This window comes from Eucyclogobius newberryi, unplaced genomic scaffold (genome assembly GCF_026437365.1).
Source record: "Eucyclogobius newberryi isolate DKJ021-1_F unplaced genomic scaffold, fEucNew1.0.hap1 SCAF_21, whole genome shotgun sequence".
In the NCBI taxonomy this organism is placed as follows: Eukaryota; Metazoa; Chordata; class Actinopteri; order Gobiiformes; family Gobiidae; genus Eucyclogobius; species Eucyclogobius newberryi.
The window spans coordinates 17,163,954-17,226,967 of NW_027315846.1; the positions used below are offsets into that span (position 1 = coordinate 17,163,954).

Genomic DNA, 63,014 nt, shown 5'->3' on the forward strand with positions numbered 1-63,014 from the left:
AACTGCAGGGTCACAGCCTCTCCAGTCTCCATTGTGTGCAGCAAAAGAATGTTAATGAATTGGTGCAGAGGATATTAAAATGTGAACCCCAGGCAGACTGCTGTGGCATCTTGAGTGTTTTGATGGCTAGACATGCCAAGTCTGACTGGGAAAAGAGTGGGTGTGTGTCTACTGGAACATTTTTTTCCTTCTCTCTTTTAGAACAGGCCGATTCGTTTTAGCCCATTCTCCAACAGCGTGAAGCAGATGAATGAAGGTGGAGACATGATTTGTAGGTACAGGAAGTGGCTCAATAAGGAGGGGTGTCAGTGCTCCAACAATCGGGCACTGTTCAATTCTGAATGCTTTTTATGTTCACACAATAGGATAGAGGACAGTGCCTTGGTGTTACTTATTGGCCCCGGAAGTGCTCGATTTTGTGTGTGGAGGACAGCTGCTTGTCTCCGTTTGTCTCTCCATGCTTTGATTAGCCTGGCATGCCTGAGAAGGGGCACAATCACTGATTGTTTTGAAGGCGAACCTGGCAGGCTATCAGCTGGGAGGATTGTTAATTGAGGGGTACAGGCAGGACTGAGTCAACAAAGAGCTGCCATTTAGCCAAAAACAGTAGCAACAGTCGTGTGGACATGTCTAAAGAGGCGCTTCAAAGAAATAAGAATCTTTACAGCGCTTCCAAGTCGCCATGAAATATTAGATGTAGTGAGAAAATGCTTATTTCTTGGTGGAGCCTCAATCACTGGCTTTTGTTGTGGAGTGTGAGTCCCACTGAGTCAGAATAAGCTACATAACATCAGAGCAGCAAAGGGTGAATGATGAAGAGCGCATACAGTCTATGAGCAGCTTAAGGTCACCATGTTCTCAATGCACTCATTCAATTGTGCCATCATATTCATATATAACATAGAATCTTAGAATGTCTGCCTTTGAACTGAAGCAATAAAACATGAGGTTTTTAATTCATAACCTATCAAGGACAATTATCTGTGGATTTATAAAAAGAAAAAAAGAATCTGCATAAATTAAAATGCTAGCATGTGAAACTGTAAAAGGAAGGCATTGTAAAGATGGCAAGCCGGGAAAAATTTAAATCTAAAGTTACATAGAAACAAAGCTAAGGCTGATTCAACACCAGAATCCTGATTCCAGGAAATCGAATTACTAGATAGTAGCTACAGTAACATGTATTTATTTACCTTTCAAAAGAAGTTTTTAATGCAATCTAATTGACAAGCTGAGCTGAGTTTCACCTTGCATTTGGTAGCGACAGAGAAAAAAGAGGGGTTATCCTTTTCAGTTGGGCTGAATAGAACAGATCCCAGAATTCATTTAGCCAAGTCTATTTCTCTTTCACGGCCCTGCACCGAGTCCCTCTATACAAGGATGAGTGAGTGTGGCCTCGCGCTTGCCTCCCTCTCGCTGCAAAAAGAAAGGGAGAAAAGGCAGCAAATAAACAAAAACACATCTTGGAGTTGCATTGCCTTGCCTCTCCATCGTACTCATTTTGAAGCAGCTGTGCAAAGAATGTCAAAAATTCAGAGTGGCCTCTTTTTATGTATCTTTCTGTCAAGTATTTCTCTTTTCCCTGAGGTTCAGATGGAAACCAACGTGTGATGACACATCTGAGGTACTCTAAAATGACCCAGAGAAAGCGAGAAAGACAGGTAAAAAACAAGGTAGATGGGAATGTGTGTGTGCTGGTTTGACTGGCCTCATGCTTCACTGAGCATCAGTGCATGCAAATGACTGGCAGTGGGTGTGTGCAGTTGGCCAACACATCCTTTCTGAAGATGGTGCAGATGTCCATGTTGTGGTTAGTCTCACACACTGCTCAAAATCAACAGAAAAGAAGGGATTTTCCTTCTTTGTTTCAGATTTCACAAGCTGTCCAAATGGGCGCAGACATGCTTCCAAAATAAATAAATTAATGGATGTATCAGTGGCCAACATCTGCAGATTATGATTAGCATTTGGAAATTGTGTCCTTGAATGAGATTTGGATGTCGACTGTCAGTCTTCTTTTATGAGTGCGACTCCTATTCTGGGCAAGTAGGGAAGTGCTTTGTCCTTAAATTGGCTACAATTTGGCGGGAGAATGAATCCTCTTCTCTCGTTTCCCCTCTCCCCGTTATAGTGCTGTATGAACAAGAAAGAGACACTATTAATTGTCTTGACTATGAATAGCTGGATTCGGTTAAACAGTTTCAAAGGGAACAGGCCCAATAGAACTTCTTTCCCTCCTCTTCCCTCTACTGTCTGCCTCTGCTTTTTCTTCTCTTCTTTATCAAGATTTTTTCTGCCCTCTCTAATTTTACACTGAGCGTGCCGGCTGCTTCAGTGCGGCTGCATTATCTTATGTATTCAGCTTTCAGCTCCTCTCCCTCTCCCGATGAGGCGAGGCTTAATTGGGCTCCGGCTTTAAAGTCTGTAGAGCTCTCCACTTGCTCATAGAAACACATTCAGGGGCTGCTCATTCACTTCGAGTATGTGTTAGATGTACAAATATTATTTACTTTTATACTTCAAATCAAAAGGCACACACTTCCTCTTCCTCTTTAGCACACGGTCCATGCTGGAGATTTCACAGTTCAATTCACTATGGGCTATATTTTCTTTGTCATTCTATTAAACCTATGTCCAACTGGGGATTTTCACTCCTATGAATGCATTTTGAATGTATCTATCAATTGATGTAATTATTTTAACTGCACTTTTCAAACAATTATTATTATTATGATTATTATTTTGAAATAAATATATTTTTTCAGCAAAACGTTCAACTCTGAACACTTCAACGGTAAGCTGAAAAAATGGAAATCAAGGCGTGGAAAGGAAAATAAAACAGATCCAGGTGGCAGAAGAGGATAATGATGGTTTCACCTCTTGCAGATGAGGCAAAAGGGAGACACTTTGAACACACACTCCTGCATTCTACCTAAACAACCTAAGCAATTAGCTGCACCATTAGAGCCTGGAGAAGGCAAAGGAGCTGTTAAAGCCAAACGGCAGCAATGTGAGAGAGGAAGTCAGCGCCTCTTGTTCAGTGCGCTGTTATGTGGAGTGTCTCGGCCCCGCGCTCACCACACTGAGGCCATTTGAGACACACGCTGATGAACTGCACATCTTGCCTCAGACCTGAGCTTCCATACTAAACTCCTCCTCATTAGTTGTTGTCACTTACTCGGTTGGTGCCTGCCAGCAGAATAAATGAGACGGCTATCAGCTGCTGCCTTGATAAGCTGCCTTATCTCATTAGGTTCCACATCAAAGTTAATCAGAGATGGGAATAGTAATTGGCCGAATAGACAATGCCACAGATCATGGAGCTTTTGTAGTGTATGTCATCTCCAAAACATCAGCAGTCTGGGACTGGAAGATAGGGTGCATCTGTTGGAGAGAGAACGGAGGAGGAGGAGGGTGCATGATGAAGAGCACGGGGTGAGAGACAGACATGGAGAGAGAAAGAGGCGATGAGAGGCGAAAGGAGTAATGGCAGAGGCATAACAAGCAAGCTGCTCAGAATTAATGAGCTTACTCAATAAGAAAAGAATAACCAATCAGTGTGTGTTGGGCAAATATAATTTAGGAATAATTGCTTGATTGCTTTTCTATAGTAGGCTGATTTGACCACACACAAGAACCGAGAATTAAGATGTCAAGACAAGAATTAATTTGGCAAGCGAGGGCACACAAATGTTCCTCTCGCTTCCCACTCAGGCGGCTTGGGAGGCAGCCGAGCCACGAGTTGGAGCACACTAATGACGAAAACACAGTGGTAGATTGCGTATTCATTTCCCTGTCTCTATTTTACATAAAAAACCACAGCTAATGCCACAGATGTTGGGATATTGTAGGGGGGGGGGGCGGGGGGATCTGCGTATGCTAACACATTTAATTGGCATTTTTGCATATTCCCCTCTATTGTTGATAGCTAGTTGTGGCTGATTGTTCAGTTTGTGTCCTCATTGATTTCAGTGCGTGTGCTTTTCGGATGGGTAACTGTCTGGGGAGAGTAATTGGTGTGTTTTGACGCCTCCTGTCCCCAAACACTGCTTATTTCTGAAGTCTTCTCTCCTCTCTCGATTGCCAATTGGTGAAGGCTAAGAGTGTGCCTTTCATTACACACTACCTGCTTTGAGAAATCAGCCTCGACCTCGTACGCACTTGTGTGAGAGAAAATGAGGAAATGTTTCTGTCCTTTAACAAAGTAGTGGTCAGACAAGCACATTGCAGAAGCACCAGTAGGGACCCAGCGGGCTGAGGAGCAAAACAACAGGCAGAGTAAAAGTCTAATGGCCAGCTACACGACTAATGACACACACAGGTCTGGACCAGCAGCCGGCGCAGTCTCCAGCCGGGCCGGTGCGATGTACACATGCACAAGCTTATTAATAGTAATGACAGGACATGATGCAAGGTACAGTCCAACATTAGCACTACATTTGAATAGGATTCAGTCAACCCCTATTCCATTTAGATTTGAATAAGAAATATATCCCAGCCTGACCACATGCATATGAATAGCCACATATATTTGCTCCCACATGTGTCCACTACTTAGTTCCAATTAGAGTGAAAACAGAGCTGCTGTGACAGAGGCTTCTCACACTGGCCCAGTTATTACCTCTCTGCAGGTTCCACAGTGAAGGCTATTCATTCTCTGACGTGCATGTGCCCACAGTGGGCCGTGCATGTCTGCGCACATGTGATGGCTGACATTATGTGAGCAGTGAGGTAAGTGAAGGGAATAAATAAGCAGCAGATCCTGTCATGATGATGTTATTGCCACCCTGGGTTTGCCCACAGCATTAGAGACATATTCCTCACTGTCACATGCGCACATGCTGCTACTGCTGGGGATCCAGGGCACGGTAAATTTGCTTTGATCCATGTGGCACCTAATTGACTCAAAGCTACGTCTCTATTCCCAGATCAAGGAATTTGTAAATGTTAGCTTGTTTTGCTTGGGGACTAAACCTAATTTTCATGTGTTAGACATTAACCTATTAGACTGGTCCATCTGCATTGCTAATGCTTTCGTGCAGACAGCTGTCACTGCATAATAAAAAAAAAAAAAAAACATGATCATGGAGCCCTTAAATGAGTGATCCCGGCACAGATTAGTGGCAGTGAACTTTGCTGAGCTCCAGTGATAAGGCAGCAAAATTCCCAAGTTGCCAATAGCTCTAAAATTATCAGACTGAAGGCAAAGGAGAAATTGTGCCTTCCGGCTCAGGGGCTTCAATCCAGGGTTTGCTCTGATTGACATTATTTAAAGCTATGGAAATGGGCTGTGGCTATCTGGAGGATTGCTAAAATAAGAAATTTCCAACCAACATTTATGAAACTGCTGACAGGAGAGGATAGGGGGAAAATATACACGCTATATGCATTCTTGAAAAAGCCATTTTAGGGTAATTCTAAGATTTAATCTAGGTAGGCAAATAAACCAATATGTGTAGAGCAAAACCCCATATAGCTGTAATATTCTTAAAGGACCTTGGCAATTTTGACTGAGAATCTACTTTAACAGGCATCACTGTGCACTCTATGTGCAAACCAAGTACATTGTTTTATAACCTGATGCAGCAGAAATGGAAACAAAATCCCCTCAATCATCTGCAGCCAATGCAACATTTGTGCAGTCTCTGGAATATTGATGCATGAAGAAATAGTAATATATTTTCTAATATATTCACTAACATTAGCACATGGTCCTAGTGGACAATCACACATGGTTGAAGATGAAAATTAGCTGCAGCAAATGTGGCTATTTGGCATTGCTTAACACTCCAAGCGACTATGATTGCATACATGGAGGGGATGTGTTTGTGCACAGCCCAAAGTGTGTCTGTGGAACTGGAGTGTGCCTTCATCACCAATGAAAATATATGTGGATGGGAGTGTCACACCACCTCTGAGTACCTATTCAAAAGACCACAAACACTAATAGCAGCCCCTTGTGATTCCAGCCTTGAATAGGGACAGAGTAATCAACACACGCTCTGCCCAGGATGCATGTGTGAGTTTTAATGACTCACAGAATTTTAATCCTACATTCTATATTTCTAATTATCTATTGACACTTTTTGTTTGAGAGCTATGCAAATGGGAATAGTTTGCATGCACATCATTGTGTAAGTCTCAGGGTTGTGCAAATGCTCCACTGGACACTTCAGTATGGCTAATGGATGCAACTTCATTATCATCAAGTGCAATATGACCTCACATTATCACAATAGATTCCCCTCTATTCTCTCTCTTGCCTAATTAAGAGTGGTATCGGACATAATGTTTTTACAGCCGCAATTTACCTCTCAAATGCTGATTTTAAATATTGCATTACATTACATTACAACAGTAATGCTTTTCTTGTGAAAAATGTCATATGTCCAACAACAAAACAAAAATGAAGAAATATAACATTTCCCGAAGCGTTTCTGGGCTCTAAGCAGACGTTGCTATCAGTGTCCCAGCGGCTGTGGCCTGAATATGGGGAATCATGCAGCACAAAGGCTAATCAATGTCAGGCTGGAAGCGCAGAATCCCATGGCTCTCACTATCTGACTTAACTGCTCCGTTTGTGCTCTCACTGATCCTGGGCTCTTTGTGTACATTGTAATGAGTGCTGACATAATCCGGCGGATTTTCCTAGGGGCCAACTCTTAGCCACCGCCTTTAGGCCTAAGGTTTTTTCGATTGGGGGGCTGCTAGAGCCGGACAGACAGAGCCACAATGCCCCCCCAACCCCCATGAGATGCTTCTGTTTAGTGATGGCTGAAGCTCACAGTGATTGAGCTGGTAACCCATTTTAATCCTATTAATACAAGCCAACAAAGGCTAAATCTGCTGCAGGACATGCATAGTGGAGTCATGAGGCTGGACTGACAGGCCTAGCTAGTTACATAAAATTACGAATCAATAGAAAAATATAATGATGCTGGTGTAAAGCATGTCCATAAGGGAGTTGCCCTTCTAGACACCATGGCACAATAAAGGAGTGTGCACAAGCAAAGACACAAAACCAAGTACAAAGGCATCTTTGGTGCCAAGTCCATCCCCACCAAAGTCAAAGATTCAGGAGTCATCCATTTTGAAGCTTGAACAGTCTCTGACAGAGTGCATGATAAATGTAAAGCAGAGGAGCAGCAGGAAGTGTGTTCAGAGCCTTGTGGCTTCCTCCAAATGGACGAACAAAAACTGTAGAGATTTGAATACACTTTTGTGTTTGGTGCATCACGGGGCAAAGGGGCCAAGTATGCTGGTGGTCTCTGCCCTCGCCCAGTCAGACAGGGAAGGGGTTTACACGTCTGTGGCAGATTAAACTCCCTCATTGTAAGAAAACAAGAAGGGGATGACAGCATCCATACAGACACAGAGTGTTCTCTGGCAACCAGGGCAGGATATGACTCTTCAGTGGCCCCAGAGGTGAGTGAACAATTTTCTGAGCAAGGGACAAAGATCTGTGTAAGTAAACCTAATATACTGCTATTCCTCTGTCACATCCCTATGCTTCCATCTGTCCATCAGCACACTTCATTTCAACTACTATATAATATATATGATTATAATTGTCAGTTTCAGGGGCAATGGATGAAGTATAGTATGTCATTACTAGCGAGGTATTCTTTGACGTGGGTCGCTAGAGAGCAGAGAATCAACAGGACATGAACCAAAACCCCAGGGGGAATAGCAGGGATTCCTGTTCATCAGGCCAGCATCATTATTTTTAAACAACAACTTATAAAATCTGCTCCTTTGGCCCTTCCCCTGTGGCATACGCGTACGCACACGGGCCGGGGCAGGGGGCATAATCAGTGAAGTGCATGACACAGACAATTGGCCAAATAGTGACAGACAGCGAGCTGGTGTTACAGTCCTCTGAGGTCTGCCCTTCTCTGAGGCTGTGGCATATATGATATTTATGTATATATTCATGTAGGCTGACCTGTTTATAATGAGTTCATTTCAAAGCATTTACCTAAATATAATTTAAAAATGTAGAGCTGAAAGATTATAGCTAACATAAGAGAGAATCACAGGGAAATAAAAATCAGTATGTTGAAGTGCCTTTTTACCCAGTTTGGAACACTTTTTTTTATTCTAACACACATCTATATGCCTATTATATCAGAAACAAATTCACATTGCAGAGACTGAAAATGAGAATGACAGTAAAGGTGGGTCTCTGAGAATAGCTTGAAGCAGCAGTGTGTTTCCTGTTGACAATAGGGGAGCGTGCCCTACCTGTTCAGATTGCAAATTCATCCAGGCAAGTGGGCTTGGAGGAATTGCTGGGCTATATTTGATATGACCTCCTGGCTACAAGTATATGATAAGCACTTATCTGTTTCCACTAACAGAGCGCATGCATTCATTCAGGCCCTTCCTGCTGCTGGAGCGCTTCTTCCATGCACTATGCACCCTCCATGCAAACACACAGCATTATGTTTACATCGCAGCAATAATATGTCCATACAATAGAACGAAAGGCAGCAAAATAAGTAGCTGCCCACCCTGCTCCTTAGCCCAGCTCATCCTTCTCATAATTAGCTCTCTTGTGCTGTTGTCTGCTGTACACAGCCAGCACAAAACAAGTGCTTCATGGGAGGAGGTATTTATCAGCATTTCCATTTACTGTGTACAAAAAGGACACAAGCAGACCATTCTTTTCAGTTCATGGACAAACTCTTTAATTCAGCGAGGAAGCAATAAAGGTTTTTAGTGTGCACGGCTAGACAAGCATATCACACATAGTGCCAGCCATCCAGATAGGGGCTCATAACAAGAGATCATCAGCAATTTTCAGAAGTACTGAGTTCCGTTGTGAACGACGTTCAGCAGGTCAGAAAGTGTACTTGACATAAAATATGCATACTGAGTGGATCCTACTCCTCTGCTTTTCATTTGCATTGTGTATTGATTTTTTGGTCCCATTTAATACAATATTATGTGTGGGTCTACAGTAGCTTTTAGGTGTCTTTGGCGTGGATCAAATCTATCGGAGGCTTAATGATAATTGCAGTTGATAGAGGTAAGTTCAGATTTTACTGCAGGGCCATCAGGGCCTACTCGCCCACTGCTTCATTCTCATAGCCCCTTCTTGTGTTAAAAACATCACCACAAGCACACGGCCAATCACAACTCAGTCTAGACAGAAGGAATGCAATGCAATGTTCAATGATTTTACAAGCAATCACAAGACCCCTTCACTACATATCGTCACACATAGCTACAGTGACATGTCGTGGTTCAAAAAAGCCCCGCCAAACCCATACACTTCTATTTTCCTACAAGGTAACCTTTACTGCAGCTTACGCTAGGAGTCTGCTCTGCATAAAAAGATACGGACAAAAACTGTCAGCTACTGCAATGCAAATTAGCTTCCTCCTCCCTGGAGACCCTGATTAATGCCATTATTGTAATACAATCAGTCACAATGTGCCTCCCTTTGAGAAAAATAAAGTCAAATATGTAACTCCCTAATAACATGATACTTATCACCGGGCACCCATATAAAACTGTTAAAGCATGACACCAGAGCAGACAAATCATATTAAGGTCCTGGTCACGCTCCTGCTCCCTCGTTGCACACACACAGGCTAGCTGGAGATTATTGAGCTGTCAGACAGTGGCAGTGATAAGCGGCTATTTGGTCTACAAATTAGGCATAATTAAGGTGACATGTTTCCCAACACTAGCGCAGATATCTTCATCAGGCCCAAATATGACAGCATCCAGCATTGTTGGGCTGAATCTGCAGACCTAACTGGTAATAAAATGATGTGTTTATGAGCCGATGGACTGGTAATGCTTTTATGCTTGCAGTTGTTTATGTCTCAGTGGCTTAAAAGAGCCCGAGCAGTGTTATATCTGGGGAGAAGGCTGGTGGCGTCGATGACTGTTGTCTTTTTTTAAGGGCTTAACGCTCATCCCTTGTTTATATCAACGGCTAACAACAGACATGCACAAACATTAATGAGATTAAGAGGAAGCGCTGTGCAATATTTATTAGGCTCGACAAACACTTCTGGGCTTTAGTGTGCTGGGAACAGGACCCTCTCCAGGGGCCGCCATTGGCACAGGCTGCCCAAGCTGTAGAGGCAGATGTCTCCAATTGCCAAGTGCGCCTGCCTGCCACCCTCAAGATTGCGGCTCCACTTCTCCACACAATTTTAAAATGCTCTCCATGTGAATGTGGTTATGCGTGCGGTTGAATTTGTATGTGATCGCCGTCTCGGACGCACTCTTCAACCAAAAATGGGTACCATATTTTAGTTTTCTCTTTGATTTAGCTCTTAACTTAAAAAGCAAATGTCTTCATTGTTGTGGTAGTTGATAGGGAGGGACCTCAATGTATTTTGAGTTACCCTCCATTAGACAGGATTACATGGACTCAGGCATTTGGTCAGTGTGAAAGTGTTATACTTGCGCGGAGAATGGCCGTCTGTCACAGGCAGCTTTATCACTGGGCTTTCTCTCCTGCGAGTGCGGTCTAATAAGCCTAGAAATGACAATTGCCTCCCTGCTGAATCCCTGATAGGCGGAAATAATGATATCAGTAACCTGCTAATCTGCTGGGCTTGCTGCTTGGCATCAGCCTATTGAGGCACCTGTCATACTTGCATGTGATGAGATGAATTTAATCTCACTGGACGTAATAACAATAAGGGCTATTTTAATGTCATGGATAATATTTGTCAAGGTTCATTCTTTTTTTCTACCCATACCCCATTTAGAATTTTCTGTCAAAGTATCAGGACACTTGGATGCGAGCTAAACCCATCAAGATACAGAGTGTTTCTTCATTTTCTCACTTAATGTAGGAGGCAAATAATTTGCAACAATTGCCAGGGTAAATTCAAATTGGTACTTTAGTATAATGTGCCAAGTGTGTTAAGCAGATCCACAGGAACTTCTATCACAATATTTAATGTCTCTCTGGCTATAGTTCTGCCAGGTCATTCAGATCTCCACAGTGTCCTTCATTTTAATCCCAGATACATTTGTCAATGTCTTGCATTCCTACCATAGAAATCAATTTCATTGTGAGGGGTGTGCAGTATATCACCAGAAAGGCTTCTGGGCCTCCTCCAGCAGTCATTAATTTTAGGTCTGGAAAAAAGCTTTAAGTTCAGAAGAGGACTCCACCAAGAAGAATTCATATCAAATGCACTTCATTAACGGACAGACTCAAGGACATGTCTCCAAGAATACGCCGCTCTGTTCTCCTGTACCAGAACTATAGCCAACTCAAGGTCGTAAAATCTGTCTGAGACCTGCAAGATGGTTTATCTATAAAATTCAATTTAAAATAAATGTAAGGATGCTAAAATACATATAAAAGGCCATTATGAAATGTCTCTTTCAATTATCCAGTTTCTAAACACACACACGCACACAATCACAAAATTGTAATAACCGTTCTTAAACAGTTTGCTGTGAACATGAAAACACATCTGTAGAATTAAAAAGAAAATATATTTTATATGCATTTTCTTGTAGTCTGAAAAAGCAGAGATATGTTGGAAAAATATCTGCGCCGAGCTTCTGTGTCGTTTCACCTGCATGCAGTATGTTTAAAACAACAAGACCCCATCAGCGCAGGCACACACACTTGTTTATACACACAAACACAAGAGCTGTGAGCATTGGATCGATTGTCGTCATAGAAACTCTGTCATTAGATAAACGACTGCTTCCCGGAGCTGTCAGATTAACTTTGACAGAACAATCAACACTATGTTATTTATGCCTGGCTGACAAAGAATCGTTTTGGTTTGGCGAGCGCTGAACAATCCCACTGTGTCCCTGCTTGTCCTATTCAGAAATGACAAGCCCTGAGTTATAGGACAAGCAGACTTCCGTTACTGTCTTTACACGGGTCAACAATCAAATAGTCCTCCTATGTCATGGAAATCAGTCTTGCACTTAGAGTCAATGGAGACTTGTTGAGGCTGAACTTCCGCACAAGCTGTGAGCACTAAATGTACAGTTTTTAATTACGCACATAAAAAATGCCAGGACATGTTTACGGAAATAGCTACTTTGTGTTGTATCCGTATGGTGCTCATTATAGTTGCTGGAATAAACTAACAGATGTAAATTAATACACAGTACATATACAAAAGATGTTTGAAGTGAAGAACAGCAGGGGGAACACAATTAGCATTATGATTTGATGTGCTAGTGTACATGAGCTTCACGCAGATTGGATGTAGGCCACAGTTTTGGAGATTTTTTTCCCCCTGATTTAAAAGTAACAAAAGAGTAAGACAAGACATGGAAGTTTACACCAATATGCGTGACCAAATGTTCAGTAACTTTTAAGCACTGCTCAAATCCCCGTGCGTGAGTATCACCGCGCCTTCTGGTTTGTTTCCATCCTTGTTGTTTTTTACAGACTGATTGCCTCTCTGCTTCACGCTCTAATTTTTTTAAATGTGTTTGTCTTTGCATGGAGGAGTGCATTGTTCTTTCCTGCGCTCTGCAGTTAATGAGTATGGTTAAGAACGTCATTATTTTTTAAGTATCATTTGGGTGTTCACAGTGGGTGATCTTGACAATAATCTGTTTTCTTGTTTCATATTCAGTGTGACAGCAGTGGGCGCCTCTTTAATACCCGGAAAATCATTAGCACTGTGAATCTTCGGAACGGGAGAGCGCGGCGGAGAGCGAGAATTGTAATGAAGACGTATTAACCATGTGTAATTTGGTTGTTCTTGAGCTCGAGTTTCCCTCCACACTGCTAGTTGTTTTTTATTTGCATTGATGTCTCCTCAGAAGTAGTTTGCCTCTCCCACAAAGGGGTTGGCATATGTTAAGTGCTTTTGAAATCATGAGCGTTGCAGCCATGAGGGCTCGGCCTGATGAAAGGGTGTGAAATTCAATGCAAAAATCTATTTGTAAATGTTCTCATTTAGCCTTGTTCGAGAAAAGTTTCATTTGAAAGCAGCCTATGTGCAAGTGTACCATTAAAACAAGCAGTATAGCCCAAATAAAATGAATCGAAGCCATGCTATGGGCAGAATACATTACAGCTATTTATTGTTAATGTGAAGGATTATGTAAAATGATAATTCGTGGGAATGAAGTCATCAAAGTATGCCACAGCATCACCACAGAGCCACTTGTAAGATACAAAGGTCAAATAGTTGATTTTCATTTCCTCAAAACAGTCACGGTTGTATTACAGATAGACCAGTGTGAATGCTGTCATTCACAAAGAAATATGGGTGGAAAAAGGAACAAGTCACAGGAAGTCAGGGATTCCTCCAGTCAGTCTAAGCACATCATTATATTATCTAAATCTGACTGCTTGAAGGCCAGTACGATCATCAATGTCATTCCACTTGCAGAAAAAAATGCTTTGTTTTTCTCCATCTCCTCGATGTTGCCATGGCCTGGGTCATCCATCCAGCAACATCAATCTATTCTCAGTGTATGTGTCTGATGAATGTAAATGACAGCTCTACTGTTACAAAAGGACCACTCAGAACCAAGGCAATGGGACAACAGTGCAAGCTTCTCTGTGGAGCGCACCATCTGTGGAGCTGGTTAAATGAGCTCAGAATGAAATAATAAAACATCTCTCATAACCGTTTGAGAATTATGGCAGTGCATTTTCACCATGTTCCAAAATGCTTCAAAAGTTTGTCACGATTATGACACTGTATTTGATGTATTATTTTACTGAAAACATTATATTTTTGTGAAATTAGGTCAAATAACCGAATATTCAACATTAAACAGCATTAAACCTTAAAGTTTCCTGAAATTACCACTATCAATTTAATTTGCTCTGGGGGCCCAGTTGGTTGTATGGTTATTTTGGAGGTCCCTGCCTGAAAAATATGAAAATCCCTGTAGTACTGGATAACCAAAAATATGCAATTGTGGAAATGATTTAAAAGGAAGAATAAACTAGAGAGCGTGCCTTTAAAATACAGTTTTCATTTTTACTGTGAGGCTGTGTCATGTGTATGGCCAGCAGAGGCTGAACAAAATGTGCATTTTATGTTTTATGTATATGCTTAATTTGCCCTGTGAGACAAAGCCTCTTATTGGCTGTGTGGGATCAGAGAAACTGTAGGTCAGGCAATGAGCTAGGAGAGTCAATTAAAGGAGCTCTGTCTTAATAGGGTTGTGATGTGCAGCCATAACAGAGCTATCTTGGCTCTCGCTTGGGTGGCAGATCTCTTTTGTGACATGAGCCAAGTAAATAGATAGCCAAATGAGGGCACACAAAAGCATCGGCAAACTCCCAGGGCACCTATTATGCAAGGGGCCGGGGAAAATTATGCCTGCAACAAATTGCTAATGATGAGCCAATGATGTCTTGTTAAGCGGTATTGTTCTCCCTCAGATCCGTTTGTGTCTTTGTGGTGTTCTTCATTTAACAAGATACACAAAGGCAGTGGCTTAGTGATATTTCCCTTTCTTCTCTCTTTTTTTCCCTCTAGATTCATCTCAGTTTTAGCTTTGCAGTTAACTTGTGTCAGTGCCTCTGTTTTCCATCCTCACACGCGCTGCCACTCCGAGGGCCTGATTTGGCATATGAGAACATGCTAGAGTGGGCCTGCTCAGCGGGGAAGAGTCTTTTGATGCAGACCCCCTGGGATCCATCTACTGAACCAGCATTACGTACCACAGATGTGACAGCTTTCATCTAACAGTTAACTTTTCCTAATTAAAGTCCCAAGTCTAATTACACTAGCCTATCTAATATTTCTGAAATGGTCCGAGCAGCTCTAGGGGCAGAGCCCATCAAAGATCCAAGCATTGGTGATTGGGAGGGTGGGTGTATTTTGGAAAGAAATAGAGCCTTGCTGGTGCCCTGTGTGGTCTATGGGCTCACCTGGGTGTGGGGGGCAGAGAATGCCAAATGGCAAGGCCTCATCTCATTTGCAAGGATGCTGCCCCTGAATGTGGTTGTGCAATTATGAACCAGAGAGAAAAAAATGGGCAAAAGGAAAAAAAAAACTGTAATTAGCAAGGCAACTCCAAGCACAGGCAATGGAAATTAGTCCTGGTGTAATGAATTAGCCCGTGCATATATTAAATGAGATGAACACCCTTGGGGACTGCAGTACACTCCTGTGTATTTGAATAAACCAGTTAGGCCTTTGTTACAGCCCAGTAACACACATTCTCTTTATTCTCAGGTTTTCACAACTTCTCCCACATGGCAGCTGGGTGCGGTCTCTTTGTCTCCATGATAGCTCATGATACCCAGTGGTTTTGAACATCCTGTAGCCATAATTCTGCACAGTCTGCCAGCCTTCATAATCAATGGATATTTTGTGTTCTATTTTACGTTGATTAGAGTTACCCATTTCTCCCTAGCTATTTCCTCGGCTCTGATAAACAAATGTGAAATTAGAACTGGTTGAGAAGAGCGGCTGGGAAATTTGCATCAAAATAATACAGTGCGGCTAGCAAACCGGAATCAGATAGCGGCGACAAAAGCTGGCAAATTGCAAATTAAAAGGCATGATGTAAATGGTATTTTGTCATTAAGCCTGAGCTGCAGTTTGGAGGCAGAGGAGGGTGGGGGGGAGAGTCGGGCTGCAGGTTGTGATGGGTCTTATCCACAGTGATTATTCATACTTGTCCTTCTGCTTGAATTAAAGCAAGAGTGCTGGAGCCAGTTAAAGCCAAATACTTGAATGGCTAGTGAACTCTCACCTTCATGCGCATCCATTTAGCTCACAAATGAAAGCCAAGTACAGTTAGTGGAAAGCCATAATGGGCCTTTCTTCTTGCAGAGTGTGGCCATTACATACTAATTTCTTCTGGAGGCTCTTCAGGAATTTAAACAGTTGGCTGCGGCCACCGAGTCTTGTGCAGAGACGAGAGGACATGGCGATGCCAACATAAGGTGTGTGTGCCGGTCACACTCATCCACGCAGGAAACAATTATGATAGTTTGGAGAGCTCCTTATATCTGGATACGACTTGTGTGTGTTGGGCAAAGAATTGCAATATTTAAACAATAAAACAGTTAATTGTAGTGATCAAGGTCAAGGTTGCTTGCATGACAATGTATTAGTTATCTATTATTCAAAATAATTATTACCACAAGGCAGTCATTATTAGTTATTATTAGTTATTATTAGTTATTTCAAGACAGATATTCAAACTATATCCTACTGTGTGTATATAATGATGGATGTCCTTGGTGGCTTGGTGCTATAGCCATCCATTACCATTATCAACTAACCCACATTGTTGACGAGTGGTATTTTTGTGCCAGATTACCCACCGCACATCAGTAGCACCCAGGAGGCAGTGATTTAATTATGCAATTAGTGTGGTGGATGATTAAATGGCTTAATTAATAGAGGCAGATTGGGAATTTGGCTGGAGTTGACAATGTTTAGCTAGCTTTCTCGTTTGTGTGGATCTTTTTAATAATTAGTCTTTAGTCCTTTTGTTCTGTGCAATGCATTGGTATGATGAGTGTTGCAACAGCAAGAAAGCTACTGAAAGTCTCAAATTGGCTGTGATGACATCCTTTTTAACGCTACTTTCCACAATAACGGTTATTGTTCCTGTTAGAAACATGTTAACCAGCTAATGACTCCTCTTCATGAATCAATAAAGGCGATTACATATAATAGAGCAAATGCTTCATGCTACAGTGGCTCATAAAGCAGTGGGATTTCACACTTCATCATGATGCCTTTGGAGTACATTACGTTTCTCGGTGGTGCTCCGGCAGGTGTCTCCGCGCTCAGGTGGAGGTTGTGTTGTATGGACTGGATTAGTTCAACTCTGATCTCTCTAACACAGCAGTGTACACTTGTCCGATTGATTGACGTCCCATGAGGATCACCATTATTTACTGCCTGATTGTTTGCTCTGCACTGAGATGTGGGGAGATACAAGATAGTGAGGGAAAGTCAATGGAGTTACATGGTCCTTTGTCAGTCACAAATAGTTGTCGGAAAGGCACAATCTTAGAGCGTGTGGTTTGGTGTTTGAGTCGAGCAGTACTGGCTGAGTGTATATTGTTTGCAGTACTTGACACCGGAGTGCGAGGCTGAGTGAAGCTGCTCACTGGCCCTTACAAGCATGACGCCTTGCGAAAGGACAATCCTGGCGGTTAAAAAGCTACTTAACATAATTGCCGGTCTATTGCAATTTGTGTTATTCCTTCTATGACATTGTGCTAAGACATTCTATAAACCTACCTGTACCTGTGATCTAAAGTGGTGCTTTTCAAACCTGCAAAAGAACACACTGGCCAGAGCTGGTTTTGATATAACCCCTGTCCGAGCATGCTGAAGCTGTTGGATGTTTGACCTTTTAGCGCCAAACCCTTTTGGACAAATTAACAGAATAATATCATTTTACTCTATGTGATTTTGTTCCATCGGGGCATTATCCCGTTACAGTACAGTGGATGTAATGACTAATTTAATCGTACATACTCAGCAGTCATAATCAAATGGGCAAATTACAAAGTGTGCAATTTTCTCTTTGTTGGTCAGAATTGCATTAATAGAGGCTTTAAAGATGGGTATAATTATTTGCTTTTCATATTGCTTTCCTACATTATTCTGGGCTGTTTGGATATTTTTTACTATCCTGATTCAATCCACATAATAAAAAGAACTTGCTCTTTAAATTATTTTCATGACTAAATAAACATGTTTTTAAAAAGAACATTGTTTATTGATGACAGTGGTTTACAATGAGTTAAGTCTGTTCTCAAAATAGATAAAATAAGTATTCATATTTCAATGATTATTTTAGGAAATGTATTAGATTTAGCATCCTTCTGGAACAATTGCAATTGTTGCAATTTTGAAAATGTAATATTTCCAGAATATCAAATGAATAAATGCAATACAAATTGTATTTGTTCTTGTGTTTGTAAAAGGCCAAAGCTTATAAGTAAGTAGCAAATATTTAGAGTATGATTTCTGGTATCCTTGTAGCTTGGCCATGAGGCAGTATCAGCACGGCTGTCTGTCTGTCTGCCATGATTGAGACATCAAACTAATCCATGTTTACACTGTCCCACACATGTCATGTCACTCTGCTAACCACACAGAATTAGGACGGGTCTGACACCTCCTGCACACCGCCACTCGAACCCATCATCAAATTCAGCCCCTTCCCATTGCAAAGCACATCATTACGTGCCCCCAAAAATAAGATAGAGGGTAAAAAAGATGCTACGGGAGAAGGTAGGATGTGCCTGTGCCCTAACAATGGCTGGCAATGATGTAAGTACCACTCCTGGACTATCCTCCTCTGTCCTTCTCTATCCCTCATTCTCTCTCTATCTCACACCGCTTAGCTCTCTCTGTTGCTTACTCAGAGAAGCCGCCGGTGTTTGCTTCTCCTTATCCAGGTTTCTAATCCACAGCCAGAGAAAGAGTCCACTAAATAGATGCTGGTGTTGAGGAATAAGGGGGGTGGGGGTATAAACAGGGGACAGGCAGAACCATTAGAGGAGAGTTTATCAGTGTTGCTCAATCTCTTATCGCTCCCATCCCTTCTGCCTGCGACCACCACCCGCCTGACACAGAGCTACAGATTATCTCCGTAAAAGTCCATCTAGTCCAAGGCATGTTTTTGTTTGGCTAAAATTAAAAAAAAATTAAATAGGGTTTTGTTAACATCACAAAAAAAGGAAACAATTATTTTAGCACGAAGCAGGTGCCATCGTTTTGTTGGCATGGGCGCCACTGGGACAGAGACTGGAGTTTACCGAAAGGATAAATGTCAAAAAGGATCAGGGAAATTAGATCGAGGCCATATTAAGACATCAACAGCCGCTCAAGAGCACATGGGGTTATGTGTGTGTTTTGTATCATGCTATTTGAATGAGTGAAGTGCGGCTCTTAGCCAGACCACTGCCAGGGGTTAAAAAAGTCAAAAAAGTAGATTCCTGGAATTGAATACAAAATTAACCATATACTTCTCAGATAATATACAATGCATGTTTTTTGCTTTTGTCTTTTCATATCTGAATAAACCGCTAAAAATCGTCCTTTTATCAGTACAATATTGCACCAGTCTAAACTATCCAGCATTATAATGTTTAAGACTTCAGGCAAGAAATACCTTACAAGAAGTGCATCATGGCTTCTTGACCACTGTAGCTGGAGGCATCTGAGGCCTATCTTGACTTGCGATTATAGGTGCAAGTAGTTCTATGGCCTTTATGTCTGAAACAGGGTTTGTGTCAGCAGCAGTTGTCGTCGCTTCCACCAGTGTAGTATATTGTCTCAGAGAGCACTTATCCCCCTGGAGCGCTTTGTTAACAATATCATTTTCATCTATCTTCTGTGTGTCCTTAGAAACCTACTAAGACAGTGCATAATGCATACAGATTGTCCATGTTATGAAAAATATAGGGTTAGGGTGAGGCAAAGCAGTAGCTTCGGTGATGCGTTCAACATGACTACAGGCTTATTTAGATTTGGTTCCCTTTTGTAATGGAGCACAATGCAGCAACAACAGGGAAATGGTGGCAGCAGAGTGACATTTCTGCCACATTTAGAAGTAATGGCTGTGACCAGGCCGGTGTGTTTACATAGCAGTGGGCTCCCAGCACCCAGCTTGTGACAAATTATAAAAGCCGGGCCTCTGTAACCAGGCTGCATTTCATTAAACTTTAACTTCTCTTATCTGTAGCCACAGAGGATGGAATAATAAAGGCTGACAGGTATCTAAAGATGTATGTTTGGACTAGGGGACAGAGACAGCATGAGAGCCATAGCCAGCTTTGTCACCAAAGAAGAGGCATATGTTGTGGGCTATAAAAACAGTAGACAGATGTTGCTGTTTTACTGAAGCAGCGCGAGGCTGTAAGCACTGATGGGACTGCGCACATATGTCCACTATGAATCGCTGTCTGTTTCACTAACAATGCAACAGACAAGCAAAAACACCAAAGTCCCCAAAATAACATCCATATTAAAACATAGTGTACTGCAATTGTTCTCCTCAGTCCTGTCTTATCTGTCGAATATTCTTGTTTTCCTATTGTCAAATTTAGCTAGAAAGAGAATTATATTATTTGGTCAATAAAAGGTTTACATTTTGCTAAGATTTTGTATATGGTAACTCCTTTATACTGTGCAGTGCGTGCAAAGTTTAGGAGGACAGATTTCAAGATATTTCTTTGTCCGTAGTGAATGACTGAGTTTCAAAAATACTTGAGGTATGCTATCGTGTGTTATTAGAGAGAACAATGTGTCACAGCCTTGCTTGTATTTCTCTGGTTGTATTTTTCCCCACAGTGAGGCCTCTTTGAAATCTACTCTATACAAAAAGACTCCTCAGAAAAGAAACTTGGATCTCAGGCATAAGTTGGATGAGGTTTATCTCAAAAGGACAATGTGGCAAGGCTAACACTAAACCACAGTAAGATCTTCTGAGAGAAGCAGTTTATTGATTCCATAGAACCTTGTTCATCAAGGCCACCAGGTTTGAACCAAAGATATTTGGAATGTGAGCAAGAAAGAGGTAGTTGCGACAACAAAAAACAGCTGAAGCTGTCTTTGTAAGTATCTGAAAGGGCCTATCTACAGCGAGCTAGGCTCTCCCATTGAGAGACGAAAGACTACCATGTTAATAAAAGACATGGGTGAGCTCACAACTTTGTCTAAATAATTTTAAAAGGACACAATAACATTAGTGTTGTGTACAATAAAGTCTATTACTGGTTTCCCTGTAATACTCAGCAGTATATCTTTATTCTGCTTTCGAAAGCACTGGTTTCTATCTACCAAATGATTACACCCATGATTTCCTTCGTCGTGTTTTTCAGAAGCCTTACATACTGTAGTCTGACGGGGATACAAATTGAGCTGCAGCTGATTTGGTGATTTATGCTCTCTGAGTGAAAGCTTGTTTTCTGCCTGTACACACACTGATGGACAGCTGCACACAGACTGAGATAAGGTCAGACAGGGCTGGTGCTAGCATTGGTCAGCCTGAGGAGTGGACTAGCTGGCTCCGATAGCCTCCTCCTGCAGGCGCTGGGGTCTGGAGTGCTCCTGCTCTCTCCCCCCAGCAGCCATGTCCTATTGGAGAGAGCCCCTCACCACAGCTTTGTCTGAACAGAGAGTAGCCGAAAGGGCCCTCTGACACACACTGGACAAGACCCTTCAATATACACAAGCGCCACCTCCTCAGCTCGCACCTTCAACCACACATGCACGTGCACAGAGACCGACAGCATCACCTCGTGTGCGGGCCTATGCGCAGTGGCGCCAGAACGGTTTTATCTACCGTTTTGTGTGGTTTCCAGAGTTTGAACAGAGTGCTAAGCTCCAACACAAACAGAGGGAGACGCGGACGTGAGAGCGGAGCCCCATCTGCCCCGTTCATGGCCTATCAGGCTTTCACTGTCCATCTTCAACCAGACAAATATCGGCATTCACTGGAAAGCAGCAGAGAAAAAAGAACCCAAGATAGTGTTTTACAGGCTCAGTAAGTTTTAAATTGTGCTTTATCTGTTGTGTTTTTACTGCAAATGGAAGAAGGTGAAATAGAGATGTAATCAATAATAAACAACCTTGAAAATGGCAGTAAACAGATGGCTTAGTGAAAAGAGGGATGCTTTTCACATTCACCACATATGTGTTCTCTCATTTACAAATTAAAGAAGGTCTCTTCTTTCAGTGACTATATGACTGTATTGTACAACATGATAGCAAATCTTTCTTTCAAAAGATGTACACAATTGTCAATTCAGGTACGCAATTGTCTTTTATGTTATCGCTTGGAATAACTTCCAGGCACGTCCTAAGTCAGATAACACACAGCCTGTGCTACAAAGCCACTGTGTGTCATATCTAATAGGAAATACAAAGATGGGAAAATGAGAGCTATTCCATATTATGTATAGTGGTTTAGCCCACACGACTGACGGCTCACACACACCAGTGACACATTTGAAATTGGCCCTGGGCTGCCCACAAAGACGGACAGCGGGGCCGGCAGCACTAGCCAATCCATACTCTCCAGGCACCTGCTCGGCTGTGAGAATCCTCAGATATTGACCTTCAATTCAACTGGCATTCAGAGTAGATGAAAAGAGATAAGCACTCTAATCTGTCCGCCGTCTCCGCACTTCCATTTATTGACTAACTGACACAGTCCCATTTTAGCACCGGCGTCTGCAGCCATGTGCCCGTGCAATACATAAAACTAATGGCTGTTTATTTGAAGGAGGCTAATATGAAAATTGCTGCTGAAGACACACATTTCCAAACACAATAGGATATACAGGAACAGTTATTAAATATGATTAGGTGAGAGTTGTCAACTTAGTTTTGATTTGATTAGATATTTTCATCATAGACATATGTTATTGATTGGAGATTTTTTTCCTTAGTTTGAAATAGGGACTAGTCAAATAGCAATACACGTCACTATTTGTCTATAGTTAAATACATAATAATACCTGTGATTAATACATTGTAGAATAAGGTCTGAACAAAACATTATTAACAACAACAAAAACACTGTAATTAAGAGCTAATTGCCCCTGACTTGGCACATACCAGATTGATATCTGTATTACTCTGATTTGAGTTCTACACAATATCAGTGTGTGAAACAAATATCGTGAGAATTAATCTGGCTGGCCAGGTTAAATGGCCCCACAAACTAACATGCCAATTAGCACTTAGCTAAAGCTACATAATAATGGTAATAATGTTCTATATTACATATTAGTAGAACTAATAATAATAATAACACTGCTAATAATACATGCCTTATTATTATTGTTATTATAAAACAAAAATACAATTATTATTATTATTATCATCATTAATACAATAAACAGAGTAATAATTATGAACAAACAAATATTAGTAGTTTAGAGTATTATCAACTTTGGCCTTTGCCTATTTCCTTTTTATGGACTAAGGTCTGACACCTTAGTCCAAAAAAGGAAGAATAACATTTTGAATTCAACAAAGCCCTCAAAAAAGCATGCATTATTCCATACTTCACTGAATGTATGGTTGATGCTTTAAACTAAGCATGTACGAATAGCTCACACATTATAGTTAGTAGGGCATTTGTTGACCCACCCACTATGGCCCCACATAGGCAAGCCGGCTGTTAGAGCCACTTGACAATGAGCAGCAGAGTAGGAGGGAATGCTTACCAGAAGACTATGCAGAAGAGGGTGACCATGCAAGCGTACATACATGTATAATAATCACATCCATAGAGACATTCATAATAGTGCAAAGACTCTCGCATCGCCTCATCAGTGAGACATCCGGTCGTTTTCATATTCATATTTACATGTATATAAGGGCCGCCGCATCCCAGGAATACAGATCTATTAAAATTCAGACCAAATCAGTAAATACCCACCTTCGCAGGGATAGAGAAAAGGGAGCCAGTATATTTATTTGAGTGACATTGTCTAAATTGAAGTTTGACACTCTTCACCACTCTAACCTTTATGCAAATGTGAAAACATCTATATATGATGGACAGAATTCAATTAACTGAGATGACAGAAAATAATCTAGTGAACTGAATACATCATGCAGTTGAAAGGTAACATAATCATCCTAGTGGGAAAGGTTTGGCTTGGGGGGTGTCTGCTGAGATGCTGAGGGGGGGACTTGCAGGAGAGAGAAAGAGACGTGGCGAGGAAGTAGGAGATAGAGGCCATTTCTCCACCATTTCATTGAATGGCGCAAGCTCTATTTCTCCAAAGCAGCGTCTTCAGTCCGCTAAACTCTTGATCTCAATGAGAGACCCTGGAACACTGTTGCTAAGCAATTAGGGTCGGCTTATTGAGCAGCTGATTCCCCCCGCACACTGTCTGTCATTACAGTTTCTTCTCACCTCATAGACTCCCATATTGATGAACAGCAGCCGGTGAATGGATCCATGCACAGGAAAATTAGTCCATCCAAATTATGGCATCTGGTGCAATGAGATGTCCTTGAAGTAAATGCAGGCAGGTCTCTGAAAATGCAAACAAAATAAAATACAACAATAATTTAGCAAAGTAAATTATTCTATGCAAAAAAACAACAACAACATGTCATTTGATTATAGAACAAATTGTCAAAATTGTAATTGTAAATACACAGTTTAAACCAGTGTACTAAAAGAGCAGCCACACTACACAATTCTCTGTTGGCCAGTTGGGGGCACCCTTAACCAAGTTTTGACAACCCAATCTCCGTGGACAGAGCGTTACACAGTGTACACTGTGTATTCAGTATGAGTTTATGGTTGCAAAACTGCGATAATTCATTAAAATATTAGATTTCACATATCATATAGAAAATAAACACAGTAGGCCTGGATAATTTAGCAATTACTTTGTTATCCTGGTTTTGAATCTCGTCATATAGATTAAAGAGTCACAGAAAGCGCACCCCGTTTGCACTGTAACCGCTTTGTTACTAACAACAGGGGTTTATATTTTGGTGAGAGCTAACACTAGGTGGCCCCCTGCTCTTGGTCCTTAAGAGCCACTCGGTCCAGGTGGATTGGTCTTGTGTTTATACTTCCTTATGCATTGCAAAAGCATGTTTCCTCATCGAAGTCGTCTTTCCACTCAGTACAAATTTCAATTCAATTTATAAGCAAAAATGTACACGGTCGTGTACTTAAAAATTACATTAAAAATTATAGACAAAATGTCTGTTTCATTTATATTTGGAATACGCCAAGCTTTTAATCATCGCAAAGTTCAAGTCTTTTAATCCCCAAAATGTGGCTGCAGCTTGTAAATGATTCCGCTGGAACCACGGGAATAATGGATGGTTAAGTGACTTCTCACCAGATCTCTTACATATAATGTAAGTTCCATTAGCCCTGAAAGGCTACTGTACGTCATTTAATTAAATACAGTCTTTCAAAGAAACCCACGGCCAGTAATTTAGAAGCTTGTGCGAGGTTACTACTAGTGCTTTTAACTACAGCACTCACAGCAAAGACTGATAATTAACATATTAAGAAGCAAGTACATTTGTCATGCACTAATCATTCTCTAATAAGCTAAGAACTGCTATCGAAACACACGCTTCAAACATTACGTAATCAGTAATTATGTTTCCAAAGTAAAAGGGACACAAATAAATAAATACATAATTGCCAGAAGCTTATTTATGTGATTGGTTAATGGATACTTTAAGTGATGTGCATGAGTAGAGTTATTAGAAAGTGACCTGCTGTTCCAAGTACAAGAACACTGTTTTAAGCCGAATTTGTAAAAAATATATATATATTATTTATTTAAACTTTAAAAATATATATATATATATATATTATAAAACACTGTGCTTAGTTGTAGCTCAATGGCACTGCAGGTGTATTAAAACAAGTGTAGCCTTCAGAAAATCCAACTTGTATTGAAGCAGCAAGAGATAAAGTGAAAAATGACTTGCGAATTTAAGAAACAACAACAAACAAGATGTGTGGAAAGTTAAATAATACTGCTCTATTATTACAGCTGTCAATTTAATCAATTACTTAACTTAAATTTGTTGTAACTATTATTAGTATTAGTTTGGGAACACCATTCTTGCTCTCTACCAAACATACATAATCTGATGGAAAGAGGCCAATAAACAAACTCACTGGGGGATCAGATATGTAGTTTTACGATGGCGCTGCTTGCCTCCCAAAAGGCAGTAACACACGCGCACACACGCGCGCACACACACACATATAAAAACATGAGGAGAAGATGACACAGCGGGCAGCAAGGCCTCTGCCGTATAGAGTTGTCAGGTTGCTCTCTCTGTGGCTCAACAGTGCCTGATCCCAGCAGGGGACTGCGCTGATTGCTGACCACACACACAACAATGTTGCCTGTGAACTCATGGCTTTATAGCTACAGGCTTTGATGCAACATCTAATTGGCCAAGATGAACTGTTGCTGTGGCAGCTTGGGTCCTGCTCCACTGTACACCAGGCTGCATCGCCACAGCCACTTTAATTAGGAGTCCCCTGTCTTATGTGTGTGTATAGATATACACTGAGACTATCAACATCTACCCCTGACACCATTGTGTTGGCTCTGCTGTGTAAAACTAGATACTTTAAGGTATTTATTAGGATATCAACACAATTCAAAGACAATATTTAAAAACGAAACATGTATGCACGCCAGTAAAGGATACGTCTAACAGTCCAGCAGTGTTTCCTCAGTGCTGTTGCTTGAGGTAGCAGTGATTGGCTGAGGCGGAAACAGGGCGCTGAGGAGGAGAAAAGAGACGGGGGATGTCTTAGTGATTTGTTTTCGCAGGCCCTTCACTTCTCAGCGTTTGGTGATGGCTCTGGAGTCTGTTGTCGGTGTGGAGTGAGTGGCGCTTTGTTTAACTTCCTCTCAGTGCTTGAGAAACCAGCAGGGCCTGATAATGAGTCCGCAAACAGGACTTGTGAGCAACAAAAACACATTCCACCTTAACTAATTGCTACTATTATTTTATGCTAAAATGGTAAGTTAAACCCTATACGTCAAATTGAATATTGTAAGAAAGTTGCATACGGTTCAGTGTATTCATTTTAATTAATCATGTTTGTATGCTGAATGTGCTTATGCAAAATAAAAAGCATTTAATATCTCTGAGTGGGGCGTTGCGCTTTACATACTGTAACTGCCCAGGAACAATGTTTGAGCAACTGTTCCACACAAGAACCACAAAAAACAATTCAGCACAGTGAATTAATTAGAACAATCCCTTGAACCTTTATCTTATTCATAAAGGCATGAAGGCTGTTGGTAGGTGTGTCAGAAGCTAACCTGCTAGTGCATCACTTTTTTCAAAATGCTGTTATGTTACAGGTTGTTTGAATTCTTTGCAAATGTATTAAAAAAAACCACACACACATAGTATACAAACCCTTTGCGCAATACTTAGTTTAAACACCTTTGGGAATAATTACAGCCCCAAGTTGTTGTTTTTTTTGTATAATGCTACAAACTTGGCACATCTATTTTTGGACAGTTTCTCCCATTTTTCTTTGCAGAACCTCTCAAGCTCCATCATGTTGAATGGTGAGACAGTTCACAGCCATTTTCAGATCCCTCCAGAGATGTTGAATTGGGTTCAAGTCTGAGTTTAGGCTGGGCCACTCAAGGACATTCACAGAGTTGCCCTGTAGCCACTCCTTTGTTATCCTGGCTGTGTGCTTAGGGTCGTTGTCTTGTTGGAAGATGAACCTTTACTTCAGTCTGAGGTCCAGAGCTCTGGAGCAGATTTTCATCAAGGATGTCGCTGTACACTGCTGCATTCATCTATCTTTTGATCCTGACCAGTCTCCCAGTTTCTGCCACCACCATGCTTCACTGAAGGGATGGTACTGGCCAGGTGATGAGTGGTGTCTAGTTTCCTTCAGACTTGCTATTCAAGCCAAAGAGTTCAATCTTTGTTGCATCAGTCCAGGGAATTTAGTTTCTCTCCGAGTGCTGCAGAGATGGTTGTTCTTCTGGAAGGTTTTCCTCTCTCCACAGAGTGACCATCAGGTTCTTCCCTATCTAAGGCCTTTCTCCCCTGATTGCTCAGTTTGGTCGGGCAGCCAGCACTAGGAAGAGTCTTGGTGTTCCAATCTTTTTTCGTTGACGGATGATGGAGGCCACTGCACTCATAGAAACCTTCAATGCTGCAGATTTTTTTTGCATCCTTCCCCAGGTTTGTGCCTAGATACAATCCTCTCTCGGAGGTCTACAGACAATTCCTTGGACTTCATGGCTTGGTTTTTGCTCTGACACTTTTAACTGTGGGACCTTTTAGACAGGGGAGTGCTTTTCCAAATCATGTCCAATCAACTGACTTTACCACTGGTCGCCAATCAAGTTGTAGAAGCATCTCAAGGTCAGTAGAAAAAACAATGTACAAGAGCTCAATTTTGAGAGTCATGGCGAAAATGGCTGTACTTATGTCATAAAAAATGCTATTGATAACTTTTATTAATATAAATTAAGAGAACTATGACATATAACTTAATCAAAACCATAGCAAACAGTCAGAAAACAATGTAGATAAATTGTGTTTTGTTTATTTGGTTTGTCTGACTGCCAAAAGATCTAATTGTCCTCTCTTATTTTGCAACTTGGTCTCTCAATATTAGTGTGGCAGTGAAGTCCTAATGAGTGGAATTGTTATCTGAAAGATGGCTCCCTTTTTCCCTGCTGTCAAAGCACATTATATCCAGCCAGCTCATTTCCATTTCCCCTGTCATCTCTCTAGAAATGACGTTCAGTGCTTGAAACTGTTTATTTCCAAATTCAGACCTCCTCCGCGGCAGCCATCGGCTTCAATTACCAGCTTTTCCTGAGCAGAGCCATCAGGCAGCCTGACACTGAGGTCCAACCTAATTCCCACCTTCTCCAAAGTCAAGAGCATAATGTGCAGATAAAAAAGGTGGAAAATAGCCTGCTGTTCATTAGTATGCAGCGCCTGCCTGTTCATTTGCCTGCTGCGAATGAAAGTTTGGACACTTAGCGCCTTGTGCAAAACGAGAACAGTCCTCTTCACTCAGCCTCGTGTCCTTACTAGCATGGAAAGGTCATTGGCAAAGGTGTTCGTTGACCAACCTGGCTCACGCTCTTCAGAGGCGCATCCTGGAAGAGGTTAGGCAGGAGTATTGATTCAGGGGGAACCTCATTACCTGCTGAATCAACATATTATTGCCATGTTTCACCCTGCCGAGTTGTTTACAAGTGTCTTTAGCAAGGGCAGAACCCTGCTCTGGGAGGTCATGAGCACATTCATTAGTCTGTGACCTTGGTGATTATGTGTTATCTGATACACTGCTATCTGGTTTGGCTGCATGATCAGGGCCACTAGCCTGCATTGGCCTGGGATTATTACAACACCTCTGTCTGTCTCTTACTCTCCCCCTCCATCTCACTTTCCTAGCTCGGTGCTCCCTTTGAATGTATCCATTAGCCTGGCGATGTGTAAATTGTTTTCACCTGCACTGCGGGCAGATGGGAGCAGTGAGTCTGTCGTGATTTCTTATGCATGAGGTTTCTAATCAGTCGGAGTGTAACATGAATCCCCTGCTTCTTGCTAAGGGAGAGAATTTGTGTGCGGATAACACAAGGCAGAGAACACATGATCTCACAATCTGCAATCAATATGCATGCTGTGTTGTAGGGATATTGGAGCATTGGTAGGGGTAACTGAGTTTATTATATGAGGTTCGCCTTACAACCCACTGATGGCTTAATACAGAGGAGAGGACCAAAGCTTGGGCTGATCCTCACTCCCAATTTCCCTTTAAATTGAAGGATAATTTGACCTGGAAGTGTAAAGCCACATACAGCCAATGACATTCAGCAATAGAGTCAACCAACTACAACCCCTGCAAGGCTCAGGAGAGGATATGGCCCTCGTACAAACAAATAAAGCGCTCTCAAATACCTGTACATGGAGGTGGCCAGTAAACCTCATCTGCACAGAGGTCATTCTGATCAACAGGTGTTGAGATACAAACATGCACACAGTAACAATGAGTACCTATTTATTTCACAATGATTTAATGGGGTATTTTATCTAAATAATTTCAGGCTATCAATTCATAATAACCTATTCATTTGGGAATTATTTATTTGGTCATCAAGAACATGAACATATTTTAAGTTTAGCAATAGTGGCTTCAGGCTGTTTACCTCTAGATACTTAAGTTAAAATGGGAGGGATATCTTGTAGAAGAGTATTACATACGTTTTACTGTATGGGTAATCCTAAATCACCCAGGGAACAAAGATTAGGCCTGGCCTGTCACATGCCTGACCCAAACAGTAGGCCACATGAATCACATCACCTGACAACTACACATGCTGCTCTTTGTCACTGCTGTACAGCACTGTTGCTATCAGCTGTCACTCACACTGCACACAGACCGTATAGCTATCAATCTAGAATATGGTGCCTTCCTCCTGCTCAGACCTCATCCCGGCTCACACCCAAAAGGCAAACAATAGAAATCCAAGAAAAGAGGAAAACAAACCCACTGCACTGGCACATGGTAAGAGTGTCCCAACAACAGAGCATTGTCATTAGGATTGAGAGCCTTTGTTTAAAAGCACACTAAGGCTTTGTGTTCTCAGACAGCACTCGAGACTGCACTGATGTTTATTCAAATATCCGACAAGTGCTACAGCATGGTACTTCTCATTTTTACTAGTTAGAGAGGCACATGGGGAAATGCTGTATGTTAGCCATGTCTTATGATATCATTAAACAGTAATGTTGGAGGTGTTCAACTATATATCACACAATCCAATGAAGAAAAATAAGGTTTTAAGTATACTGGGGAATTCTATGGCTAAAATTATACTTAAGTTTTTCCTTTGTGGGGAAAAAAAAGAAAAAAAACTACAACTGTAAATTAACTTAAACTTCAAAAGAATCAAAAAAAAATCTCAAGGTAAACAATAGGCTCTTGAGGCACAAAAATGGCATTGAATTGATGAAGTCAAATAATTGTCTTTGTTAAGTTGTAAAGTTTATTTTGACTCCTCGCATTTGGCACCTTCAATTTTATATTTTTCCATAGACAAGAACGACAGATTTATATTAACCCTAAACACTGCTTCAGTATCTTAGTGATGAACACCGCCAGAGAGGAAGAACAGCTACAAAAGGAAGATAAAGCCAACGCCACAGAGAGGTGAGCCAACTGTTCCAAGTCTTAAACAAGGGGGGTGTGCTGTGGGGAATGGAGATAATTTAGCATTTGTGTAAGCTGTTTATCAAATTATTAACTGCACAGATGTTTGTGACTTGCTGGGGGCAGAACAGGGACTCTGCCAGCCAAAGGGAACAAAGGTCTGAATCATTCAACGGTGATGTGCACTGAATACCAATTTAATTTACAAGCTGTTAATTCTCATGCAAATTCTGACCTCTTTTAGGGCATACAAATAGCCATACACATTAGATGTCTTCAGAACGACAACGTAGAGGGGAAAGACAGTGAAAGTAGAGCACAAAAGTGTTACACAGTAACGAGTGTGAAAAATACAATTGTCATAAAAAACAATACCTAGCTAACTGCTTCCTTACAATTATATATGCGGCGTGTTATTTTAATGTGATGCATTACAATAATGCATCACATTAAAATTGAATTCATGTAATGATTACATGAATTCATATTTTATAGGCAAAACCAAATATTTATGTATTCAACTCCATCTGGAATGCCAATAAATATCTATTAGTTACTCATGCAGATTATACGTACTTGTGCAGCAAGTCTTTTAGCCAGTGGACGTTGTCGTGAAGCTGCATGTACCTGGCGCAATTACAAAGTACAAGTTAGAATTGGTAGGATACTACAAAATAAACAACTGTAATTGTGTATTTGTGTAACATGAGATTTAATATCAAATGAACACTCACATGATTCTCAGCTAAGCGCAGTTGGACAGCAGCAGTGAACATCCAATTTACTTCCTATACTCCAAAGGGACACCTTCCAGCTAAACAAAAACATTGGTAACAATATCAATTATATATGCAGGGGGCCAACAAGAGGATTTATTTCACAACAAATAGCCCCATAGAGAGATGCTAAATAGAGAGATTAGCATTAGAAAAGAACAACAAAACTCCCTGTTCAATAGGTTAAGAGGAAATTAATGAGACCTGCATAAAGAAAATTACTTTATTGTGTGGATTTGGATTTGGAAGACAGTCAAAATGTAAAAATCCAATAAGGATGTGTAATAAAACGTATGATAAACAGTAAAATAAAGAGAATATGACATGTCCATGGATTTATTATTTATTTAGCATCACAAGATGTTGGTCAAGTCATAAAATGTTTGTTTGGCCAATTTAAGCAGACAAGAATACACGTCCACATATAGAAAAAAAATAATATTGCTAAACGTTGTTTTGAAGCGTATCGTCTATAATTAGCAACGATCTCAAAAAGAAACGTATGCTCAAACAAGGCGATATTTTTTTGTGGTAATTTAAATAGTCCATTCACATTAACATTCCTGATGCATTGTTAAAGCATATGTATATAATAAAAATATTCGTATTTTTCATCATTATCACTTCAATTGCATGATATTCAGGTAATGCAAAATTCTCAAATATTAAATTATATCTTAGCCCACACCAGGCGTCCACGCTTGTGCACAGAGCCACGCGCCTGCACCAGCTCACGCATGCGCCATACACTCCTCAGGTGACCGCTGTGTTTTGAGAGCAAAGATTTCTGGGATGCGGTGCTCATGGTGACCAATGTAAACCTCTCCTCCCCTGCTTTCCCGAGCTAGCAACGTTAGCTAAGCATCATGAATTACAACGGCGACCAGTATTATGAAAAGATAACGTTAATTCAGCAATGCATGTGTAAAAGGTAAGCCTCGCCTCTTCGTGTTCATGTGTTTAGGAGATTCTTTACTTGGCAGGCAGCCCGTGTTTGTTTGTTGCTAACGTTAGCTGGGATGCTAGCGGTGCGGTCAAATCTAGCTAAATGAGACGTTCCATGATGATTCAGTTCAGTGCCTGTATTTATGTTGTGTGTTTGTCTATTTGTGTTGGTTGGGTTTGTAGGGAGAAGAGAAGACTTGAATTGGAGAAAGAACTCTTTGTCTATTGCAGATCTGATAAAAGGATGTAAGTTGACGAGTGAATGGATTTTGATATACCTCTCATACAGTACCATTTCTTTCATCTATTTTCTCTGTTATTGTTATCTATTTTCTCTTGCAAATAGTACCCTTCTCAGAAGATAATATTCCTGCTGTGGAGTGTTGCTAACGTTAGCTCTTCATGTATTTTAGTTCACAGATGAAGTGTTCAAAACTTCGCAATTATCTGAGAGAAATTTCTGACAGAGAGGAGCGAGCAAAAATGAGAAATCTTGATCTTCTGAGTGAAGTGGAGAAGATAGAAAATGGTATGAAGAATTATCAACCAAACCCTAGCCGTCTGCTGCAACTAAAGGTGATCATATGCCCAAGAGTGGTGTTTTTATTATTATGTGTTATATTACCATATATATATTATTCAGTGTAATACTCTTGATACACATTGATACTTAGTTACTGAAAATTACCACATGTTTCATAGATCAATCATGTTTGTAATGCCTTGCAATAGTCAAATAGTAATAATATAAATAGCATTTAGTGAAGCTAAGACAATGAGTTTGTCAGATTACCATTGCTAATGGCTGTGCGTGACAGCTCAATATCATATTAACAAAATTGTCTTATGACGTATGAGTTAATTGCCCAATATCAAGCAGTCAGTGTTAATTTTTTGGGGGGATTTATTAAGGCCTTTATTTGGAGTTTGTTTTTATTTTTATTTGTTCTTTTATTCACAATTGGTTTTGTTCACGTGACAACACAACATTCTAGAACTCTTATAGTTTAAAGTTGAGCTGGTGGGCAGGTGAGTTTTTATGGCAGAATTTGCCGTTTAACTGTCAGATTGCAGATTTGTTGTTCTGGTTTATGGTTCATATCTCTGTAATTACTTGGCCTATCCACAAAAACTGGCACAAAACAAACAAAAGTGAAATTATTTTTTCATAATAGCTTCAGACAGTGGTGCTATGATTCAACTCCGAAGGCGAGATTGTTGTCAGTTGAAAGGATTTTAAGACATGAGATTAATAAGACAAGTTTGTGGATCCCATCACTATTAAATAATGATAAGTTTCAACTTTTGTAGATTTCTTCTGTTTTGGATATTCTTTTCAAAAACAGTAAATCTGCCACAGGTCCCAGCCCACCATCTGAGATTATGACACCAACAAATATTAGAACAAGAATGTAATGTATTAGTGTATAAGAACATGAATGCAATGTATTAATGTATTTATTAATACACTAGACGGTGGCTCCAGACTTACAGGAAAAATTGTTGTAGCTAAAATTGATGATTTTTTATTTTTTATAGCAGTTATTGTAATGGTCACATATAAATGATGATTTTTATGAAGTATACTTCAGTTAATTGTTTTTAATCATGTTTTTATCACACTCATATTTATTACATATTTGTTGTACAGGCTGATGTTAGGATAACTATTTCAAAATGTATGGACACAAGAAAAATAACAAATCAAGAGGCTGAATCAACAACGGTAATAGAATGTTGTTTAAAAATCCTAAATCCACTTTGTTGTTTGTCGTGTTTATAATAATGATAATTATTATTATAACTATTTTGTATTCATGTAAATCCAAGCTCCTCCATGCTTTACTGAATGACAAAGAAAAGCACATATTTTTCCTGGAAAATCCTTAGAAATGTTTGAATTAAAACGATGTATGCTACTAACGCCAGTGTCTAATCCGAACTGGTGCATCTGTACAAGTGATGCAGTTCAAGCCCATAGTTGCTTTTCCCTTCACTTAACACAGTTAAAGCTCTTTTAGATGAAATGTCTAAGACAGCTCATAATAACTTGGAGCATGCTGTCTAGAGCAGTCACTTGTAACTGTGTGCACCCCCCAATACCCACCCCTCAGCGTCAATATTGTAATGAGCAAAATGGTACCGTCACTCCATTATGCATACAAGCCATTGGCTGGTAGTGTGCATGTCCCTCAGGCTGCAGCATTCATTAAGGGAAGCTTACCGGGCTGAAAGCTGGAGACAGATGATAACGGGATATGATTTTCATATTTAATACATTCCTTGGAAGAGCGCACGCGTGCCACAGATTGATAGAAGAATCAATTGCTACTTTACTGAAACACTTTCTACTTTGCCCTGCAGCTACCGATGGAATCACTCAGCCAAGAAATTAACTTTTCCCCTTTTTTACCTACTTTGTGGATCTGCTGGGCTGGCTACATGGTTACAGTGAATGTTATTAAGCTGCTAACTGTTTGGTATTTAGGACGCTTATCAGAAAAGAAACAGAAGCCCTGCTTTTTGTTATTATATTTTTAGGGAGGCTTTTTGCTTGACTCTCTCCTCCTCTTGGTGACACTGCAAACAGGAATCAAACATTAAAAGTTTTTATACTGATCTTAAGACATTCTTCTAAAATGTCTTTTAATATCAATTCCATCCTCTTCTTAACTAACTAGCAGCACTGTTAAATTTCTTGGATAATTTTAAGTGGATAGTATATGCAGTCACACTGCATGAGATTTAATGTAAGCATAATTTGTATTATTTATCTTTTTTGACTGCAGGTGAAAGTCATGGATTGTCAGTCCTTTATGGATCCAGTTTACAAATCAGCAGTGGCAAATGTTATGGGCCAGCAGACACAAGCTATTCCGTCAAATGACCATATACTGCCCTCCTCTCCTAAGAGCAGCCGCTATTTCCCTGATCATCTACAAAGTGGCCTTTTGAAGGACTCCAGCAGAGAGGATATCGTCAGCAAACAACCATATTTCTCAGATTACATTTCAAGCTCAAAAGATACCACAAATGGCCATAAATTAAGTGACAAACAAGAAAGAACAACTGCAGAGCTCCCAACTATTTGTGCATTGACAATTAGTGTCCAAACTGTGCCTTCTGAACGTAATGAACACAAGCCTTCACCTCCAGTGACCTTGACAGCAGCTGATGACAGGCCATCTCCCTGCAGCAGTGGTCCCATGGGAGACGAGAAGCCCATTGGAGAGAAAGCCCATACCTCTCAGTCTCCGGAAATGGAAAAAGCAGAAAGAAGCTTTAAAAACTCTATTCCTGGAAGTACGACTGACAAAGATTTGTAGTTGTTAAAACACTAAAAACGTTGTCATTATTGTTGTCATTATGTGTGTTTTTTCTTTTTACTTAGAAAATTCAGAGAGTCCACTGTCCTCAGATGAAGACTTTTCAGTAAGCAAATCTAGTGCTTTGTCCCTTTCACTTACACAATCTGAACTGGATGAAGACTTACTGGAGAGTGAAGCTGCTGACAAACAGGACCTCGTTGGAGACAATGATAGTCACTGCCATTACAGTCCAACTGAAGGAGTGATTATGGAGAGGTAGTAAATGTCTATTGAATTATTTATTACTGCATATTATAAAACAAATGTGAAATTTCACCCTGTCAATCTTTTTGGATTATACTACATCTGAAATTGACAGACAGGATTGTGGCAGTCACCGCCCGTGCCACTTGGCAGGAGCTGCAGCTGTAGTAGTCACGCATCACATACACAGATCCCAGAACCTGTCACTAATATATAACAGTATTGCTGTAATCCAAGATAATACAGAGCAATTTTCTGCCTGACTAACCTTAAGAAGTTCCCAGTGGAGGAGGAAATTTGTGGCACCATAGAGTGTTCCAGAGTGTGAGCATATGGACAGCTCTCACAGCCACAATTTTTTAGCAAGACTATAGCCTCTGAGATGAAGCATCGTATTGGATGGATTGGAGAACCCAAGCTAGTCTCTTCTTTTCTCACTAGTTCCTTGTTAGCAAGTGCACTAGGAAAAATTAAACATGAACCTAATAAATATTTTATGTTGGTTATATGTTCATATATATTAGAAATAGTGTAATTTAAAAGAAGACCCTTGCATGGAGAAAACTTCCATAGCCAACCATTATTGTATTAGTATTTTTATTTGATTATTTTGCTCATTAGTGAGACATAATTTCAAGAATGTCATTGCTATCCCTGTTATTACTTGTGGTATATTTTCCCACCCCTTTTGTGTGTTACATCGGCCCTCTGTGTCGATGAGATTCTTTTGACACCAATCACTCAACGGTGAGGCCATTCCATGTGCTAAATCACCTCGAGGTCACCACTGTCACACTGTTGAGCAATATCTCGGCAGAGAGGCTGACCTCTTCCTCAGAGCTAACAATGTGCTCCTGATGATGTCGGCGCATGAACAACAGTCGCATCTAAAGTGAGGTTACAGACCTTGACATGAAAGCTAGCAACAATACAATGAAAGGTTTGTGGGGGGGAAACTAATTCACTTTCTCTCTTTAAGGTCTCTTTTTGAAGAGTGTTGACAAATAAAGTGAAAAGAGAAAGATGACTATTTCAAGGCCTATGCTGACGATAAAGGAGCCCAATCTTTTGCCTGTACTACTTCAGCCAGGCTCAAGAGGACTTAGCACAGACAGACTGTACACTACAGAATGTCATGGATATGATTCATGCCGACACCTTAATCAAGATGTTTCCAGGAAACAACCTGCAAACAACAGGAGCAATTGTTTGCTGACCTCTAACCCAGGAGCCTGTTAAGATGGTCATAAATTCTCCTATGGCTTAGGATCTTTAGGCTTGGATTTCCAGGAGAAATCATTGTGGGCCACCAACAGATTAATGCTTTAGCTTCTCTGTATAACCCGTCTCCTGTTAGGGCCAGATTATACTATAAAGCTCACAGCAAAAGCCCCCATGGAGCTGCCTCTCAGTTTGAAAAAATTGAATAGTGCTTTAAAGTATATTATTGCTGTATATTATTGCTATATTCTATGCATGCAAAGCTGATCATGTCTTTTACCTTAACAGTGCTATGTGCATTTATTTGAGGCAGGATCTATGCCTTGTCATAAGGTACTATTTGGCAGACATAATCGCCTCAACATCAGACATTTGGAGATGTTTGTTGCCACATCTCTAGTGTTACAGACTGATCGCACAGCACTTCCTCAAAAGCACAGAAAGATAAATCTCAATGTCTCCTTAAATAAATAAAATGGCAGTTTGGTTAATAATAAATAAGACATTAACCATGTGACCTTCTGCAGTTGTATTTCCTTTCATCACATTCACATGTAATGTTTTGCAGCCTGTCTCAGAGAGGTCTCTTCAAGCTGCTAGACACCATCGAAGGACAGTTCCATGCTCAGCAAAGCAGAGTATATAGCGATTCTTCGATTGATGCACAGGAACATAACAGGATTATTTGGTAAAAACCTTTCGTCTTTGTTTATACAAAAATACAAATATTTTCTGTCCATATAACAGCTGTAAATAAGAGCGTTGTTATTATTATTATTAAGAATATAAGAGTTTTTTTTTAAAGTTTTTATTATTATACTTCTGTTTCTAATCTGTCTAATCTGTGTTGCAACATTGAAATTCCCCCATTGTGGCACAAATAAAGTGATCTTATGATACCCCTTAAGTGTGGTAAGCATGTGTGAAGTGCTAGCCGCAGCTACATTGTGCATGTAGTGGTGACAAGCAGACTGGATTCATAGCTTTGTGACACTTTCTGACTGCTCTGTATATCGGCCAGCCTTTGTAACAGCGGAGAGGACTTGAATGGTGAGGACCCTAAAGCGTGTGGAGCAGTTGTCCTTCATGAGCTGCAGAGGTTGTCATGGAGTACAGAGAAGGGCTGCCTACTTCCACTGGATGTAGTGAGTGCCCACAGATCGTGGACTAACACACATGAAATAAGGTATGTTTTCAGTGAATCAAATTAGCTCTAAATTGTTAAGTTCTATTTTTAGTCTTATTATTACTAATCAAATATTTTGTGCTGCAGGGGATATTGTAGCCCAGTGTTAAGATGACTGAAAACCTCTAAGACATTGATTATGCAGTATTGCAGTCTATATGTGCAAACAAAGACGCTTTGTACTTTGTGTTGTATTTATTGTACAACACGCATATCAGTGCTCTAAAAGCTACCGGGTTCAATAGACCTTTCTTTCCTTTTAATAGAGAAACATGAACTGACACTGAGGTGAACTCCACTATTGAAAGAAAAGAGTGTCTGCACATTTTTTCCTTCTTTTGAATACACGGCATTGAAGAGGGCATGCACATAGAAATGCTGTTGAGATATTGCACATGACCATTTCATTCAGTCTCCCTTGTCCACAAATGTAAAGGTCATCTTTGGTGTCACCTCCTGTGGTAAAACGGCACGGGTGAATGTCATGAGTAAATTAAAATGCCCTATCTGTGACTTCCAGTCCTTTGGATAATAAGTAGTTATACTCTAAGCCAAATCCATGCTCTGCTTCACTACTCTATTGATTTGACTGAGACCTTTCAGCTCTATACTCTGTCCACTGGCACACATCTAGTGGTGTCCCTCTCCCTCCTCCTGAGATGCCTACTGCGTCTTTGACCTTATTTATACTAGTTGATGTTAACTGGAATTGATCAATTCCTCAGTGTTTAGAACAACAACAAACGGCCCTTTTGAAACCTTTGAAAAGATTATTCACATGCTTACAAATGACTCTTTACTCAATAGCTCCTTCTTTATGTTTTATTTTGCTTTTATATTCAAATACAATTTAAGTTAAATCTTATTTTAATATTGATAAGAAGGTGTTTTTGTCCTGGTTCCCTGCACCTTGGCACACACAGTGACTGTCTCCTGCCTGATGCCGCTCAGCTGTGGGATCGCTGGTTCAAGCACGCCCTTCTGCTCAAGGAGCGTCATGTCCTCACTACAGAGCACTTGGTCCAGCTGTTCACACCACTGCTGCTGGAGCGCCATGCCACATACGGCCACCAGGTAGCGCAGGAGGAACACTTTCTGTCACCACACACCAGACAAAACATTGAGCATACCAACATGTTTTTTTTTTTTATGTACACTCACTCTCAACCTGTGTGTGGTACTAAACATGCAGCCATATTCAGTATTACAGTATCAGTTCATTAAAAAATGAAACATTATTATTATGCTTGTAGAAAGTGTAACATTTTGGTGAAATTTTTGCACACTCGATTTGATAGGTCACTTGTCTCTCTGGAGATGGGGTCTTAGTGTGACACAATACTAGAGCCAATGAGGGTGACTGTAGAGCCTCTTGAATATATGAACTGACAAAAGCAAAAGAGACATGCTGCTACCTTCATCAGCGTGCACAAGGGGAAAAGCATGAGTGAAATCTTTCGTTCATGCTGTATATTTCCTTCTGGCTGTCTCTTCTGTCCTCTCATACAACAGCTGACTCTCCACATACAAGCGCAAACACAAATTTCTATTCACGTCTTGCCGCACTGCCTAGCTACTCTAACAAATGGGAGCATGCAACTCAAAGAGGCGCTTTGAATATTCAAGTGCTGACAGTTGCATTCATTGACATTTAAAATGCAGTGAGCTGTGAGAGCCCTTAGCGGACAGTATATTTGACTATATGTTAGAAAAAAATGAAGTCATATCAGGACTAGGATCAAGTGTGAGTGTTTGTTTTTTTTCTTATTTGTGTTTGTGCCTCTTTTTCTCGCTCAAATGTGAGCGTATCAGTCATGTAATTCTTGACTTTGACTCACTTGTAACAACAAAGAAACAATGCCTAAAGTTTGTCATTGTCAAATCCTCCTGATCCCACTCTCCATATTAGTGCTCATTAAAAGTTGCACAGGGCCATCTAAGGATGAGAGGCACTCTTTGATGACAAAAGAGATGATCGCGTAGATGACAATGGCTGGATTTCAGGGAAGGTAGAAATCGCTGTGTGGCATCTTCCTGCTACTCATCTGCTGAACAGCTATTCTTAATTGTGTATCCTCATCTCCCTGGAGATAAAACTGAGCTGGAGAGGGAGGAAGAGAGGAGTTTGACTGCTCCTCTCCACCAGAAGGGGAGAGATATCCTTAACGTGCTGCACATTAACACTGGGGTGATTGCATTATTTAGGTGTTTTTCTAATCTCATGGATGAGAAAAGAAGGGAGAAAAAGTGTGATTGAGTACAGCAGTGAAAGTGGCTGAAGTTATTTTTAGTGAAATGATTGAGTATTTCAACTTGGTAGTTTGAGTATGTATCCTCGCGCCAGCCGTGTGTGAGCAGCCATGGCCAATATAAATGACTTGCCTAATCGCTGAGGATTTAATTTAACACTTCCTTCACATTGGAACAATTAAGAGTGGTTTTAATTTGTGCTGCTCATAGGCCAAAGTGCTGCTGAGGACACTTCTGTCCCGGTCCAGTGAGGAGTGCCCCTCAGAAGAGGACGAGAGTGATGTGTCTTTCTTTGGCCCAGCTCCTCTGCCTGACTCCAGAGTTGTGAGGCCACTGCAGAAACAACGAAGACCAGGTTGAGCACATGTTTTGTTTGTGTATTTATTGGACACTATAGACGCTTAGAGCTGGGAATTTAATTTAATTTTAATTAAGAGAGAAATCTAATCATCAAATCCAAAAGTATTCATACATTGATTTTTCATTATTTATTTAAGATGAGTTCTTCCCAAACCAAGACCAGCAATGAAAGCTGTTGTGGCTATCTGTAGATTTCCTCAGTAAATAATTATAATGTCTAAATCTATTTTATCATTTAGTTTTTAAAATGCCAAGCCTATTTTTAACAGCTTCATATTCTGTGCTATAGTCCCCCCTTCCTATTTGTATCCCTGCGCTCCTTTCTTCCCTACCTCGCCTCCTCACTATGTGCTTCCCTTTCTTACAGAACTACAAAGTAGTGAAGAGGACAGCCAGGACGAAAGCCCTGTGGAAAGTGTTCTTATTAGAGGTAAAAAGGCATTGCCGATACCTCGGCATTCACACTGTTCTTATGTTGTGGCTGGTTTCTTCCCACTGCAGTGAATAATGGGCTCTTTTACGCAATGGTGATGGCAGGATGATCAAGGTGAATCCAGGGTCAAAGTCCCACCTGAAGAGCTGCACTAGTTCTCTCTAATTATCTCAGAGAAAACAATATCCATGTTTTCAGCCTGGTCTGTGGCATTCTGGTCAAATTTGTTGGCTCTACGTAATGCAGCTACTTTAATTGTCAGGACACCCGGGTGGGAAGCACAAGAGATCTGTCATTGCCTCTCATGATCCTTTAAACAATGAGAAACATTGCTGGACTTGAAAATACTGGATGTAAAGGCATCCTGGCAGCAGTTGGTGTGCCCATCCCTCAGCTGCACCTCTGAAATGTAAAGCAATTCTACATCCTTGGCTTTCAGATTTCCTACTGGGTTTTCATGCGTCCATCCCCGAGGTGCACAGCCAGCAACATGGGTCCAGTTTCTATTATCTCTTCTTAATCAAAAGAAACATTACAAATGCATGACTAAAGGGTTACACTGCTATTTGAGAATCAAATAGCATGACCTTGGGGTCATGACCTTGCCAGTGCATACACTCTCCACCTCATGTGGCTTTGTACTATGGTTAGACCAACTCCAGCTGTGTATAAAGTACTGTGGGAGGATTTTCTTATAAACTGAATTATAAAAATGTAACTCAAACAATAATTGTGTTATTTCTCTAAAAAATATTTAACTCTCCTCTGTATCTGCAGGTCCTGCCATGTCTGTAACTGTATGATTTAAAACAAGATATGCATAAATAGTGCTAGGTTATGTCACAAGCGAGCGCAGTATAAACAGACCCCATACTGTTGTGTTTGTTTTTACAGAGTCAAAAGCATACCAGCTGCTTAAACAATCAGCCATGCAGAAAAGAATAGTGAGTTCTAAAGAAGAGGATGACGAAGACTGTGATGATCTCTCTGGTAAGAGAACTGGCCCTTACGAGTGCATCATTTTTTGTATAAATATGACATACATTTTATTATCATAAATAACATGCAAAACCTAGAGTAGTATTGTGTTAATTGGTGTTATACTGTTTTGATATCATCACCCCAGTGGCTTTGTGGTGTGAGGAGTCCGATCCCATTTATTCTGATTACGTTTTCTTTTTTAAGGAATAAATGAGCATGAAGAGGACTCGGGGTGGGCCAAACGCCCCTTACATCAAGACCCTTACCCCGGGTAAAACACTGTTCATTATTCTACAGGCCACAGGAAATAGGCCACCAGACACCAAAGTGCCTCACGCCATTTGCATGCTCTCATAATTCCCTGTTCATTTCCATAAGATCAAGGGTGTACCACCCATTAACTTGCTCACAAAGACAAAAGGCCCCTAAGCCACTCTTACTTACAGTTTGCTTGATTTAACTGGTTTCTGAAAACCTTACTGGTAACAAAAACAATTTGTTGTTGTATATTATAACTATTTTCAGACTTACTGTCAAAATACAAACCGATCAGGTCAAGAACAGAATCAACAATGACTATTTTGGTAGAAGAGGACTCAAGTGTTGACAATGAGAAATATCCTTTTTAGTTTATATCCTTGAAGCTCGTTTAGACAGCTGAAATCAGACACCTAAGTGGGGTGGAAAAGAACATCTAATGATAAATAGCTTGGTGGAGGCTAACAACCATCACGGATACATTTGAATATCCACACGACTTCATCAAATCTGCAATTGCATGCCGGGTCCTCAGAGCACCTCTTCACTGCGAACCCATTTTGGCTGTAGTAATGGCTGGGTAAACGTTATGAGGAATAATCTTCTCTGATTTCATGTGATTACTGGGCACCACGCTGACACAAGGGCTGAAGTCTGTATCTCCCTGGCCTGGCAATCCGGCACTCCCAGTCTGCCTATTAGCCCTGGGAAGGGCCTAATGGGCTGGCTCTATTGTGGTCCTCATTGCTACTGATGTCTACCTCTGCCAGCCCTAGTGACCACCCTATTTAATAAACATGAGCCAATTTTAAACCTAGACCCACTCAGAATGTGATTAATGTGCATGGAAGGACCACAAAATGTGTGATTAAATACACATTTTAGAACAAAAAAGTAAATACATTAACAAAAGCAAAAGATACTAGCAGTGTCAAATATATATGGACAAATGGGCAATTAATATGAACCTGACTTCTTTGTCTCTGTTTTCTCTGGTTTTGTAAGAACCACAATCACTAACTATGACATAAATGTCCCAATTGTCTTTGCAGATTAGACACGCATGTAGACACTCCATTCAAGTGGCTTGAATCACTGCGTATTCTCACTAAACTTGTCTGTTATTCTTTTGGGTTATTCTTTTGGCTGCTAGTCTCCCACTCCTGCCCTTTCTCCATCTGTGTGCCCCTTTTTATTCTTGTCTTGTGTATGTACAACCCCTTCCTCATCCAACTTGTTAATTATTTGCTTTATTTTGTCAGTGAGATGATGAGTGACTTCAAAAGAAGCAAATGGCTGGACTCTAAATACAAAAATTGCTTCCTCTCTGTTGTCTTAGACAATAATTATGATTTGTCAGTTAAGCCTGGACTACAGCAGAGGGATTGTAGTTTAAAGCAGAGGCTTTGGTGCAAAAATGCATTTATAGCCCTTTGTGAGGCTCCTCATTATGTGTGGGCCTGATTCATTAAGTAATTGGTTTGCAGTTGTTTACATGAGTATTAAGGCCTTCTATTCAGGGCCTTTGAGAGATACATTGTGCAAATGTTGCATGTTATGAATGCAGAATGAGAGGCAGGGGGCCAGTGCTATTGGCCAAACACTGCACTCCACTGAAAAGTGAGAGAAAAGCGCTGGGTGCTGCTTTGCATAGCAATGACTGGGGTCTTAATAAGCTTTACAGATTAAATACATGCAGTCTATACAAGATGCAAAGAGATACTCTTAACACATTTATATGTGTTCATTTCACTATTATGGCATTTGAGAGAATTGAGGTCTTTCATATTTTTTTTTTCTCTTCGTCTTTGCTCACTCCCACACAGTGTTTTTCAGGCAGATACTTTTATCAAATGTGCTGTTTATTGTATTATAACTGGCAGGGAAGCGACTGATCTGCAACATTTATTAAGGATTTGTCCATTAAAAATCTTTTGCTGTCTTTGTGAGTGGCAAAGTAAAATCACTTTGTGCTTGAGTGGGGATGAAAGGAATATTGCACGAAGGAGTGAGTCTTAATAAGCAGCTGCACTCCATGTAAAGACCACTTGTTCCCCTTTGTATGCCAGTGCATGCCACTGCTTCCTCTCGTGCACAGCAGCATTGTGCTATATACTGTAGGCATTTCAGGTATCATTATTTTTCTTATTTTTATGTAGACTGTTTGTTATCTTTCTAATGCGCATTTGTTTTTATCTTGAACATCTTCGCGTGCATGCAACATTTTTATAGAGGTTAATACAAGCGGTGTAGCATGGGCTGAAAAGTACACAAATTAAGTGGTAAACAAAGAGGCGTACTGAAGGAATTTAAAATATACATATATATATAATTTTACTTATTTTTCTTTAAGGTAAATAAAGGTAAGAAGGGGAGCTCACTGCCCTGCAATGGCTTGAATGCGTGGAATGTGGTTTAACTATTTCTATTAAATACAAAAACACATTTACATCATCAATGTTGTATTTGTTAATGTAGATTGTCTGTTAAAATATGTTTGTATAGATTGACTTTAGATGCTGCTCCTCAGTCTGTATACTTTACCCGTCACGTGGCATGTGCTGTAAATATCCCCTTCATTCCCTCTCCTTTCTCCCACTATTCCAGCCTCCGTTCAAACGACTTGGCCAACTGCTCAGCCCTCTCCATCTGCAGTACCCAGTTGCCGCCAGCAGAGAGCACTCACATGCTAGAAAGTGCCCACTCACCAGGCGCTTGTCCCCTGTGCTGTTGGGCCCCACTGAAGGCTTTATCCTGCTCTCATTGAGGCCCGTTACTGCATCCGAGCGCAGACCGTGCTCCTGAGGGTCGGGGCTGGGGTAGGAGTAGGAGTAGATGGGAGTGATGAGGTGATGGGGCTCCCTTTACCTTTAGACAGGCACTGCTGCGTTAAAAGTGCCATTGTGCTATTAGCATTTGTGTGTGGGCGGCAGGAGCTTAAAAAAAGCCAGGGTAAATAAAGGCAGTTTTCCAGCTAGCATCGTGTCCAAGCAATTGTTTAGTGCTAGACAAGCATTACCGGTATTTTGCACACAGTGGTCATATGTTTGCAGATCTGTCCCATTTGTTACATTATACATTTCGAATATATGATGTGTATTGGAGTATCTATTCGACAATACATGTAGTTCTATAGAATTATGTATTCAGTGGCATTGTTTGAACTTATATCCCTTAATTATTCAAATACTAAAAGAGGCTTCCTTAATGGTTATAGCGGGCATCCCTATTTTGTCATAAACTAAGCTATCACAGAAAATTATAGTGCCAAATAAGTAGTCTGTATACACATTTTCAGGTCGCGTGGACTCAGTGATGTATATCAGACAGGAATAGATGTTAAAACGTGTCACAAACAACAATATGAAACAAATGTGTGATAGCAAGAGCGAATGAGAGAGGCATTGTGGAAAGAACATTGGAATTACAATAGCTGTAATTTGCATCATTTTACACATTTACCTCTCCCTCCCTGGCCCAGTCCTGCCCAGTCTTATATATTCAGATCATTGCCTCAATTAAGGGAAACTCAGCTGAAGATGAACTGGCATAAATGTTTATGGAAACGGAATATTAGATTGGCGGGGTCACATACAGACTGGGCTCCCTATGGTAATGGCTTCGTCTTGAAATCAATCCTAGCCCTTGCTGAAGTGGAACAGCTGATAGACCATTCCCATCCTGGGGGAAGTTGGAGAAAAGAAAAAGCTCAATTTACTGTCTGTAACAGCTATTATTGTGGCAAAAAGTGTTAGTAATTGTATGAAATATGCCACATTTCTCTTGCTTCAGGTACGCTGTTGGATTCTTTACTTTGGCAGATGGGTTCTCTATTCCCTATGGTTTTGTTACTTCAGCGTTTATGCTTTAACTGACTGTTTAAGAGGCTTAATGTGGATACCGAGCTCATGCATCCCTTTGTGCTAGAGCTTTCATGGGCTGCCACATTTATTTCACTTCTTAATATGCATTTTTAAGTCTTTTTACGTACAGTTCACCACATGAAAAATTGGTTACCAAGTCTAGTGTATATTGAAGTGCACATCATTTTTATATGAAGAACAACCTTCAGGAGTTATTATTCTGCCTAAACACCATTGCGTTTGTATTGTAGCATCAATATCAAGTAAAATAAAACAATGTACATTTCACTTTTAGCAGAATGTGTAAATGAACCCGCTGTTTAATAAAACGCATACTTTCTGTCATAGATCTGTCATACATACATACATACATACATACATACATACATACATACATATCTATTTGACAGTGTGTCATGGAAGAATAGAAACTACCTTTGGCTAAAACTCCTGTTGACCTAGTCTGGTATTATTCGTCCTGTAAATCTAGTCACTCGAGATGCATATGGAATGAGAGGATGTTTGCGTCTTTGCATTATGGCTGTTTAAGCGTTGGGAAAGGATTGTTCTCTGGAGCTTACATGCATACTAGCACGCTTTTGGAAGAAAAACAATCATTGTATAAGTATTGTGATGTTCTAAATGTAAGACTTTTAACTCCAGGAGCATTTATATTTGAGAAAATACTGACATATGAATTGCTAAACTAATACAAGAACCCCATGGACCTCAGAACATGGTCTAAACTACAGGTACAACACGGTGAGGCAGTACATTTTGTTTGTTGCAGAGGACATTCTATTATCCAAATAATTGCAGCCTTTGCAATTTGATATTTGCAGCTCAACTCAAATAGCGATTTTGTTTCAATTGCGACATATTGTGCAGCCCTCGTACTGCTCTTTCACGGTTTCAGAGAGAGGCTCATCAGTTCTTGCATCCTAAAAGACCCAGACAAATTAGCTATATAGATATGTATACTAACCGAGGAGATGATGAGGATATATTGTGCACCTTTCAATGGGCTCAGTGAGGATGTAAATTAAAGAGGAGCCCTTTAATAGTGGAAGCAGGGGGCCTTATTGCATATGCATTGAATTAGATCAAAGCCTTTTGAAGGTCACACTTTTACTTAGCGCTATCACTGAAGCTATGGGAACCTGGCAATCCATGTTTTGGGATGGTGAAGAGGTCCTTCTTCTGGCACATTTGGAATAAGAGCCTTGTAAATTGTTGTTTTTATCCTCATCAGAATAAACAATCTGTGCGCAGTTCATGTTTATTCCTTCATAGTCTCTAACCTTTCATTTAAGCTATTTTAAGTTCAACACGATGTTATCAAAGAAAGTGTATGGCAATAACTCGCAAGGATAATGTTTTTTTTTTTGTGTTTCCAGAACGGAGGGAGCGATCTCAAAGGCTCATTCTGCTCTACAGTCAAAAGGTGAGTATAGACAAAGTTGCTTCCGTTGCTCACAAAAGACGATGTCAAAACGAGGTTAATTACATCGAGCATATTATGATAAAGAAAGTGGGACTGATTGTAAATTTTTTTTTTAGTTTCAATCAAGCACCAACTGTTCGATTATACTTCTCTGTAAATGCAATAATGCTTCTGAAGTATTTGCAAATGGAAAATTACCTTGAAGTTCAAATCAGGTTGGTGAAAGCACGTATGCATACGCTCCGCTTTGCCTTGTTCATGGTTAAATGGGGAAAAAACATGTCTGAAAAGTAAATGTAGGTGTACAAATAAGGGAGGACATCTGCATCGACCTCCAGTTTTATAGTCACTTTGTATTAAGTTTGAAGATTGGATTATATCGCCCAAGACTTGTGAGTGAACAATTTGTAGATTTAAGACATATTGTAAAGCATAAAAGCAAGATTCTTAAGATTCTCATTGTGATATGAAACTCAAGGTAATGTTAGCTTCTCTCTTTTCAAATGGTTATGAGGAGGAAGTAGAATTGACAAATATGCAGACGATGTAAAAGGTTACACTTTATGTGAAGTGTGGAAGGGTAAATATTCTCCTGTTAATTTGTCTTCTTCTGCAGTAGAGTTCTGGGGAGACTCGGATGACAGCTACTGCGAGATTGAAGCGGCCCTACGTCCTCAACCTTTCGACATGAACAATGTTGACACAGACGACTTCTACAACTAATTCATTCCTATCCCGGAATATTTTCTACACGCACTGAATTGCATCAGAACATTCAAAGGTGTTTGCTACATGTGTAACACGTGCCATCAGTTTTGCTAAATGTCTGCCCCACATTAGTAAATCAAATGTATCTGAAAAACAAATAATATAATAAAAGGAGACAGCTCTCATGGGTAAAGTATGTGAAGAGTTGTCCAACACTCTGATGTTAACCCTGCTTCAGTCTCTTTATCTGAACAACTCTCCCGGCTCATAATAACAGCTCCAAATAGATTAAACTGATCTTTTAAAGCGATTTGTTTGCACTAGGCTGGAAATCATGCATTTTGAATGCTGCAAGCATCTCCGAGTGCTCTGCCTCCAGCCTGCTCGAGTGTAGTGATGTGAGTCACCTGTGAAACGACAAAGCACAATGGCCACTCTGCGCACAGTGCCGTGACCTCTGACCCCCCTGAAGAGGCCCATCTCCAAGGGCACGTAGTGTAGCGGCGCTAAAAACTCTGTGTATAGAACAGCACTTAAATATTTGCATTTGTAGCCATCGGTTCTTTAATAAATGTGCTTATATGACACTTTTGCGGAAGCCAGGTCTAAATTGAACAGGGTAAATAATTCCGGGGCAGCACACGGCACACAATGGGGACCTTTGCTGCATATTGTTCTCTACTATTTATAGCTGTGTGCTGCTGTGTGGGAGGTTACATTTCCAAGTTTTCATTTATAGTTCATTATGTCTTTACCAGTGTGAATGTCCAAATGTGCTGCTCTGGGATGTGGTAAAAGCCTCTGGCATCTGGTGTCAGTCAGATTCCATTATATGAACCTTTTAAAGTAGGACTCCACATTCATTACCAATAATGGCTGCAGACAGCCCTGACCCAGCAGAGAAAGAGAACAGAGGCAGAAACATTTGGAATTTGCTAAACGGCTTCCTCACATAATATTCATGTTAAGGAGCATGTCAACAGACACTTGTGTGAGACACATAGCTCATAGTGGAAGTGGAGTTGGATTGTAGTAATGTGTACACAATAACAGGGTGAGGAGGAGCATCACAGCCTCCACGCCACAAAGACAGAGGTGCCTTTGAAGTGTCCTTGACTGACTGCAAGTTTTTTTTATTATATTCAGCTAAGGTGTACAAGGTGATTACAACATGCGTTAGAATTTACCTTCAATCTGTAGTGCTAATGTCAAAGTCTCACACAGTTAATGCATTCATATGATAATTTGAAATTATGCAGACTTATTATAGTGTGCAACATGCTGTTCATGGGGGTGCAAATATGTGCTTGTATGATTTATTTTGGTAAAGTGAATAAAGTCAAGGTTTTGTATTGATAAGATGTCAAGGTATTGTGGTTCAGCATATAAAACTGTCCTTGTATGTTAAAAAATATTCAAATGGGTTGCACTGATTTGATTTCCAAATCAAACTTGAATGTACAGTTATGGGAACAATAACTTCCACAGGACCAGTACAGAAATGAATATATTGACTAGATTTTAGCATAAGTATTAAGCTTCCATAGTTTCCAGATTGATACAGACATAAAGCAAGACTGGAGGTTGCAATCATTGATGGTTATTGCACGCATATCTATTCTCTCTATTGTGTGAGCATTTTTCACTTAGCCTTCACAACTGTTTGGTATGCCTTTTAATGTGTAAATCTGATAAGGGCACTATAACATTTTCTGAAAAATGTTGTCCTTCTAAAGACTTCTAGAGGTATTTATTCTCTCAACTCTATGAATACAAGTCCTTTGTATTGAGTCTTTTGCTGCACTTTGAAACAATGTACATGGCCCATTAGTTTAATCTCATTGAGACCCTGATGTGGTGTATCGACTGCCTGACCAGCCATTCCTAACACGTTTTGACAGACTACTTTACAAAACCGCATTTGAACAGAAGTGGGAGGGACTGGCTGGTCAGGTAAGTGTATCGATGAGATAGATGTTGACAGCACTTTTTGTGCAGAAATATTTAATACTGGGTAAACTTTGATGAATGAAGGAATTCAAACACATTGGTAATTGGTCGGTCTAATCTCTCATTTGTCCAGGAGTGATCCATTGTTGAAAACGTTTCAGTTGTAGTCATCTGGATACTGTTTTAGAGAATATTGGCTTCAGGTGAAATTCATGGTGTAAACAAAAACAAAAATGGGACCGGCTCTAGGAGGCCCCGCCCAGTGGGTAGGGCTTACAGAGTAGGATAAGTATTTGAGTTCTGAGACTATATCTGCAGATTGAGAATGGCTTTTGGATGAGAGTCGAAACGTCTTGTTTTTCCAAAACAGTGTCCAGATGACTACAACTGAATCTTTTTGTACACATTGGTAATGGAAAAATAGATTGACCTTGCAGGTTCAGTTTAGTTATTGCCAATATGTACTATAGGCAAATGTTTGGATATTATTACTAGTAATAACAATAATTAAGTAGAAACATACTCTATAATCAATTTGACTAGAGTTTGTTTTTCTTCTTCTCCCATCTCTAATGATTTATGTATGTCTGTGTGTATTAGCAGCCTGGTTAGTACTTGGATGGTAGATTGCTGGAATGCCAGGTGGCACAGTGGTAGTACACACTGCCCTGTCCTTAGACAAGACACTTCATCCGCTTCCAGTGTCCATGTAAGCTTGTGTATGAAAGACTGTGTGTTTGTGAGAATGAATGTGGGGCAATTGATGCAGTTGGTGTATCAGAATCAGATTGAGAAAAGGTTTATTGTCATTGTCAAAGAACAGAATTCACAAACATAGGAACTTGCTTTGGTGATTCGGTGCAATATAAAACAATGAACTATGATAAAACAACCTACATATGTAAAATAAAATATAAACAATTTAAATCTATAGTATAAAAATAGGCTTACTATGCACACAAATGGTACAGTTAATTTGACATTTAACAGTACAGTGAGTGATTGATTAAATTAGTTAAAGTGACAGGTGTTTAAGAAGTGTTCACGAGTCCAACGGCAGAGGGAAAGAAACTGTTCATATGGCGGGAGGTTCTGGTCTGGATGGACCGTAGGCTCCTGCCTGAGGGGAGTGGCTCAAATAGTCCGTGTCCAGGGTGAGAAGGGTCGGCTGTGATCCGACCTGCACGTCCCAGAGCCCTGGAGACGTACAGGTCCTGCAGAGGGATGGAAGTCCGAAGCTGATCACCACCTTAGCAGAGCGCACAATGCGCTGTAGTCTGTTTCAGTCAGTTTGTCCCTGGCTGTGATGGAGGAGGTGAGGATGGACTCAATGATGGCCGTGTAGAACTACACCATCATCTGCTCTGGCAGCTTGGCTTTCCTCAGCTTCTGCAGGAAGTACATCCTCTGCTGGGCCTTCTTGTTAAGGGAGTTGATGGTGGGCTCCCACTTGAGGTCCTGGATGATGGCGGTCCAGAGAAAGCGGAAGGAGTCTACTGTGGTGATGGGGGAGTCTGTCATGGTGAGGGGGGGCTGGGGGGCTCCACCTCCCTCCTGTAGACAGACTCATCCCCGTCCAAGATGAGCCCATCCGAGGGTGGTGTCATCCGCAAACTTAATGAGTTTTACGTGAGTCGTGGCTGGAGGTGCAGCAGTTTGTGTACAGGGAGAAGAGCAGAGGAGAAAGTACACAGCCCTTTGGAGCCGAGTGTCTGAGACATTCTTCCCCAGCCGCACTGTAGCGGGGCTCTCTCTCAAAAATATGGCGAAGTCAGATTTCAAGTGCTCAGGTGGATTTATTGTGCCAAAACCGAAGTGCAAAAATAGTGTAACAGTGCAAAATATATACAGTGAGCAAAAAGGTCCAAAAATCCAAAAACATATATTTACAGAGTTCCAACTATGAGTTCAACTTTAACTCGTTCTCTCTTTTAACTCTCTCTCTTTTACTCACTCTCTTTTACTCACTCTCTTTTACTCACTCTCTTTTACTCACTCTCTTTTACTCTCTCTCTCACACTGTTTCCTTCTCTGTTGTTGGAGACAGACTCCTCCCCAGCCAAGAGCGGCTCCCTTTATTCCTCACTTGCCCCTCCCACTGAGCAAAATAACTATATAATTCAAATCCCAAATAAATTGACAATAAACTGTTGTGGCCTCTTCCTACAACATAATACATCATTAATTATATACACATGTTCAAAATAAAGCAATATAAAACACATAGAATACCCGGTGTCACATGGTCAGCACCACGGCGCGAACAACGCGCATTTAAACTTCCCGGAAGTCCTGGCTCGGTTTCGACCCAACGCGACGCATCGGCGGAGCGCGGCTTCGTGACAAAACAGGTAACAATTGGCGTGTGTGTGCTTAGACTTAACCTAACGCGCGCAAGTGTGCACCCTTGGCGGATTAGTGACGGAGGAGTGCGGGGAAAGATGCGTGTGTAGCGTCTGATGTGAATGAATGAAACAGAGGGAAACGCGGGGAGCGGGGAATGTATGAGTGTGTGTTGGAAAGTGCGCGCGGGCATGAAGGGCCGCGCGGCTGCTCAGCAAATAAGCGCCGACACCAGTTAAAGACGGACTGGCTCCGTCACACGCACGCACTGACTCCGATCCCTCAGGAAGTCAGTGATCCACCTGCAGGTGGAGTCAGGCACGTTGAGCTGGGAGAGCTTGTCCTGGAGCAGAGTGGGGAGGATGGTGTTGAATGCAGAGCTGAAGTCCACAAACAGAATCCTGGCATAGGTTCCCGGGGAGTCCAGATTCCTGGCATAGGTTCCCGGGGAGTCCAGATGCTGCAAGATCAAGTGGAGTGCCAGGTTGATGGTGTCGTCCACAGACCTGTTGGCTCTGTAGGTGAACAGCAGGGGGTCCAGCAGGGGGGAGGTGAAGGACTTGTGGTGGGGCAAAACCAGGCATTCAAATGACTTCATGACTACAGACGTCAGCTCCACAGGTCTGTAGTCATTAAGTCCAGTCATCTGGGGCTTCTTGTGGACAGGGAGAATGATGGACGACTAGAAGCAGGCTGGAACATGGCATGACTCCAGGGAGGTGTTAAAAAAAGTCTGTGAAGACAGGCGCCAGCGCTCCTGCACGGTGTCTTAAGGTGGCGGGAGAGACACCGGGGACCGAGATTGGTTTGGCAGAGGTGGCCACAGTGGGGGAAGGGGTGTGGTCACATATCAAACCTAGAGTAGAAGGTGTTGAGTTGCTCAGCCAGTTTCCAGTCATCTGCAGCATGAGGGGCTCTGGGCTTGTAACATTTATGTTCATATGCACTGTTCTGACCAAGTAAACAAATATTAGTAACACAATATGAAATAAAGTCTGCATTCTATTGGGTTCTTTGTTGTCCCACTCTACCAAGCCTGCAGTCCTTCACTCAAAAATGAACAGTTTTGGTTGATAGCCCAGTCAGATAAAAGCTTAAGATAAAGTTAACATGGCTTCTCTCGCCATATATTCTTCCTCACTTTCTGGACAAACTCTCCAGTGTGTGTTTGTCTATCTCTTTTCCCTACTTCTCTCTCTCTCTCTCTCTATATATATATATATATATATATATATATATATATATATATATATATATATCTCATAATCAGTGAATAATCTTTTAAAGCAAGGTTGTTTGGATCTTCTCCCTCAATAGATCTCAATTAAATCTTTATTCATTCTGCTGTGGCCTCTTTGACAGCTTCTTTGGTATGTGTGGTAAATGGACAAAAGGCTGTGCTTTTGATTACAAGAGCTCGGGGCGTTTTCAAAGAGAGACGGCGCCATTATGTACAGTTAAACAATTTTTTTCCCACTGATCAGCGCAGTTCTTGGTAAAATGTTTATTTTGGACACTGGTTTGTCCTTGAACATTAAAACAAAAAAAACGGTGTATTCAGGTAGGAGGGCTTAATTGAGCGCTGTACCCAAGGATGCTGCTTTGTCTTCTTCACACTGGCTACTTTCACATCTTTTTTCATCTGCAACTTAACATTGTCTTATTGCCATAAATTTGGCTATTCAGTACAATTAAACTTTCCACTCAAAAGGTTTAATGTGATTTAAGCTGACAAAAATGCTGATATGCTTCTCATGTTATATTAAAATAAATCATATCCTTTTCTAAAAAGGTCTACCTTATGTACTTTTACTGAAGAAATAATACTATCAGTCTTAAAAAATGCACTGGCTTTGTATCAGAGGTAGTAAAGGTAAAATCAACATAGTTGTGAAGAGGGTTGTGTTTTACAATATTACATAATACATTCTAAAAGCAACAGTTTATGGCAGTTTACTTCAATGTTTTTGCTACGACTACGTGAAGAATTTAAGGTTGGTATAATTCTTCCCCTTCACTGTCAACGTTTTTTCAGTCACACCCTACAAATAGTTGTGTTGTGGGTGTTTGAACACATTTTTGTACACTGAAATATGATACAAAATCAGAGCCATATTTTTTTCAATTTTTTTTTCTCAACCAAGATCTCACCTTAATACTCTTAATAAAAATATTACTTTAAAAAATGGAGTCATTTCAACTATCACAAAAAGTGAATTATTTTCCATATCCTTGATGAAAACTAGAACATATGTGGGCTCATTCTAGAGCTTGATGAAAGTTTACATTTTTGTCAGTGTAAGATTTCACAAATCTGCGGAGCTTGAGCACATTTTCGTACACACGAAATATATTCGACAGATTTATTACCTTTATGCCTGATCTTACAAATACCTCCAATAAACATATTATGGCATATAGAAATGATAATGGAAGGCAATGGATTTTCGTGCCCAAGCTTCAACAAAGGGAGTATTTTGATTAATTTCATCAGTTTTTAGATTTTAGCCTTTTCACTCAGTCAAAAGTATCCCCCATTTGAATTAAACATACAACAATAAAATATTCAAAAATGAACAGAACATGTACCCAAGAAGATTACATTTAAAAATAATATCTTGTTTTACTTCTAAAACAAACACCACATTGTGTTACGAGAATCTATCTCATATAGACCATATCTCGTTGCTGAAGCTACATTTACCATTGGATTTGGAAAGTCTGAGCTGGCGCGGCGGCTGAACAATGGCCCTGGGAGTGATTTGCACATGAATGATGCGTGTGAATGAGAATGGGTTACTGAGGAAGGCTGTGTCTCCATCACTGGGCCGGGAAGGTTGGCTCCCCTCTGCCCCCCACTCTAAAGACCAGGTGAGATTCTCTGACACAAAGGGCCAAGTGAAATCTGTTCAGCGTGTATGGACGCCTCACTCTCCCTTATTATGGTAGGATTTCACAGGCTCCTATAGAAAAGCACTGTCATCTGCAGCTGGATGCCACATGTCCACAGGGTTTTGATCTTTTGATTATGATGATTTAACAAAACACAATGAAGTCCATTTGGCTGCACTATTTTGGTACCAGTATCAAGCCTTCATTTTCTATTAAAAATACGCACACATTTCTTTTAAGCCCCAGTATTTGTTCAATTGTATTTTAAGATTTGTTCAACAATACGGAAGAAGAAATGAATGGATGAAGAAGAGAAAAGATTGGGAAGACGTTTGATTTTGGCAATTATTGGAGGCGAGACCGAGGGCTAAGGAAAATGCAGAAGGTGACGTACAGAGTGGATAGATAAGGACAGAGGAAGAAGGCCAAAAGGGGATGGTCGATAGCTCACTGATTTCTATTGCAATATACATGTACACTTCAATCAATCAATCAATCAAATTTATTTATAGAGCAATTCAAAGTGATTTGCAATGTTAAAACACATTTAAAAAATAAAAACACAATACAATTTAAAAAATATAAAACAATGTACGTCAAAATAAATAAATAAAAGAAAATGAATGTGGTATTTAAAATATTAAAAACCAGGTAAAAGTATTTCAGTCAAAACAGTCGTTAGCTTAGATTTAAACAGGTGGGGTGGGGGCCTGTCTCACAACTTCGGGAAGGCTATTCCAGACCTTTGCCCCATAGAACTGGAACGCAGATTCTCCGTGTCTGGTCTTAGCTCTGGGCACCAGCACGAGGCCAGTCCCTGAGGTCCTCAAAGTCCGAGATGGTTCATATGGCACACACATGTCTGAGATCCGTGGAGAGACTTATACACAATTAGAGCTGCTTTAAAGTCTATTCTCTGAGCCACAGGAGCCAGTGCAGAGACCTGAGCACAGGACTAATGTGATCGTACTTCCTGGTTCTAGTCAGGACCTGAACAGCAGCGTTCTGGATGTACTGCAGCTGTTTTACAGCTCGTTTGGAGAGGTCAGTGAGCAGGCCGTTACAGTAGTCTAATCTACTGGAGACAAACGCATAGATAAGTCTCTCCAAGTCTGGTTGGGACACTACGTTTTTAATTTTGGCAATGTTTTACAGATAGAAGAAAGCTACCGATGTTATTGAATTGATGCAGCTGTTGAAATTCAGGTCTAAGTCTATTATTACTCCTACATTTTTTACCTTGTTTACGGGTTTTAGAGAGAGAAACTGGAGGTGACTGCTAACACTTTCTCTTTGTTTCTGTGGTCCAAAGACCATGAGTTCAGCTGGAGAAAGTTGTTTTCCATCCACACACTGATCTGTTGAAGGCAATGACAGAGTGAATTGACTGGTCCATATTAACTTGCCGCCAGTGAAACATAGATCTGAGTGTCGTCAGCATAATTGTTATAGGACACACCACTGTTTCGTATTAGCTGTACCAACAGCAGCATGTACGGTTTGAACAGAAGGGATCCAAGGATTGACCCTTGGGGCATTCTACAGGTCAATGCCATGCTCTCAGAGACACAGTCACCAATCTCAACAAAGTATTTCCTGTTTTGACTTCAACCAATTTAAGGCCATAGAATATTAATAGAATATATTGTACATATTAGGCTAATTGTCATCTTCACTCATGTTTACTGGTTCTAACAACCACTGTCACTCACATGGTAATGTATCAGGTCCAAGGACAGAATGGCCCGTTGACGTGGTCGCTCATTTACCCATGCTATTGTAGATTATATTTAAAGGTACACCCGCCTTTTCAGGGCAGGGGGCTAACACCTGCATTAGTTTAGTTCATTTGCCATTTGCAGTTTGAAAACCACCTTGGAAAACATGTGCAAAAAGTGCACAGCAAAACATTAAAAACAACACAAAATTATTTAGTTACAAAACAATTACAAAGTACAAATAAACACGTGACTTGTGGGAAGAAGATTGTAGCATAAACTGCATTAGCATAAGCTGTCTTAAATTCCTGTACCTGATTTTTTCCGTCCTAAAAATCAATATATTGTACTTATATGTGTGTATGTGTGTGTCTGTGTGTGTCTGTGTGTGTATGTGTGTGTCTGTGTGTGTATGTGTGTGTCTGTGTGTGTCTGTGTGTGTCTGTGTGTGTGTGTCTGTCTGTGTGTGTCTGTGTGTGTCTGTGTGTGTCTGTGTGTCTGTGTGTATGTGTGTGTGTCTGTGTGTGTGTGTGTGTGTCTGTGTGTGTGTGTTTGTGTGTGTCTGTATGTCTGTATGTCTGTATGTCTGTGTGTGTCTGTGTGTGTCTGTGTGTGTCTGTGTGTGTTTGTGTGTGTCTGTATGTCTGTATGTCTGTGTGTGTCTGTGTGTCTGTGTGTGTTTGTGTGTGTCTGTATGTCTGTGTGTGTCTGTGTGTCTGTGTGTGTGTTGCCTTTTTCTTGGCTCTTATTGATGAGAAATGTCACTTCCTTGACTTTACTGTTATAGACCTGATTGCAAAGCACTCTGAGAGAACTCTTATCTGTTGTGTTCAGCCTGCAATAGACATCTCAAAAAACACAGGAAAAAAGCATAAATAATACATTTTGCAAATGAAAACATATAGGGCTAATTGACATGTGGAGGCATATGAACCCCCAGTGCTTGCCAATACACCCATTTCTCTAATCCACATACAATCTACACAAGAATAGATTATGTTTTTGGGGGTTATTTTGTTTACGATAGATACAAATTACTAACGTGGACATAGGGACAATAGATCTAAATGACCATGCACCTATTTATGTTACATTAGATTTGGAGGAAAAATGAAAAAGCACACTTTGGAGGTTTAAAGCGAGTCTGCTTAATGACTCTTTAGTTATATGTATAGCATATTAAGAAAAAGTCAAACAACATTGAAACTTATGTAGAGGCAAACGAAAATGATGAAACTTCTACACCCATCCGCTGGGATGCAGCTAAAGCAGTTTTGGGAGATTAAATTATTGCCATTGCCTCAGCCAAAACGAAACAAAGACAAAAATTAAATGATCTGCATTACAAATAAAAAACTTTTGAAGGCTAAACACACCAAGAATAAGAATCCTCAAGTGCAACAGGAGGAGAAATTAATGATCTGATCTCACAAGAAATAACAGTTCTTTACCACACGAAATGATTAGCTTGGATTCCATTCAGAAGTATCGCGCCAGTCGGACCGAGACCAACCTTTCCAACCAAACCAGAATTTGCTTGTATTGTGAATACACTTTTGATTCAAATCAGGATGTCTTTGCCTGGCTGGTTTGGGTAATTTGCGTAAGCATGAACGCGCAATCAAACTCTGATCCAGACCAAAGAAGCAAACTCTAGTCCGGTTGTAAAAGTCGATCTCAGTCGCAATACTTCTAAATTGAAAAATGTGGATGCAAACAAATCAGAGAGCGGAACAAAACCATGAAGTGACCATGAAGTGACCATGAACGTCAGCCCTGCTGACAAACGTCAGGCTCAGAATGAAAACAAACTCCTGTGTGAGATCAACAACGGAACAAATGACACGCTGAAAGACGTGAAAGTAACAGTAGCAAGTCAAAGTCTGGTTTAAGTGTAATTATTGATGATCACTTGAATATATATGACCATTTCCTGTGGTTGATTACAGAAATAACATGGTTAAAATTTAGCTTTATAACATTATTTTGTTATAAAGCTGGATGGAACACTTAAGCTGGCTTTAATGTGGCCAATTATTCATCCAGTAACAAGCTGTAGTAAATGTTATGATGTCATACCTTTCAGAGCCTGTGTTTATAAAACGGATGAGATTTTTATCACATTTTCTTCACCCTGGGCATTCAGAGCAATCCAGGGCCTTCAGCCTCATCCTCACCTGTCCTACTGACATGAAAACACATGTCCGCGCTCCACCTCAGCTGCAGCTCACACTGAGTCCGCACTCAGGGGCAAGATTTGTGTTAGATCCGTTAAAGCCAAATAATTAATCCAAACACTGGTTAAATCCCGACCCGCTCCAAGTTTGTTTGTGTGACGCAGATCAGGCAGCGGTCCACGTCTTTCCCTCACCTCATTCTTGGGCTGATGTTGTACACAGCGCCTCCACAGGCGAGATTGTGAGACGTCTTTCTGCACATTTGGTGTGATTGCTAAATCAATAAGTCAATAACTAAGTATGGTAAACGCAAACTGGACCAACTCAGAGGTAGATACAATGTTGGAACTTTGGTCCCTAATCTAACCGAGTCCACTTCAATTTGTGTTGTGAATGCGGCCTTAGCTAAAGGATTGAAACTTTTAAAACTAATGTTCCACCCTCTCTCCATTCCAAACTCTTTCAATTTCCAATTACATGATTTTTATGAAAAGGCAAAACAATTTATACCCGAAAAAAACTCTTGGAACTTGGAAAGTGGTTGTGGTTGGGGTTTACCTTGTCTGAAAAATAACTCTAATCCAAATCAGAGCGTTGCTGTACTGGTGTAATGTGGTCCCGGAGGTTCTTATACAGGATTTATTGGCAGATGTCAACAATTGGGTCAAATGGAGGAAAAATAGTATCCCTGGGTAAAATATGTGCTTACGACCTGGAAAGAGCTGAACAAAACACACAAAATAATCATTCATTCATTTTCTACCGCTTGTTCCCGTTAGGGGTCAGGACGGGAGCCTATCCCAGTGATCTCAGACGGGATACGTTTACAATTTTTGTTTTGTTTTTGTTAATAAGTTATCTTTTTCTTTATTATTATACTTCTGTGCCTAATCTGTTTCTGTACCTAATCTGTGTTACAACATTGGAATTTCCCCAATGTGGAACAAATACAGGTTATCTTATCTTATCTTATGACCAAGATTGTGTACCAAACAGCACTGACCTGAGATTCCAGGTCTAGATAACCAAAGGTATAATCGTTTTGTAAAAGAAAATCAAATCAAAAGTTTGACCAATCCTTTGGCTTGGAGAAGCAGGACTTTCATAGATTTTAAACAAAGCAATGGCCACTGCAACCCTCAGACAGAATTTTTTAGTAAGGCATATGCTGTAGATTAAAACTTTCAAGGGGAATATTATCTAAACTATGTATTAGCAATTTGTACAGCCTCACTAAATATGTCAAAATAGGAAAGAGAGGGTTAATTTGTTTTTACTGAAGAATAATGGGAAAATATGTACACATCCCAATGGAGGACAACAGAATTACATGTTTGGAAAAGATTCTGTTGGAAAAAATGTATCACGTCAACATGGCTATTATTCATAACCGTTGGAGAAATCGTTTTTGCCAGAAGGCCCATCGTTACCATGGGTCTTTCCTGTAGCACAGAAATATTGGACTGAGATCTATAAAGTGCAGATTGTACAGATTGTCATCACCAAACCACTCGATTTCAGATCCAGGTATTTGGGCCTAAAAACTCCAGTCATGGATATAATAAATGGATGCAAGAAAAAGGGCTATCACAGAAACTCAACCTTAAGGACTGGTCCGACATTATAATTGACATTCGAAAAAATATATATATCTTGGAAATGTAAAGTTCTTTGGACTGTGGACTACAAAGCACAGACAGAAGAAGTTTTTTTCACAGGGCTTTTGCAGGCTGTGACGATAGAGGCTTGCTGGAGGCAGGTTGGTCCAAACAAGCTGCACCAGAGGCATAGGAATGACCTGGACACAGGATAAACAAGACACTTTAAGTAGGAGCATAGGAAAACTTCACAGGACTGAGAGCACTAAAGCACTACCACATGAGACAGAATAATCTGGCAGCGAAGAGGAGAGGGATCTTTATAACTTAGTCAGTTATTACTCGAGTTATTACTTGGCTACTTATTACTGCCGGTGTGCAGGAGGAGCCAGCCGTGCCATTGTCACGAGCAGCTCTGCAGGGAAACATAAACTCATTTAACAATCATCTTAGAGCTGAGTGCACAATCAGCTACAATTTCTCTTCATGATCCATGGTGTTAATGTGTGTTGTGCTTTTGCCTCACACCAAGAAGGTTACACGTTTTCAAAGTTGCATACTCAGATACTTGCCTGGAAAGTCCAGATCAAAGCAAACAGGAAGGAAAGGAAAAGGAAATTTCAGACTCCATAATTTTATACTTGAGTCATATTTTATTTAATGTCAAAGCAAGTTCCTAGTTTTTTAATCCTGTTCACTGACAATGGCAATAAACCCCATTCTGATTCTGATATTTTACAGTTAGTTACTTTTCCCACTGCGAGTCTAAATGAAAATGTGTCTCGACACTCCTTCATATGTGCTTTTTTTGTAGTCCATCCTTCAAAAATAACAGATTAACTCCAGATTATATATAACACTTCCAATCAATTCAATTTTAAATACTCTTACTTGAGCTGTGGTTTCAATGAATTGTAATTTCTTCGACTACTGGTACTTGTACTTCTACTTGAGTAATTTAGAATCAGTGTACTTTAGTACACTCTTTTACTTCTGTAGCCACAGTAGCACTTCTGTCTGTTCCAGAGGCTTTGAAGAAAAGGGTCTTCTCACAAGTCTGTAGCTGTCTTCCAAATGATTTAGAAAAAGACAGTTTATCTATATGACATATTGTAATTAGTTCTTTATTTGTTTTATCATCATTGTTAGCGGTTGGTCATTTCTAATGTGTGGAAATGCTAACTGTGTTGAGCCATAATGAAGAGACCGTGCTCTGTTCTAAACTCCAAATGCAGATTGCCAGATTCCTGCTCGAGATGCTTCAAATCACATTATAATTAACTGCATTTAGGACTGAGAGCACAGAGTCCCAGCTCAGAGATATTCCCATGTTCCCCCTCTCTTTATTACACCCTGTCCCTCTGTCACTCTCCCTCCTCTGCCTGCCTAATTAATATGGAAAGATGGAAAGGCATCATATTCTACAAATTCCTATGAGATTGGATTGCAAAAGCTGTTAAAGCCAAGTAGGCAAATTAGTATTCATGCAGGTTTTCCTGTTGCAAGTCATTTTTCCCTGTGGGACTGTGCAGTAGATTGGATAGACAGGCTCAGCTCATGCTTGATTATGTGTGCAGAATGCTACCACAGCTTCGCAGACCAACCGGGTAAAACATTCCTAAGGCTCTAAATTAATTTCTGTGACCCGCTAAATGTAATTGACTACACACTCTAATTCTTTAACCCTGAGTATAAGGGAAAAC

The 63,014-nt window shown here is 40.5% G+C and overlaps 1 protein-coding gene across 5 annotated transcripts; it reads left to right on the forward strand.

The window, feature by feature from the left end:
- The first annotated feature begins 32,219 nt into the window (after positions 1–32,219).
- On the forward strand, positions 32,220–49,992 carry kiz (kizuna centrosomal protein). Of its 5 annotated transcripts, none has more exons than XM_072457337.1 (15): positions 32,220–32,343; positions 32,541–32,603; positions 32,771–32,933; positions 34,009–34,083; positions 35,147–35,660; positions 35,749–35,941; positions 37,719–37,838; positions 38,172–38,336; positions 39,260–39,410; positions 40,797–40,941; positions 41,314–41,376; positions 42,274–42,369; positions 42,565–42,631; positions 47,879–47,925; positions 48,545–49,992. In XM_072457337.1, the coding sequence occupies exons 1-15, from the start codon at positions 32,279–32,281 to the stop codon at positions 48,646–48,648; spliced, it is 2,031 nt and encodes a 676-aa protein (XP_072313438.1). In that variant the 5' UTR covers positions 32,220–32,278; the 3' UTR covers positions 48,649–49,992. The 5 variants fall into 5 exon arrangements, with proteins under 5 accessions (XP_072313438.1, XP_072313439.1, XP_072313442.1 ...); XM_072457339.1 differs by having other exon boundaries at positions 32,239–32,343; positions 32,541–32,615; XM_072457338.1 differs by lacking the exon at positions 34,009–34,083.
- The last annotated feature ends 13,022 nt before the right edge of the window (positions 49,993–63,014 follow it).

Excerpts from the sequence above, each read along its gene's own strand:
- kiz (XM_072457337.1), top strand. The coding sequence starts at position 32,279 with ATGAATTACAACGGCGACCAGTATTATGAAAAGATAACGTTAATTCAG. Across the intron at positions 35,942-37,718 it reads GAAGGAGTGATTATGGAGAG|CCTGTCTCAGAGAGGTCTCT; the intron begins GTAGTAAATGTC and ends AATGTTTTGCAG. Across the intron at positions 38,337-39,259 it reads ACTAACACACATGAAATAAG|TGACTGTCTCCTGCCTGATG; the intron begins GTATGTTTTCAG and ends TGGCACACACAG.